This window comes from Gossypium hirsutum, chromosome D05 (genome assembly GCF_007990345.1).
Source record: "Gossypium hirsutum isolate 1008001.06 chromosome D05, Gossypium_hirsutum_v2.1, whole genome shotgun sequence".
Lineage (NCBI taxonomy): Eukaryota > Viridiplantae > Streptophyta > Magnoliopsida > Malvales > Malvaceae > Gossypium > Gossypium hirsutum.
This window is the reverse complement of record NC_053441.1, coordinates 7,722,086-7,779,232: the sequence shown is the minus strand read 5'-3', so window position 1 is coordinate 7,779,232 and position 57,147 is coordinate 7,722,086. Positions and strand designations below refer to the sequence as shown.

At 34.2% G+C, this 57,147-nt stretch overlaps 8 protein-coding genes across 10 annotated transcripts; 5 read left to right on the top strand and 3 right to left on the bottom strand.

Annotated features, from left to right (window-relative positions):
- The first annotated feature begins 6,914 nt into the window (after positions 1 to 6,914).
- On the top strand, positions 6,915 to 7,487 carry LOC107903246 (cyclin-dependent protein kinase inhibitor SMR4). Its single transcript, XM_016829285.2, has one exon. The coding sequence runs from the start codon at positions 7,037 to 7,039 to the stop codon at positions 7,277 to 7,279; it is 243 nt and encodes an 80-aa protein (XP_016684774.1). The 5' UTR covers positions 6,915 to 7,036; the 3' UTR covers positions 7,280 to 7,487.
- A 15,620-nt stretch (positions 7,488 to 23,107) lies between these two features.
- LOC107959131 (uncharacterized) lies at positions 23,108 to 24,123 on the top strand. The gene has a single exon (XM_016895114.2). The coding sequence runs from the start codon at positions 23,332 to 23,334 to the stop codon at positions 23,653 to 23,655; it is 324 nt and encodes a 107-aa protein (XP_016750603.1). The 5' UTR covers positions 23,108 to 23,331; the 3' UTR covers positions 23,656 to 24,123.
- Positions 24,124 to 26,782: 2,659 nt separating this feature from the next.
- On the bottom strand, positions 26,783 to 28,186 carry LOC107906571 (zinc transporter 2). The gene is made up of 2 exons (XM_016833607.2): positions 27,402 to 28,186; positions 26,783 to 27,317 (listed from the first exon to the last, which is right to left on the bottom strand). Exons 1-2 carry the CDS (start codon positions 28,024 to 28,026, stop codon positions 26,926 to 26,928), a joined length of 1,017 nt encoding a protein of 338 aa, XP_016689096.1. The 5' UTR covers positions 28,027 to 28,186; the 3' UTR covers positions 26,783 to 26,925.
- A 1,447-nt stretch (positions 28,187 to 29,633) lies between these two features.
- LOC107906572 (pumilio homolog 2) lies at positions 29,634 to 36,368 on the top strand. The gene is made up of 9 exons (XM_041093480.1): positions 29,634 to 30,937; positions 31,880 to 33,372; positions 33,446 to 33,587; positions 33,674 to 33,781; positions 34,187 to 34,399; positions 34,507 to 34,617; positions 34,866 to 35,060; positions 35,480 to 35,654; positions 35,908 to 36,368. Exons 1-9 carry the CDS (start codon positions 30,275 to 30,277, stop codon positions 35,943 to 35,945), a joined length of 3,138 nt encoding a protein of 1,045 aa, XP_040949414.1. The 5' UTR covers positions 29,634 to 30,274; the 3' UTR covers positions 35,946 to 36,368.
- Positions 36,369 to 36,495: 127 nt separating this feature from the next.
- LOC107906573 (transcription factor PCL1) lies at positions 36,496 to 39,068 on the top strand. Its single transcript, XM_041093483.1, has one exon. The coding sequence runs from the start codon at positions 37,063 to 37,065 to the stop codon at positions 38,104 to 38,106; it is 1,044 nt and encodes a 347-aa protein (XP_040949417.1). The 5' UTR covers positions 36,496 to 37,062; the 3' UTR covers positions 38,107 to 39,068.
- Positions 39,069 to 39,944: 876 nt separating this feature from the next.
- On the bottom strand, positions 39,945 to 42,821 carry LOC107906574 (pentatricopeptide repeat-containing protein At2g03880, mitochondrial). Its single transcript, XM_041093482.1, has 2 exons — positions 42,608 to 42,821; positions 39,945 to 42,527 (listed from the first exon to the last, which is right to left on the bottom strand). Exons 1-2 carry the CDS (start codon positions 42,668 to 42,670, stop codon positions 40,245 to 40,247), a joined length of 2,346 nt encoding a protein of 781 aa, XP_040949416.1. The 5' UTR covers positions 42,671 to 42,821; the 3' UTR covers positions 39,945 to 40,244.
- Positions 42,822 to 43,201: 380 nt separating this feature from the next.
- Positions 43,202 to 47,566, bottom strand: LOC107906575 (protein TOC75-3, chloroplastic). 2 transcript variants are annotated; one of them, XM_016833612.2, is made up of 7 exons: positions 46,290 to 47,566; positions 45,466 to 45,687; positions 45,234 to 45,341; positions 44,915 to 45,106; positions 44,578 to 44,826; positions 43,939 to 44,193; positions 43,202 to 43,755 (listed from the first exon to the last, which is right to left on the bottom strand). In XM_016833612.2, exons 1-7 carry the CDS (start codon positions 47,418 to 47,420, stop codon positions 43,516 to 43,518), a joined length of 2,397 nt encoding a protein of 798 aa, XP_016689101.1. In that variant the 5' UTR covers positions 47,421 to 47,566; the 3' UTR covers positions 43,202 to 43,515. The 2 variants fall into 2 exon arrangements, with proteins under 2 accessions (XP_016689101.1, XP_040949415.1); XM_041093481.1 differs by having other exon boundaries at positions 43,202 to 43,700; positions 46,290 to 47,555.
- A 112-nt stretch (positions 47,567 to 47,678) lies between these two features.
- On the top strand, positions 47,679 to 53,683 carry LOC107906576 (L10-interacting MYB domain-containing protein-like). Of its 2 annotated transcripts, XM_041093479.1 has the most exons (4): positions 47,679 to 47,756; positions 47,843 to 47,962; positions 52,476 to 52,822; positions 52,930 to 53,683. In XM_041093479.1, exons 3-4 carry the CDS (start codon positions 52,625 to 52,627, stop codon positions 53,266 to 53,268), a joined length of 537 nt encoding a protein of 178 aa, XP_040949413.1. In that variant the 5' UTR covers positions 47,679 to 47,756; positions 47,843 to 47,962; positions 52,476 to 52,624; the 3' UTR covers positions 53,269 to 53,683. The 2 variants fall into 2 exon arrangements, with proteins under 2 accessions (XP_040949413.1, XP_040949412.1); XM_041093478.1 differs by having other exon boundaries at positions 47,712 to 47,962.
- Positions 53,684 to 57,147: the final 3,464 nt, after the last annotated feature.

The following is a 57,147-nucleotide window of genomic DNA, read 5'->3' as shown; positions in this document are numbered from 1 at the left end:
GATGGTAAAAGGTATTTGTTTCCCGGTTGACTTGATGTTATTGCCTTTTGATGAGTTTGATGTGATATTGGGCATGGATTGGTTAACTCAGCATGATGCAGTAGTAAACTGTAGACAAAAATATGTTGTGTTGAAATGCCAGAATGGAGAATTACTTTGGGTTAAATCTAATCAGACAAAGGGATTATCCGATATGATTTCAGTTATGACAGCTCAGAGGTGTGTTAGAAAAGGGTATGATGTTTATTTGGCGTATGTGTTGGATACTAAGGTATCTGAGTCAAAGATACAGGCAGTGCCAGTTGTATGTGAATTTTCTGATGTATTTCCAGAGGAGTTACCAGGGTTGCCACCAGAAAGAGAAGTGGAATTTTCTATAGATCTGATTCCGGGAACTGCCCCAATTTCCATAGCTCCGTATCGTATGGCTCCTACAGAATTAAAAGAGTTAAAGGTACAGTTACAGGAACTTGTTGACAGAGGTTTTGTTCGTCCGAGTCATTCACCTTGGGGTGCTCCAGTTCTGTTTGTGAAAAGAAAGACGGGTCTTTGAGATTGTGTATTGACTATCGGCAGCTTAATAAGGTAACTATAAAGAATAAGTACCCATTGCCTCGAATTGATGACTTATTTGATCAATTGAAAGGTGCCACAGTATTTTCAAAGATTGATCTCCGATCGGGTTATTATCAGTTACGGGTAAAAGAGCCAGATGTGCCAAAGACAGCTTTCAGAACCAGGTATGGGCATTATGAGTTTCTGGTTATGCCGTTTGGGTTGACTAATGCACCTGCAGTATTCATGGATTTGATGAACCGGATATTCAGACCGTATCTAGATAGGTTTGTAGTAGTTTTTATTGATGACATTTTAGTTTATTCTCGGGATGAAACTGAGCATGCAGAACATTTGAAAATAGTGTTGCAAATTCTGCGTGAAAAGAAACTTTATGCTAAATTCAGTAAATGTGAATTTTGGCTTCGAGAGGTAGGTTTTCTCGGACATATTGTATCCGCAGAAGGCATCAGGGTAGATCCGAGTAAAATTTCAGCTATTGTCAATTGGAGTCCACCGAAGAATGTATCTGAAGTTAGAAGTTTCTTGGGTTTAGCTGGTTATTATCGGAGATTTGTACAAGGGTTTTCTATGATAGCTTCTCCAATGACCCGTTTATTACAGAAAGATGTTAAATTTGAATGGACAGAAAAATGCCAGCAAAGTTTCGACCGATTGAAGGAGTTGTTAACGAAAGCACCTGTGTTGGTACAGCCTGAATCGGGTAAGGAATTTATTATTTATAGTGATGCATCATTAAATGGTTTGGGTTGTGTCTTGATGCAAGAAGATAAAGTAATAGCCTATGCTTCAAGACAACTTAAGCCACATGAAAGAAACTACCCGGTACATGATCTCGAGTTAGCTGCTATTGTATTTGCATTGAAAATATGGCGACATTATTTGTATGGTGAAAAGTGTCATATTTATACTGATCACAAAAGCTTGAAATATTTGATGACACAGAAAGATTTGAATTTGAGACAACGCAGGTGGCTTGAATTGATAAAGGATTATGATTTGGTTATTGATTACCATCCGGGTAAGGCTAACGTGGTAGCTGATGCTTTGAGCCGAAAATCTCTATTTGCTTTACGAGCTATGAATACCCGGTTGTCACTGTCTAATGATGGTTCAATCATAGCTGAATTGAGAGCTAAATCGACATTTCGTCAACAAATATGTGAAGCTCAGAGGAATGATGAGAAATTACAGGCTAAACGGGTGCATTGTGAGTCAGGTAATGATTCAGAATTTCAGATTGGAACTGATGGTTGTTTATTATTCAGAGGCAGAGTATGTGTACCGAAGAATTCAGAACTTGTACAGAAGATTTTACATGAAGCACACAGTGGTATTATGTCCGTACATCTGGGAGGTAATAAAATGTATAATGACTTGAAAAAGATGTATTGGTGGCCGAGTATGAAACGTGATATCTCTGAGTTTGTATCAAGATGTTTAGTATGTCAGCAGGTTAAGGCTGAACATCAGGTACCTTCGGGGTTGCTTCAGCCAATCACTATACCGGAATGGAAATGGGAAAGAATCACTATGGATTTTGTATCTGGGTTACCGTTATCTCCGAGGAAGAAAGATGCCATTTGGGTAATTGTCGACCGATTGACAAAGTCCGCGCACTTTATCCCAATATGTATGGATTATTCTTTAGATAAATTGGCTGGATTGTATATATCTGAGATTGTTAGACTACATGGAGTGCCTGTCTCCATTATATCAGACAGAGATCCCCGGTTTACGTCTCGTTTCTGGAACAAATTGCAAGAAGCTTTGGGTACTCAGTTGTATTTCAGTACTGCATTTCATCCTCAGACAGATGGCCAATCTGAGCGTGTAATTCAGGTATTGGAAGATATGCTCCGATGTTATGCATTAGAGTTTCAAGGTAATTGGGAAAGGTATCTACCTTTGATTGAATTTGCTTATAATAACAGTTATCAGTCCAGTATTAAAATGGCTCCGTATGAAGCTTTGTATGGTAGAAAATGTAGAACACCATTATATTGGACAGAGCTCAGTGAAAAGAAGATACACAGGGTTGATTTGATTCGGGAAACAGAAGAAAAAGTAAGACTGATTCGGGATAGTTTAAAAGCAGCTTCCGATCGTCAAAAGTCATACGCCGATCTTAAACGAAGGGAGATTGAATTTCAGGTGGGTGATAAAGTATTCTTAAAAGTGTCTCCTTGGAAGAAAGTTCTCCGGTTCGGTCGAAAGGGTAAATTGAGTCCAAGATTTATCGGACCATATGAGATTATAGAAAGAATTGGACCAGTTGCTTACCGATTGGCTTTACCACCGGAACTCGACAAAATTCATAATGTATTTCATGTATCTATGCTACGACGGTATCGATCAGATCCTTCACATGTTATTACTCCAACAGAAGTAGAAATTCAGCCGGATATGACTTATAATGAAGAACCGGTTAAAGTATTAGCACGAGAAACAAAGGAGCTTAGAAACAAAAAGGTAAATCTGGTGAAAGTGCTATGGAAAAAGCACGGGATTGAGGAAGCAACATGGGAACCGGAAGAGACAATGAGGAAGCAATACCCGAATCTCTTTACTGGTAAGATTTTCGAGGACGAAAATCCTAAAAAGGGGGGGAGAGTTGTAATGGCCCAAATTTGAGGTTATCGGAACAGTGGTTTCGGAACCACAAATCCGATGAGAAAAATTTTATTTTTCTTATATTTTTATGGTCTACAATTTCACAAAATGATTTTTGAAAATTTCGTTCGAAAATTTCGACGTTTGGGCACTCAATTTAGTCAAAAGGACTAAATTGTAAAAAGTGCAAAAGTTGAGTTCTACATGTTAGAGGTGTCCAATTGTTATGAAACTTTAAATTGGAGGTCTTATATGGTAATTATACCATTGGTAACTTGGTAGACAAAAATGGACATAAGATAAGTGAAATAGAAAATTTTTAAGTTAGGGGCAATTTGGTAATCTAGTAATTAAAATGAATTAAAAGGGAAAAAGATGGCAAAAATCATCATCTTCTTCATATGAACGAAATCAGCAAGGGGGGAAGCCATAGTTAGGGTTTTCAAGCTTCCAAGCTCCATAGTAAGTGATCCCAAGCCCCGTTTTTAATGTTCTTTACGTTTTTGAGATCCCGGTAGCTTAATTTAGCTTATTCTAGCAATAATTTAACCTAGGGTTTATATTTGGAAAAATACCCATAGGTGAAAAGTGTTTATTTTGATGTTTTATGAAAGAATATGAAGCTAGAAATTATGTTAAACAACTTTTGCTAAGCGATTTTAAGTGAAAACGAGTAAAACGACATAATCGATAAAAATACCTAATGTTCATAAGTACATGTTAGAGTGGGAATTTGATGTTGCCATAGAAGGGAAAAATGTTCAGAATGTTATAAAACATAAGAATAAGAGATGAAGTTTAATTTCCGAGCCTTGGGGCAAAAATGTAATTATGTAAAAGTTTAGGGGCAAAATTGTAATTTTGAAAAAGTTAGAGTCGAGGGCTGTTTTGATGAATGTGATTATTAAATAAGTTAAATTTACTATTTTAGATCAAGAAGTACGAAACTCGAGGTTAGACAAAGGGAAGAATAAAGTTGAAGACTAAGTTAGTGAATTTGGCTATAATTGGTACCGAGGTAAGTTTACGGTAAATAAATGCAATATTTCAATATTTATTATTAATGCTGTTAATTTCCAGCAATTATGAATTTATTTTATGAATTTATTTGATGATGATCCAAGCATGAAATGATAGAGAATTAAAATTTAAAAGTCCCGTTGATACATAAGGATGATACTGGATACGAATGTCATGACATTTGGGTAAAGAGATCCCATGTAAGACCATGTCTGGGACATGGCATTGGCATCCTTAAGATCATGAGAGGTCCCCTGTAAGACCATGCTTGGGACATGGCATGGGCACCGAGACGAGAGGTCCCATGTAAGACCATGTCTGGGACATGGCGTTGGCACCGAGATGAGAGGTCCCCTATAAGACCATGTCTGGGACATGGCATGGGCACCATCACGAGAACATCCCATGTAAGACCATGTCTGGGACATGGCTTTGGCATGTTATTATCAGAAGAGACCCGAGTATCCTTATTATTCCAATGTAGCTCAACGGGCTTGTAAACGAATCATGTTCATGAAAGTTTAGTTTAAAGCATAAATGGCAAGCTCAGGTAAGTTGTAAGACTTAAGAACTTATTATACTATCAATTGATGTTCAACGATGCAGCAAGGATTGAGTAAGTTATGCACACAAGTATTCTAAGTAAACAAGTAAGAGAACTAGTATGAGATTAACTAAAGAGTAAACTAGAGATATAGACATTGAGTTTAATTATTTAAGTTAAATATTGTTATTTATTTGCTAGTAAACTTACTAAGCTTTATGCTTACTTCTTTTATTTCTCTTTCTCTTATAGTATTGCAAAGCTACTTCAAGGATCCTAAAGAAGTCGGAGATCGTCCACACTATCAACTACAACTGCTCGGTATTTTATATCGAAACACGTTTGAGTTATGGCATGTATAGGGATTTAGTTATTTTGTATGTTTGTAATGATGATTTTGCTAATGAGTGATGTGTAAGTATTTGATGATGTATGGTTATTAAAATGATTAAGGATGAAGGTGTTTGTTGTTATGAAAGATTAGGTGATAAATTATGCATGGAAATCATGAAAGGATAAAATTTTGCAAAGAAACAGAATTCAGGCAGCACAGTGACGTGAATTTAAAAAATCACCCAAGATATTATAAAATGAATTAGAGGGTGACTGATATATGGAATTAAAGCTTGTTGAGTCTATTTTCATGGAAAAATAACGGTGTAGAAAAAGGAAATTTATATTTTAAGATATGTAAATTTTAGTAAGATAGGGTCAGAACTGTTTTTGGAGTCCCCTGTTCTGAGTTTAGAAAATAATTACAAATTGTACAAAAATGGTTATGAGTTGAAATTTACATGCTTAGATTTCTTAATGAGTCTATTTTCTGTAGAAACAAGTAAGAACTTCATATGAAAATCCTACAGTGAGAAAACTTATTTTTAGTGACTAGAGGTCAGGGCAGTCAGGTGGTGAAACAGGGGAGACTTTAACTAATAAACTGTACTAATTTGCTGAACCAAAAATTCTAAAAATTTTATGGTGAGTAGATATATGAATCTAGTTTCAGGGAAAATTTACGGCATTAAATTTCGAGTTCTGTAGCTCAAGTTATAATTAATTTAGTAATTGCTGCGCGATTGGACAGATTTGCTGCGAATAATGAAATAAATTTTCAAACCTAGTTTTTATGCTCCGAATTGGTAAGATAAGCTAAGTAATGCCTCGTGCTCGACTCCGGAAACGGTCTCGGGTAAGGGGTGTTACACCAATGATCATAATGACCATCAAAGCGAGGAATAGCAGGTTGAACAAATCTATCTGAATCACTCGGATGTTGTGACATCATATCTGGAACACAACATAAAACACTTTAAACCTGGCTCAGATACCACTGATGACAAACTTTAAAGAAATACTTAACACAAGAGAGAAAGATAACCAAAATCAATACACTGTTATTAACTTCAACAATTATGCCTTTATATAGGCTTACAGAGAAATTAAATCGTGGAAGTAAAATTCTCCACTAACAGACTAATGAAAACAGAATAATTCCATAAAGATTAAACAAACTTATTTGACTAACAGACTTGCTAAAAAATAAGAGTCAACAAATTGACTATAACACTTAATAAAAAAAATAGAAACGTGGTGTGATTAATTTTCCATAATGGTCAATCAATTTATTTTAACGATTAAAATGACTAATAATGAAAATCGTTAAGAGAGATAGTTAAATGACTATTTTAATTAACAACTAAATTAAATTTAGTGTGAATTTAATACAAGAGTTTAATAATGGTAATTTTTAAAGGAATTTTTTTACGTAAGTCTAAAATTTAAATGCAAAATGCGCTCACCATTTCTGTTGTTAAACTCTTCTCTGGTCATTTCTGCCGACTTCAACAGAAATTTATATAAATACACACTTGAGGAAAGGACTTGTGGCCAAAATTCGAACTTAAAACTAAAAGTTAAATAAAAAGAATAAAAAAATAGTAGTCGGTTGTGAGATGTGAGGTATATTCAAACTAGTGGTACATGGGAATTCCCGCGCCAGAACCGACCAAGTTTGGCGCCATAGTTTAAAACTGCACTGAGAAGACACTTCTCGAAAGCTCGCCACGTGTGTATCCACATAGACCAAAGCGGAACCATTACATGACACCTACTGATTTCAACTTGCTTATCTGTAACTGTCTTATCCACAAAATACCAGCAACTTCCCGAACCACCCACACTATTTTTTTCACGTACAAATATATATACGGAAAGAAAAGCTCTATATCTCTCAAACAAAGGAGGAAAAAATAACACAGAACAGCGTTTGAAGTTCGGAGAAAAATGGAGGATGAGATGGTGTCGTACGAGGATGTGGTGACGTCGATGATTCAAGAAGGTTGGTCGACGCCAACACGTGGGGAGTGTTGGATACCTGCTGTGCAAGCTTGTCCGCCGCCGCCGCCGAAGAAGAAGCCGTTTACTTTTGGGAAGAAAAGGCCGGAGCCGCCGAAGAATGGGTATTTTCAACCGCCTGATCTTGAGATGATTTTCTCAATGGGTACTAGAAGGCAAGCTTGGGCTTAATTAGCGTAGCAGCTAAGTAATAGCTCTTAGTTAACGGGAATTTGGAAGTAACTTCTGTTGTTTGTTTGTTTTTTTGTTGATTGGACTTGGTTATTTTTTGGTTTGTCGGGTCAACAAAAACAAAAATGTTTATATTGTAATGTCTGTAATTAAAATCTTCAATGTAATGTATCTGTATAAACTATGATGCTTTTCTTTTTGATGTTTAGTGATGTCTTTTATTATTATTATTATTATTATTATTATTATTATTATTATTATTATTATTATTTTTATAAACTAAACTTAAATCTTTTATCTTTATTCTTAATCTTTTATTTCAAGGAATTTCCTTTCAATCCAAGGAATTTACTTTGAAGGGATTTAGTTCGTTCATTAAAAACTAACAAACAGTAAATTTTTTAAATTTAGGTGTATTGTTATTTTTTACTTAAAAGCTGTCCTAAAAAATATTTCAAAAAATAATTAAAAATATAATAGGTAAAAAGAATTCTAATCAGACAAAACGTTTTTCATTAATTTTCTACTTTTTACTATAATAATAAATTTAATTATTTAATTTTATCTTAATTTAATAAATTAAATTAGTTCACATCTTAATTTAATAAAGTTTAGTGTGGGTTTAATTTAATAAATTTAATTCGCAATATTATATATTGCGTCAACATAAATATATAAATATAAATTACCTATAAATATAGTATATATGTATATGTATGGAAATTTGAAATGTATATATATCGAATCTATCAATTTAAAATATAAATATTTATATAATAAATAATGAAAATAATAAAATGTATTGTTTGAAATTAATTAATTATAATAACTTATTAAATATACATAATATTAAAATTAGAATTAGATCAAACAAATAATTGAGGTAATAACTCAATTATATTACAATGAAAATGTATAAAATACATTAAAATAAATTTTGATTGAGTGATAATCTAAGATTTTAGTAATTCAATTGGCAAGTTTAAATTTTACCATAAGTATATTTTAATTATTTTTCTTAAAATGAAATGACTTAAAATATTTGTATAAATTATTTTATAACTAAGTCAGTAACTTGGTTGAGAGTGACATTAATTTAATAAAATATTATACATGTAAAAATATAATTAGTTAAATCTATTACTATATTAGTAAAAAAACATGTATAATTGACAAGAATATTAATGTCATGATTAATTGATTTTAATTTCTCATTTTTAAAATTGACAGAAATTAAATTATTTTTAAATTTTTTAGATTAATTAATTGTGTTTTTAATAAATTAAAATTTTAAATATTAAAAAATTAAGTATTGAATTTTTACTATTAAATTTTATAAGTGTTAAATTTATATTATTTTTTAGTAAATTAATAAATATAAATACTAAATATAATTATGTTATTTGATAAATGTAACTATAGATTTTTTAAAAATTATTTATTTCTATTTTTATTTTTATATCATTTTGAATAGTTTTAGATGAAAAATATGATAATATGAATATTTCCTTTAGAAAAGATAATTTATTTTAATTTTAATAAAATAAAATCACTTTAATATTTTTACATTAAATGGTAAATAGTTATCTACTTATTTATCTTATTTAGTATTTTCTATCAAAAAATTTATGATAAATAAAAAATTAAAATAATAATGATATATATTTAAAATATAGAAAAATAAAAATTTCCAATTGTTTATCAAGCATTCTTAATATCGAAATTAAAACCAACAGAAGGAGAAGTGTCTTTACAAAGTAGTATATAATTTGGACCATAGATTCGGCCTTACAATCTAAAGGCCGAATTATATCTAAGCTGTGAATGCTACAGAAGAAATGGGAAACTGAAATGGGCCATTTGTTTTTGGATTAATATTAGGTCCGTCACTCCTAATGGACAAGCTAATATTGTTGCGGGGATTATGGATTTTGAAAAAGTTTAATTTTCGTGGAACTAAAATAGACATGAATTTTTTTTGATCATATCAAAAAATAATAAAAACATAATAATTATTTAAAAATATGTGTTATTTTAATTTTAAAAATACATTATGCTTTCATATATTGATATTTGATTATAAATATGATTTTTTTCATTTAGACACTTTAAAATTTTAAATTAGTAAAAGTAAAATTGTATTTTGATCCCTAAAAATTATAAAAATATAGACTATTAAAATGATGAAATTAAATTTTTATTATTATAATAATTATAATTTAATTTCGACCCTTAAAATTTTTTTTCTGGTTTTACACCTAGAACTTTTCCTTTATAACATAAAAGTTTAGTTATCAACCTTAAATGTAGAATTTGTTTTTTCTTTTTAATTTGCAATTTTCCTAATTGTTTTTATTATAGTTGGAATAAAAAAATTTACTTGATAATATATAAATATTCTTTTAAATCTTTTTTTTTTACCAGCTCTCGAATAGGTTTAAGTGAGAAGCAGCTAACCATTGAGAACAAGGGGAGAGATAGTAAATATTCTTTAAATTTAATTTATCAAAATTAAGAATTAAATATCCGATTTTCTATTTAAATAAATGAAGTTAAAATAATGCAATGAAATGCCCTACAATACAATACAATGACAAATAATTAAATAAAATAATTTAATTTAATAAATTAGATATTAATATTATGGAGATTTTGCGTTTGTGTGGTAGTGGTAATCTCACTTTCTATAAAAACAGATTTTCATTATATACAAAATAAACAATTAATTTATCAATAAAATATTAGATAAAACTTTTATAAAATATTTAATTATTACTTAGTTATTTTATTTTTGTTACTAATTTTAGATTTGGATTTAGATTTTTCAAGTTCAAATTTTAAGTTCATGTTGATCTCGCGTTATTTCTATACTATCAATTAAGAGCTTTATATACATAAAGGTAATTACATTTTTTATATTAAAAAATTATGCATACCTCGTAAACAAGCTTTCCACTCTCGAAAAAATATCACTCCCTTAAAAATTATGATTATCTTTAAAACATTGTTTTCTTAAAAAGAAATCAAATATATATAATAATTTTAAAGAATAATGATTAATTTGTGATATCAATTTGCTCAGCCAATTGATTAAAAAATTTGATATTTACCGATAAGTGTCAAAGTAGTAATAAGATGCATGGTACTTTTAGAGAAAAAAATTCATGTTTGAATTTTAAAAATGACATTATTAAAAAAGATAATCACGAATCTTAAAATAATTAATTTACATGAATCATAAAAAATACTTTAATTATACATGTACAAGCCCAATTTTTAAAAAGCCGGGCCCAATTACAATACAAAACCCGAATAGCCCAACGACCCAAATTTAGCCCCTAACAGACCTAACCCAGCAAAACCAAAACCCATTTACACCCAAACCCGAAGCCTAATAGCCAAGCTCAATTTCCCTAAAAAATATCTAACTAGGGTTTCATTGTTCTGAAACCCTAGATGTCGCCAGCTACCCACCCTGCCCCTGACCAGCGCCGCAAGCCACCAACTGCTGCGCCGCACCTACTGCCGCCTGCTTCAAACGCCTGCAAAGAGGAAAGAAAGGACAATCATAGCAATGGAAATGATGACAAAATCGGTTATAAAAACCCAACAATATGTAATTTTAAGGGTGGGTTTTTTTTTTGGACCGAGAACTTTTGTAACAAAACAAAAACAGATTCAATCGAATAAATAAAAAGTAAAAAAAAAAACAGATTCAAGGACTTTGTTTTCGGTATAAGATCTATTCCTCTTTTATTTATTTATTTTCTGTTCTTTCTTTATTTTCCTTCCTTTTGAAACTGTTTATATACATACATATATTTCTTTAGTTTTTTTTTTAAAACTATTATGCATATATTGAAAAGGAGTTAAAAGAAAAAAGAAAAAGCGCACCTTTTCAACTTTCCGGCCACCGTGGACGGCGGCGCCGTCGCCGGTGACCGGCGGCCGGCACGGCGGTGGTCGGCCCGTCCTCTGGCCGGATCCTGAACGGAGAAGAAGGAATTGAGAGCATTTTCAGAATTTTTTTTGGAGAAAAGAAAGGAATGAATGATTTTTTTGAAAGAAATTTGCCTTTTATAGGCCCTTAAAACGACGCCGTTTTGACTCGGCCCGGATCGACCCGACCCGAACCGCCTAGGATCCGCGTGTTTCTGGATAAAAGAGGTTATTTGTGCCCCTGGTCCTTACGCTTTTGAGGCTATTTTTAATTGGGTCCTATTTTGTTTTTATTTTTCAATTTTGCCACAAAATTCCATTTTTTCTCGATTTCGTCCTCAATAAAGCTGTGCGTTTTAGAGGAGAAGGGAAATTTTCTCGTCCAGCCCCTCTATGTTATTCGCGCATTCAAATCAATCCCTCATTTTTTATTTATTTCGAATCCGCCCCAAATTTCTGCCTTTTAATTTGATTTAGCCCTTTAAGCTTGCTATTTTATTTTTAATTAATTAATAATAATATTATATTATTATTGATATTACGATCAAATATTTGTACACTATATATTTATATTCTATATGTTGTATCCTATATACGTATTAATGTATTTTGTTATTACATACATATTTTAAAACATATACATATATATACATATCTATATTTTATGATCTATGTATATATGCATGCATTTTATTATCTGAATATACATACATATTTTAGGATATATATATAAGCATACATTTATCCCTTCATTATTATTTATGTACATATTTATGTATTTATATACTTCCCTAATATATATTATATATTATACTTTATATTATGTATGTCCTATATTTACGTTTTAATTTTCATATATACATACTTACGTAATTTTTCATGTATAATAATTTCAAAATTGTATACATGCATATATTTTCCATATTTTCATAATTTTATACATATATGTACGTATTTATATATCTTTTGTATTGTGTTAATTTTGTTCCCTTTTTTATATATGTCTATTATTGTTTATTTCCTTACTTTAGTTTAATATTATTTGTTATTTGGCCCGTATGATTATTTTTTATTGTTTATTGTTTATTTGTTTCATTTTATCTACATTGCATCATTATTGTTATTTTACATCCATTTTACTCGAATTTATTAAGAACAAAAATTTCAAAATAAAAGCAACACTCGGTATTTGGGATCTTCGAGAGAATCGAGCCCTAACGTATTGGGTTCTGATTTTCTTTACTGAATCTAAATAATCGAGGTTAATTTTTCTAAAAAAAATGAAAATAAAAATAAATAAAAGCTCATTATCGGAAATTCAATATGTCGTGTCCTAACGCATTGGACGTGACACGTTGATTTTTCGAGATGAGGATTTTCTTAAAAACAACCAAGGCAATGTTCAATGTTCGGAATGTTGAGGAATTGTGCCCTAACGTATTGGGTTGCAATTTCCTCATCTGACTCGGACAATTGAATATCCTTTTCTAATTTTATCGTAAGAATTTTTTTTGATATGAGCAACCTATTTTATACAAGTCATTTCAAAACAAAGGATCGTATTTTAAATTTCTTTAAATTTTCCAATTTTCGACATTAAAACATTGATTAATCAACTAGGTACCAATTCTGGGCGTATCGAGGGTGCTAATCCTTCCTCGTGCGTAACCGACTCCCGAACCCGTTTTTCTGAATTTCGTGGACCAAACTTGTTGTTTTAATAAAATCAAACTGTTTATTAAAAACAACCACTTTTCGAGGTGATCCAATCACACCTCATAAAAAAAGATTGGTGGCGACTCCCGTTTTATTTTTTAAAAACCCAAGTCGATCCCATTTTTCATCAAAAAAATGGTGTCAACAATACAAATATATATATCCTTACTGCATGCTAACATTTTCAAATCAGAAGTTACTAAAAAAAACTAAACGTCTTGATTGTGTTTATTGGGATTTGAGACTTTGAGTGCTTTAGTTATAATTTGACTCAACAATATTATATGTAACAAATTTAAATTTATTTTGATTAATTAGTTAATTTAGTTTATTTTAATACTTACAATAATTAAAACTTAGTTGCAACTTGGTATCGTTTTATTAAAAAACAGTGTCACATACCATGGATTCATTAAGTAGAATAGGTTAAAAAGTAATGTGGCACACCATGAATTCATTAAGAAGTGGACAAAGATCAAGTGTAAATAGGAAAAGTCGAAAAGGAAGAAAAGTGGGTAACGATCATTATCTCTTTTTTATCCATTAATTATGGTTCCACTAACGTGGGATATTGCAAGTGGTACTCGTAATCCATAATCTTTACCTTCGTAAATTGATGGTTTTAGAAATAGAATCCGTACTCTTTTTATTTTCGACATATATGATTGCAAGCATTATGATCCATTACAAAAATCTGTAAAATGTGTGGAGAGAAAGTGTCCAAGTTGCCTTAACGTCACAGGATCTTTGGGAGTTCAGGTGTGGAGCAGTCACTACCAATAATGTATGCTGACCTCTCACCCTTTTAACCAATTACAGCTTGATAATTAGAAGGTAAATAAACAAAATTCACTAATATATATATTATATATAAAAGCATATAGCACCAAAGGTTTCAATAGTTATTGTGTCTGCTAGTAGGGACCAACAGCCTCAAGAATACAACAACAATAAGAATATTTGAAAACTCTAAATGTGGTATATATATATATATAAAGAATATATTAATTCTAGGATATCTATTATTTAAAAAAATTTTAATTTCAAATTTTACGCATATTTCTAATTTTAAAGTAAAATTTTAATTATTTTCTTATGAAGTACATAAATAAATACCGGTCAAGAGCTTAGATCCAATTGTTAATGTGCATGAAACCAAAAGCATAGCTTGACAATCAAGCATAGATGAGTCTCCACACATCCTCCCAAACATGGAGATGGAGACGACAAAATGAGAAGGAATAGAAGTGGGAGAATTGTGATAAGAGTTATCTCTATTAAAACTATAGTTTATTTCCTTGTCTTGTCAGTCTGGTAACCTCCGTCAGTCCGATATCCTTTTTAAAGAGACAAAGAGATATAATTTAATTCGGTAGATTTATAGTAGTTAGAGTCTGAACTTTAATAAATAAGATTTATTTTTAATTGGATTAAGTTGTGCAACTTTGGAGTTTGAAGTTTAATATACTTGTTTTTATTTATTTATTTATTTTTTGCATAAATAAAAGAAAAAGGAAAACAGCATAAACGGAGGATGGCTTGTACAGATTAATATCGCTAAGTATAAACTGTGGGTAGGGTAGGACAAAGAAAAACTTAGAATTTTAGAAATGTGAGTGGGTGCAAATATGGAAGGCTAGCTAGGTCTTGGTTGGTGTGGGCCCCTGGGATGGCAAGGGAAGGCAGCTTTTTGGTTCAATTTAATCTGGGATTTGGATCTCTCACAAAAGTAATCCACATGAAAAGCTTAATTTAGTTCAGGGTAAGCTTTTGCAATGTTTATCAACTATTAATTTATAAGATATTAAACTATTTGAAAAGTTTCATTTATCATTATTGTATGATATTCTCCGTTTATATTATTTGCATCAATAAAAATTCTTTTTTTCTTTTTTTATTTTCTTTTATAATTTAGTTTTTCTTTTTCATTAAATAAACTAAAATTTAAAGAATATTTTTTTTTCGACATTGATTATTAGATCAACTTAGATTTAAGATGTGCTATTCTACTCATTGATAGAAACTAATTTGCTGTACCGATCGTTGAATCGTCACTTGAAGCTAATTTAATTACTCACACAGGATTCAAATTATATTTTAATTCACTAAATTTTAAATAGTTACGATATGATCATTAACCTTACCCATTTTTTATATTTTGATCCCACAGCAATAAATCTGTTGTTTAATACCCACGTGTAATCCACAAAAACGCTTAGATAATTTGACTTTTGAACTAATTGACTTTTATTCTTTGATTACTTTCTTCATCTCAAATTCTAACCCAGAAATTAACCCCCACCCCCAAATTACTCTATTTTTTCATCTTATTCTTCATTTCAAATCTTTTTTTTTGTTTTCATCTCAGATATGAAAATTTAACCCAATTAAAAAAAAATTAATTTTTTTCACCTTATTCTTCATCTCAAATCTCAACTTTAAAAGCTATAACAATTTGCAATACCCAAACCAAATCCAGAATCTTATATTCTTTATAAACCCTGAAACGGCTTGGGTATGAGCCAATATTAGGATGTCGGTTCAAGTACTTCTTTGAGTAGCACAACCATTGAACCATCGAACACCCATGAACCAGGTAAGAAGCATAATCACAACTGCAATTGCGGGAAGACTCTACATTGGCGCAAGGGTAATAGATTTGTTTCCATCTCCGACACGTGTTACATATTGGGTTGAATGTTTTTTAGTTGCTTTAGTATTTGGTGAGGTTGCACCGCTGTTTTGCGTAGTTTATATTGCTAGACTTCTAGTTGGAAAAAAAAGGAAGAAATACTTGTGTGTTAGTTTATATTAAGTGTACAAATTAATGTGAGTGTGTTATTTTCACAGTTCTGGTTGTGTAATTTTACCATTTCCCTTGATCTGTTATTTTATAGCTTCGATTGGGTGACCTTGCAATTTCAAGGGCATGTAACTATGTTTCTTTCAAGGGCATGTTACTATGCTTCTTAGCTTTTTCTCAACTTTGAAGAAGTTGGTTTCCACGTAATTATTCATTTATACATAAAATTTCAATGAGAAAAGCCAAGTTGCTTTGGCGACAATGAATAATGCTCTGGGTAAACAGGGAAGGAATTTGTGATTGGAGCTGATAAAGGTTGAGGATTATTGATGAAATAACTGTAAGTTGCTTTAGTTTGTGTGTGAATGAACTATGGGGAGAATGATGATGGTTGGTGGTGGTGGCAGTGAATAAAGGAAGGAACTGGTGATGAAATCACCAAATGGGTTTATGTGGATTGTACGTTGGTATTAAATGACAATTTTATTGCCACGAAGGGTTTCAGTCATAATATACGAGTGTATCAACTCAATAATCAAAATATAACAAATTGAAAGTTTTTGTGCTTATATCATAACTTTTTAAAGTTTAATGACCAAAACATAATTTAAATAATATATAAGTGATTAAATATGAAATTTATCCTTAAATAAAAATTAAATTAATTTTAAAATTTTTAAAGTCAAATGACAAAAATATAAATTTATTAATAATTTAGTAATATTAGAATTAATTTACCCTTTAATTAAATTTGAGGGGCATAAAAACCAACCCAGGGTGTTGGTCTCTTGCAGAATAGAATCATGATTATTTTATTATCTCCTTTAACCAAAAGCCAGCAGTTGTTTATTAGACACCTGTACTTGCAAGTGGGCTAGGTATGGATGACTCATGATTCCCTCCTCAAGGATCGGTATTCTGGTACACCAGATCACATACTATAAGCCAACCTGACAGTATAGGGACTCTCTCTATATATACTTGTTCCTTTTCTTCTTCTACCAATTAATTTCTCCCTTTAGGGTTTTCGAATGAAAGGGTTTAGGGTTTTATCCTTTTCCTCAGCACTTTTGCATGAGGGGAGATGGGATCTCATCACATCAAGACCACTTTGATCAGTCCGCGTTTGCAGGTGCGGCATCATCAAGATTCGCAAGCTTTGGTAAGGGCTTCTCTCTTCTTCGAAGTGTCCTTTCAAATGGAATCTTGAATCTTGATGATGCTGCATCAGCGAACGTATGGGCTACTCTCTTTCAATTGCAAATAAAGGGAGATTATTTCCACTTTGATCAAGGTGAAACTCCTTTACACATACCATTCCGATGTAACATTAATATGTATGCGCATATATATACAACAAAGGTAATAAATATCTTTACCATCCAAGTCTATCATGCATTCTGATTGATTGCAGCTTTAGTCGATTGAAACAATCAAGGTTTGTTTAGTTTAGTTTTCCCTTTCTATTATTTATTAATAAGTTTACTTAAGGGTACGAAGGCTGTTCTTTTTTTCTTTTTTCTTTTTATACATTATGAAGAGCAAAAGAAAATGACCAACTGGAAGATCTGGATATACCCTTTTTGCTTTTAGTTATCTGAAATCTGTAGCAGCTTTTTTCTTCAGGAATTGGTGAATATTGCGGTGCATTTGGAAAAAAGATTTTATTTTCTGTTTATTTGCTTCTTTCTAGCTGAACATCCTTCCTCAGGTTGGTATATATTTCAGTGTCATATATATGTGTGTGTATATAAGTTCATGCAATATAAACATCATTAAGAATAGACATTATGTTCTCTGTAAAGATATAACAAGAAGCTGAAATGAATTTACAGTTGAAAATGTTGATTATTTATCTAGTCAATGGTTATTGCATTCTAAAGCTTGTAACGGGAGAATGAACAATGTTGTTTGGTAATAACAAAGAGTACCCAGATAATATGAAATTGAAACCCATCCCCTTCCCCCAATTTGAATATACCACAAAGAAAAATTAATATGAAATCATAACATGCATCGTTATATATATGTAGATAAATGTTATGGAAAGCCCTATATATGTTTTCTGCTAGATAGATTTTCCAGTTAATAAGATCGGTGTAAACATTATTAATTTCTAACTTGGTGGCAGCATGGAACTGGCGGTTATCCAGTACTCATTTAGGGCATGTAATTAGTGTGTGTACACACACACACACACACCCAGATATAAGCTAGCATGGGTTTGAAGTTTCTAAAGGCCTGCAAAATTCGTAATGAAATATGCCTTTTTGATGAAGAAAACTGACCAAATCATCTGATTCTGCAGGTAGGAACAACAAACAACATCTTGGTGTTTCTGACAGTCGCATAATATATTGCTTAACTAGATATATATATGTGTGTGTATCTATAGATAGATTTTGACACCACATCAAGCATCTATATTTATCTTCTTTTCCATAGGCCAAAAGCTATACAAACAATCAATATTAGTTTCTCAAATTGCCCCCAAAATCATTGTATTAATAAATCCCCAGTCCTGTTACGAGACATACGTATAAACAGTTACACATACACATGCATATATCTAAATCCTAATACATTTGTGAACTTTAGGCCTGTATGCTAACCTTAGAGTTCAGTCAATGGGAACAAGTTGAAATGAGGTTTCAGCATTTCTAGTCAATTAATCAAGGTTTAAAAACAGTATTAGACTGGCCTGGTAGAGCTAGCGAGAAGGCTTTCACATTCCTACTTTCATTCTTTAGCTTGTGGCAAATAATAAGAAAGTTCTCATCATCTTATCAGGATTCGTGGAGTATATATTTGAATACAAGTATGAAGTACAATCCCTTTTAGATAGCTGAGTATATATACTTGTACTGTATGTATTTAAATACGATACTCATCTTAAATCCAAATAATAACCCTGGGAGCCGACCTCTATTTGGTACAGTGGACCATGTTGGTCTCCAACCTTATAAACAGGTAACGTCTGGATGGATGGTACATATGGGAGAGAGAATTCTCTTTTTCATCTAACAGTTGAACTAACATCGGAGAGCCATTCATCGTGATCGATTGGATACTTTTCCGCAAATGATTTAAAATTACGAATCTAATCGAATACAATACAAGCACACAGATTTCTTATTGCATCCGCAGAAAAAAAACATTTTTATTTAAATTTTTATATTGGTTTAGATAAAAAGAGGGGACCAAGTAGTACAAGTAAGATTCAGCATCCAAGTAAGACAAGAGGCATGCATCCATGAGATTATAGGAAAAAGCAAAACCCTGTTGGCAACCAGCAGGACATTGGTAATTAAGGTACGAAAGAAACTTTATACTATCAATTTCTTTTGTCTGTGAATTTGGTACTACATGAAATAATATAAAGTAGCACTTCTTTTTAGTATATATAATAGCGGACAATTAGTTTACATTTATTTATTGATCAGTTTTGCTTTATGTGGCTGCATTTTGATCATTGCATGCATATATATGATCTACTTCTTCTGGTGATCATATATATATGCATTGAAAAAGCAACCCTATTTTAATCCTTTCGACTCTCCAATTAAGGTTATTTTGTTATTGCAATAAAGGAAAGAGAAACTTAAAACATAAATTCATTTTGAGTTTAAAATTGGAAATGAAGAAAAAAACCCTAAGTTGAACATGATGATTTCATGAAAAAAAGAGAGTAGAATATGACGATGATAAATACTGGCCTAGAACAGGAAGGCGAGGCTAATAATCTTAAAAAAAAAATCATGAATTAGTATAAAGTATACCTGTTTTTTGGGTCGAATAATATGAATTACACATAGCTAATACAAATCTTTTTGAATGAAACCCGAAGTTGCTTGGTTTATGATTTTTCTAAAAAAATGATATGTAAAATTGAATACAAATTCTAATATCCGCAAATTAATTATTTTATTCATTTTTTAAAGAAATGCCATTTCATAAAGGATAAAAAAAAATGGGCCAAAATCCATTAGTGTACCTTTTGAATCATTGTGGACCTAAACTACCAAACAATTATTTGTGGCGTCCTACTGGTGCTAAGTATGTCACATTTTACATTTCCAAGCTTTTGTTACTTTTAACAAATTCAAAACAAATAAAATAATAATTAATTCTCAGACCTGGAATTCCCTGTAATTAAATAAAAAACAATGGGGAAATCTGAACATCACGAAGATCTGGGTGTTTCAATAATCTCTGGTATTGAAAATAGACAGTGAACAAACAATGTGAAAATGTGCAAGTCTTTTTGACTGAGGTTTTTGATGGATTTATATTAATGGAGGCTGTATGACATAAATTTATGATTTTTTTGACCTGTTTTTTCTTTTTAATTCACTTGTGGTACAAAAAGGGTCCCATGATGTTTTTTTTTTCAAATAAATAAATTGAAGGGTATTAACAGGCTTTCTTCTGCCCATTCTTATGCAGCTCACATGTTCTCATGTGGGGCTCCAAATGGTGATATTCTCAAGCCCACATGATCATTTAGGAAAAATAAAAAATAAAGTGGAAAAAAACTTAGTTAAACCCTAAATAGACTAAAAAAAAGTTTAAAAAGATGCATTATATTGCATCCACAACATACCATGTGATTTGATTTTGACCCATCCTTACAATCTGTTGACCAATCAAATCTACAGTTTATATGTATACATAAATGGTTTTCTTTTTTATAATATAACCCCTGATTTTATAGTTTTATAAATCAATAAAAATTCATATATCATGAAATTTAGATTAAAAATATTATAAAATTTAAAATTTTTATGTGCTTTATCATTTCAACTAAAATATCATTTTATTTTTTTAATATTTTTTAAATAATATGGTTGTTACATCCATAAGGTTGTAAAAGAAAAAAGAAATGTAAAGTAAAAGAAAAAGGAAATTAGGTTAGTAGTTTCTAGATATAATACAAAAATAGGATACGAATATAATTCATTTAATAAATACAAAATATATATGATTACTATGATAGGATTAAAAAAGAAGAATGATCTTTTAATATCTAATTTTCAATAACATGTTAAGTTTTGTAAATACCAATATAGACAGCAATTAAAGGCAGCATTGATTTGAAAACATATGAAAGCAAAAGACTAAAACTTGCATTATAAAAACATTGAGCAGTCTAATTGTCTCATTAACAAAATATGTTGTTTCTCTGCTTTCACCAGATTCCCCCTTTATTTTCTTTTGTTTCAGATTATAGTCTTCTGGACAGTCAATACCACTTTTTAAGGAAAACAATCAAAGTTTAATGCAAATTGCAAACACTGCATACTCTGTAATTAGACCAAAACCAAAAACTTAAACCTTAAAAAGCAAAACTTCAATTCTTTCTATCCCAAACTGCATAACATTAGTCTTTAAGATGGTAATTCCTTTGTAAACTAAAAACTAGGTAGTATGTATAATTAAGATAATAAATAGCAAAGTGAATGACGATTGTGATGGAAAGTGTTTAGGATTAGCAATCTCCTTTTTTTTTTGTTGAAAAATCTTTGCAGGTTGTCCCCTTACCAGAAGAAGCATTATTGCAGAAATCAATTTCATCACATGCTGAAGTTCTGCAGGGCACAGTAGTTAAATATGAGGATGTGTATTTATTTTTATATTGAAGAATAATCTTTTTATTTATATATATTTGAAATTTTCAAGCTTGTGTTTGCTGATCCAGAAGGTTGCATGTGCATGTGAATCCCTAATTCCCATAGATAATTTTATGCTTTTAATTCAGCTGTTATGATCCTTAATATATACTAGTCATTTAGAATATAAACTATAAATAATCTAAGTGTTTCTGACCAAAATTTCAAGTTGAAAAGCCCCAAGGTTTTAATGATTGAATGGGTTTGGTCAGCAGGACATCTTTATCAGACTTTTCAACTGTTGTTTTCTGATGTATGAAAAGGTAAAAAAGTGTGGGACTACGTATGTATATATATATTTATAATTTGGATTATGGGATTCAAATCCGAATTTCATTCATGCATCAATCAAGTGTCTAAGGGCCAAATATTTCTCATTAAAAGGAGAAGAAATACCACAACATGGATTGACATCCTCTTTGTAATCATGCCTGCACATTGCGGAAAACTTTATAGAGAAAAGGGGTAAAGTCTCTTTGCTTTACCTAACATTGTGGAAGGAGAAATGACAATATCTACTAAGTTATACAATGAAATCAGACCAGAAAAAAATTGGATTGCAAGAGATTCTCTGCTTCACTACACTGATTGCTCTTCTTTAATTAAATTGAGAATCAATGAAGTTAAGAATTCTTATGTATGGGCATGAACATTAATCGAGTATATGGGGCCTCTTAGGATCATTTATGCAATGTGTTGTGAGGCTAAAAGTTAATTTATCCTTGAGATAAAACTATTGGGTAATGGAAGACTTACTGAATAAACTCCTGAACTTGTCATATGCTGGGAGAAATGCCTCTAAAGCGTGCTTCGATACTTAAATCAGTAGAACATCAAAGTGTTTTAAGGACAAAGAATAACCAAATGAATGATAGTGGGTTCCGGTATCTACTCGGATTGGTTTTTATTTCATGTATTATGTGAACTTAATATCTTGGATATTTGAAGCTTCTCAACTGTTGGGTCTGCTAAGTGTATGAGTCCAGCTTAGTAAAGTGAAGTTGTGGTACAATACAAAGAAGTGTTACAACTACGAGTAGGGAAGGTATATGTAGAATTTGAGCCTCAAACATGGAACTGTGGCGAGAAGACCAAAAGAGGCCCCCCCACCCCCCCAACCCCCATTTATAGTTTGTGGAACTCAATCAAGAATCAAAATGGCACTGTATAAAGTGTATGTTCCATTCACTAAACTGCAAAAAAGAAAAGGAAAACAAAAAGAGGGGGGGGGGTATTTGAAAATTTAAACCTCAAAAACCCTGTCAACAATGGGACACACTCCTTATCACAAGAAGCAGCTAACAATAGAGTGACCCCACCCCACCACCCCCTCCTTCCCCTTTTGTTCTTCTCTCTCACTCTCATGTGTGTGTTTTTTTGTGATGTAAACTTAAAATACTGACATTATTATGGAGCCCCGTACGACAATAGTGTCTAGAAAAAAGAAATGATGGATCTCCCAGAGTGAGGAGAATCATAAATCAGGCAAAATCTTAATATATCAGCAAGAATGAGGAGGACTTCCCAAATCCTCATCAACCGACCAATTTTATAGTGCCAGGCCAGCAACAACGGTACCTATAGGCTATAATATGACATGCAAAACTCAGTTCTAAACCCCCAGGGAGAGTTGAGAATTGACACTTTAAATGCTAAATAAACATTGATCAGATCAAACTAAGAAAGCTCAAATTCTAAGGAAAGAGGCCCTACTTTACTATATATATTACAACATATAGCCCCACTACTGTCTGCAGCCCTGAGAATCCTTCTCAGTCAAATCTCATTCTAAACTTCTCTTTTTCTTTCTTCATCTCTCCCCACGCGCAGACAAAGAGGTTATCAAGTTTAAGTTAAAGAGATCACACTCTGAGGTGAGGTGAGAGCTCCATTATCTCTAGTGTTGAAGCTTCCAAGCTTATTACATGGATGAGAAGTGGAAGCTATCTAAGAAGGAAGCTTCGGGTACCCATTGTTCAAGTTCTTCAAAGTTCTCACTTCCAAGGAGTTTTTCAACAAAGAGTATTTCTTCCAAGTCTCCTCTTCTTAGGAGTTCTTCACAGAAGAACTCATGTTCCTCTTCTTCATCTTCATCATCATCTAAATGTGCACTACCAAGAAGTTATTCACAAAAGACTTCCATTTCCCGTAAATGCAGTAGCTTAGCCAAGGAGCAGAAGGCAAGGTTCTACATTATGAGGCGGTGTGTTGCCATGCTTGTTTGCTGGCATAAACATGGAGATTCTTGAAGGAAAACAAAAGAGATCAATGGAGATACGATCATATATAGATCAGTAGGGAATTAAGGTTCCTTCCCCTTTTCTCCACTCGTTTATGCAGGATGGGTTCTTTGGATTTGTTTGTCTTGAACTCATGGATTTTTACATCCATTGCATCAAGAACAAATAAATGTCACCCGAGTTTTTCTTGCTTACCTTCATTTTCTAATTAGTTCAGTTCAGTTTGTAATTATAAAATGAGAAGAGCTACTACGAAGTTTTATAGTTGTAAGAAAAGACTATATCAACAAATAGATTTCTGTCAAATCTTAAACTAGCAAAGTCTTTCTTGTATTTTCATAATAATTTCCTCCTCCATTTCCAACTCTGTGATTCTTTTTGTTTTCCCCTTTAGATCTTAATCAAAGCAGATCTCAAAAACCAGGAGGCCTACTTAAAATTGATCCTTTTGCAGTGGCTTTTGGTTGGTATTTTTTTCATTTTTTGTTCCTATTTTCTTTCTTTTCTTGTGTGTTGATTGATGGTACAGAGATTCCTTTCATCTGTTGCAGCTACCATTATAATAATAGCAAATCATTGGCTATTGGATATGCATTGGGAATGAAAAACCATCTTTTTGCCCTTTCAGAAAAAAAAAGAGTTAGGAAATGAGTGTTCTGCTAAAAGTGTTGAGGCAAAAACCATGGATTGATCCTTAAATTAGGGTCTAGGTCGTTTCCTTTTAGTTCAACCCTGAAACTGGTTTTTGATGAGGAGCTAAAACTTACCTTGTAGGATCTTTCTTTTCAATCCAGGCTTAGTGCTAAGAACTTCCACTTGGGGTAGCAATGACTATAAGATACTCGGACTCAGTGTGTTATTTAATTTTTTTTCTCTAAAATTTTCAGGCATTGGAGGGTTGGATTTGATTTCTTCAAACGTAGACAAAATGATGAATGATAAGCATAAGAATCAGTGAAAAACATTTCTTTTAAAACTTAATTGGAAGGAGCAGCAAATCCTGACTGCTAAGCCTTCTTAACGTGAGAAACAAATTACAAGAAAAAGTATTTTTAAACTAAAAAAAAACACACTTGGATCAAGAATTGTGTCTGAGATGCATGTACTATAGTCGTTAATCATATGTTGTTCCATCATGCTTGCATCAGTTCAGTTCCAGCCTTCACCAAATAGTAGCATCTTTCTTAAGCTAAAATTTCTGACACTATCAATATATTATTAGCCCTCTGATTCTTCAAAACAAGGGGATACCACAACTATGTCTACGACAGAAAATTTGTAAGTTGTGTTCTGGTTCTAATAGCATTAAGGAAATAGCAAGTTGAATGGAATGAAGCTCCCCAAAGCTTAGTTTCACATAAAATTTTCTCAAATTTAGGTGCTAATGTTGGATAGGGTATGTTAGTTTTCTTTTTCTTTCTTTTTGAAGGGTTCTTAGAGAATCATATTCCAGTACTCATATCCAATATACATCCGACATGAATGTCAAACACAGAGATATATCTGTCTAATAACAGTAGACTAATATGTTTTTCATTATGTTTCTAACTTCTTAGCACCATTGCTGCAAGCCTGCAACTTCATCTTCAGCAATACTGATGTTTTCTTTTTTACACTAAGGTTCTACATGAAAAGTCAACCATTAGATTATTGATATCCTTGCTATCCAAAAATAAACAGGGCTCAACATAAAAGTGATTACTATAAGTAAATCACCATTGACAGAGCTGGAAGCAACTGACATTTAATATAAGGATCTAACCTAAAAGAGCATTTGACTCCTGAGCTTTTATATCTATAAGTCTACGAGGGAGAAAAGACTAGTATAAGTAACTGTGAGGGTCAAACAATTTTAAAAAGCTATAAAAGCTCTCAAATCATTTCAACTAAACTAAGATCTTATTCTGTGGTGTATACACTTTGAGAATCTAGAATTAACAAATTTAAAATCCTATGCATTTTGTCAGAGATATAAGCAAAAAGACCAAACAAAACAACTTTTTTCCAAAAAGCAAACTTGGTATACAAAAAGAAATTAGTAAGAATCATACCTTATGAACAAGGCCCCTCTAAACTGTTTGATTTTATGTGCCAGACAGATAGATTGACTACTGCAGGACCAACAACAATCTCGACGACGGAATATATAAGAAAATGAAAGGAATTTGGTAAGTCCATTTGTAGGAACTCAAAATCTTGTGGAAGCATTCAGAAAATATACCCAAATCAAGGATTTTAGCCAAAACAGGATCAAAGCAGGGAGATTGAGAACAAATGACAGAAAAGACTTTTGGGGAATATAAGAAAATACTAAGTTTAACAATCTTATCTTTGGATAACCAGTAGGTAACACGGCAACTTTTTCCATAAAGTCTGGATTTTGAAACATTGTATGATCAATTGATCATTATCATCATTAAACTCAACAATAGAGTAGATGTCTTATCAGATACAGAATCGTAAGTTACTGTTAAATAAACTGTTAAAGATGTTATAAAAATTTCCGTGTTTTATCATTCTTAGATATGCATGATCACTTTCCTGTTTCATCACTGGTCACTCAAGAAACAGCAAATCAACAAGTTACATACTAGGCCACCTGCTGCTCCATCAATCTATGATGTGTCTCATTCTTATTGCCAATGCAAACTTTTTTTCCTTTTTTTGTTGCTAATTTTATGGTACATTTGCTTTAAACATGAATGATATAATATGTCAATATTGTTTAACTTATTAGATGTAATTTACAATTAAATATATATTTGATTTTGTTGTAAATTTATATTAGGTGGTTCTTTTTTGGTGTAAAGTTGTATTGAAGTTTCTTTTTGGTTAAGTATTGAATTTTCTATTTATCCAAATACAGATGAACTGCTACACAAACAAAGCTGGATCAATGTTTTTTAAAATTAATGTTTCAAAGTTATTACCAATTAAAATTATCTCAAAGGTTACCAAACTATATAAAAAGTTACCAAAATTTGCAATAGATGATCACTTTCCTCAAAATCTCAGTGGGATAAGTACATGTGGTTTTGATGAAAAATGAAGAGTAATTTTACCAATCCTTGTAATTGATTGCCTGGTATTTTTCATATTTGATGTTGCAGACTTGCAGTCATCGTATACCATTTTGTTGATGAACAACCTTGTATGTATATATTTCAATTATTGATATGATAAAGTACATAATAGACTCCAATATAGATAATTCTTGGAATTACATAGGTAGCAATTGATTAAAAAGCAACAAATTTTAGACCAACAGGGCTAAAATTATCAGTCCCAGATCATAACAACTGCTATAACAGCAACTCCAAGAAGCACAGCAAGAAACTTGAAGGAAGGAGTGTCAAAGTAACATTTAGCTTGTGGTTTAAAGCCCTTGGCGATGAGATGATTGATGGCAACATAAATGAAAACCCCACAAGCAAGTCCCATTGAGATTGCGTAAATCCAGTCGGCAACATGACCTTGCGTTGTGGCATCAATGGCGATGCCAATCCCTACACCTATGGGACTAGAAACTGCAAAGGCGAAAGAGTAACCACAGGTTAACAAAAACGGCCGCTTTGGTATCATCCTCAGCAGTGCAATCCCCATAGCAATGGCTGCAAAAATCTTGTGCAGTGAAATTGTCCAAAGATTCTTCCATGCATCTCCCTTAGTACCTTAAAAAAAAAAAAACTTATTGAAATAGGTACAGGTAACATCGTTGATTCTTTGTTGATTGGAAGGTACAGAAATTAACTTACCTGCAACACCAATGGCAATGCCCTCGAAAATTGAGTGAAAACACAAGGCAAGAATAAGGAGTAACGTATCCCCAAAAGACGTTGTCTTAAAGAAAACTGGATTATTCGAATCCATTCCCACATCTTTGGAATGCTCGTCATCAGCTGTCCTACCTTCTTCCACTTGCACTTGCACTCTAACTTCTCTTTTACTACTCGATGTAACACTAACGATTATGCAATCACCAAGCATGGTCAGAAGATACCCCACCGATGCCAACATGAAGGCGAAAGGGTAGGTTTTGGTTGTGAGATCACCGAAAGTTTCATTAGAATCGCTCAAGAAATGGATCAAAGAGGTGGCCAGAAAAACCCCACCGGCAAACTGTGTGCCTAAGAGGAGAAAACTTTCGTCCCATCGAAAGAAATAAGGGGAGACTCCACCTGCAAAAGTGGTTACTAAAAGAATGATCAAACACCATGTTTTCACCAAGATTAAGCCTTTGTCATGCAAGTTTGTATGGTCACCGTTGTTCTCGTCGTGATCGTCTCCACCATGACCTTTCGTTATGGAGAACTGCAAGAGAAGAAGAATAATAAACAAGGATGTTGACATAAATTTTGCAGTGGTGGAAATTATAGCCATGGATATAGAGTTAATGAATATATCTATCCCTTCTAAACGCGGAGAAGAGAAAATTATATATATAAACCATGGATTTGCTGGCCACTTCCGAACTTGCAGTACAGCATTGACTTTCCAAAGATTGTAGTATTGTACTACACAAATTAACGATCAATTTGTTTATCTGGTTTGGCGTCATTTTCAAACCAATATGTCAATGGCAGCAGTTACTGGATTGGATTTGGGCTAGGCTTCACCACCCCCGACCCTTTTTTCCATGGGCTCGTCTATCAATCATATCTTCAAACAAATTTTTTACTAGTTCGTGCTAAGAGACAAGATCACCTGGTATTATTTTATTGCAAGGTATTATCTATTCTAGTCCAAAAGTCTTGTAGTATTATTCTCCAGAGCATCTTATAAATATCATAGCTGATTCCAGAGTTTTTTCTTTTACCTAAGCCTGAATTTGTTGGATGTCAAACACATCTGATTAAACATAGAAAAGAAAGTGTATGCTGTTAGAATATGGAATATGTGACGTGATGAATTAATGTTGGAAGTAAGGACAGATCTTCCATAATCACCACCATATTTCTTTAATTCATGCACTAAGATGGGATAAGGAAATTGATATAAAAGTAGAATAAAGAGTTCTGTCGGATGGAATAAGAAAAAGGAAAACAAAGCTACAAATCTATCCAAAAGGAACAAATGACTTAATACACGCATATGTGGTATATGAGATCATATGGAATTTTTTAGAAGGCTAAGCACGACCAACCTATACCCTCATTTTCATTTCTTAAAGCCCAGGATATAAATAGTGAATTTATTGAAGTCCAAAAAAACATATCGATCCTATGGGATATTTATAGACAAACCACATAAAATGAACATCACATTAATGCATATGCATATTACTTATTTGACTACCAGAAGAATACAAAGTGGCAGTTTATTGAAGACTTTCTTGTCAAATTGGTCATATCGTCATTTCATTGAGCCAAATCAATCTTTTTCTACATTCAAGAATAAATCGATACCTTGTTTTTCAACTCTCAATTTGGCATTTGAAAAGGTTGCTTCTGCTTAAGCCTAACCCAACCTTATTTGGGATTATGGACAATTTTTTAAGAAAGGAATATGTTTTATTCTTTTGCATTTTAGTGCAAATTTGGCTCAAAACTAGCAATTTCCAGATTAAAACAAGAAACGAAGAAAACGTATGATTTGATTGGTATGTTCTTTAAGAGTTTTTGAAGTGGAAAAGTTTCATTAGCTAAAGATTGGGGGGGGGGAATCTTAAGGAGTTAGTTAATGTAATCAGAGGGGGAAAAAAAGTAAAAAGCTCCATTGTAAAAATAAAAGTAAACAAAAGGGTAAATTCTGATATTTAACCAAGACTTTTTTACCTGTACTGAAAATAAAACAATTAAAGATAATTACAGACATAAATGCCAATTTTTATTTTGTTCATCAAATGTCAAAATTTTAAGACAACTTAAAGTGGTATCGAATCTAAAGTGTTGAGGTGTCAGTTACAGATTGCTGTTTCTGGAACTCAAAGTACACAAAAATAAAAATTTTCACCTACATCAGTCAGTTATCATTTGGTCAATTATCCCTTATTTTTAGGAATTATAAACCAGTTATATAATCAATTTCCAGAAATAAAAGAAGGAAAAACATTTTTCCCTTGTTACTATCCCACTGTATTTAATCTCAGCTTCCTTTAATTGTAAAAAACCCTAGAAGGGTTCTTGTAAGAACCAATAGCCGCCGCCGGATTTGATCTCAACCGTTAACTTTTTCTCTCTATATTTCACGTTTCTTTTCACTCTTTTCTTTGATCTGAGCTTCAAAAACAAAACTTCCTCCTTTCCGAACTATCCTACTTTATTTTTAATTATGGTTGTTTCTGGTTTTACTTGGAAAACATGGTGTTCTTATCTGTTTTTTGTTGATTAATTTTACGTTAGCAAAGCTTGAAGAAATTTTAATTTTGGGTGCTTTTGATTTCTTAGTTCCGATACATTGTGGAATGAATTTTTTTTTGCTATTTATGAGTTCAGGGTGATTAAAAATTTGACCTTTGACCCTTTTGATAGCTTAAAGTTAGCATCTTTGAAGTTTGTAAATATGGGTTTTAGGTGAATTAGTGTAGAAAAGTTTTGGTTTTCCGGGTTCAATATCTAATTGTTGATTTTGGGTAGTGCTCATTTTTGGGAGTTCTGATAAAGGTTAATGATCAATTAGGAATTTGAGAATGCTATCTGAATTGGGTCGGAGACCAATGTTAGGAAGTGGCGAAGGATCATTTGGGGATGATTTGGAGGCGGGGATGGAGCTATTGCTCCGTGAACAGCGTAGTAAGCAAGACGCTGATGATCTCGAACGAGAGCTGAATTTGTATAGAAGTGGCTCTGCACCTCCTACCGTGGAGGGTTCACTGAGTGCAGTCGGCGGGTTGTTTGGGGGTGGAGCCACTATCGCTGCTGGTACTGCTGCTGGTACTGGGGCTACTGCTTTTTCAGCTTTTGCTGGAGCTAAAAATGGAAATGGTTTTGCATCTGAGGAAGAGCTTAGGTCTGATCCAGCTTACCATTCATACTATTACTCAAATGTGAATCTCAACCCGAGGCTCCCGCCTCCTTTGCTTTCCAAGGAGGATTGGAAGTTTGCACAAAGGTTGAAAGGAGGGAGTTCAGTGATAGGTGGGATTGGAGATAGGAGGAAAGTGAATAGGGCTGATAATGGTAGCGGTAGGTCGCTGTTTTCGATGCCACCAGGGTTTGATTCCAGGAAACTAGAGAATGAAATAGAAGCAGAGAAAGTGCATAACTCAGCAAACTGGGGTGGTGATGGACTGATTGGTTTGTCTGGTATAGGACTTGGAAGCAAACAGAAAAGCCTCGCTGAAAATTTTCAGGTTAATCTTACTCATAATGCCACTTTTTCTAATGTTTATTCATTTATTTATTTCTTTTTGTCTCTGCCTTTTGCTGCTGATAAGTGATAACAGTTTGCTTATCCAATGGTTCTTGCTTTATGGATTATTTGTAGTGACCTTTTCCCCCTTCATGCTGTAATTTGGCATGTCCTTAGACTACATGCTGCCTTTGGATTGAAAATCTATATAATGACATTTGTGGAGTTTGGAGAGTACTAAGTGCACTATCCGGCTTGTCTTTTTCATGTAAATAGCAAAAGGCATGAGGAAATTCTACTATTGGTAAAAATTGTAGCCAGTAGCCTTGCTGTTTTTTTTTAGTTACTAATTTTAATTGTTGTTGAAAATTAACTTGTTTGTCATTTGATCATAACTGGTTTGCCCATTAATGCTGTTGTATGGACTTCATTAATTTCGTTGGAAATGTGAGTGGAGTTAGAGGTAGTTGACTTCTCGGCTTGTTGAATTGGTGATGGTTTGTCTTCTACTTGAACAAGAATATTTAAGAAGGAAAGTAAATTGGTGCCCAGAAGCCAATAACAGCATCCTTTTTAATTTTGTCTACTCTCTTAAGCCCTGAACAATGGAAGTTATTTCATTAGCATGCTTTCTTTAACCGTGTCTAAGTTTCAGCAGTCAATGTGGTTGTTTTTATAGTTCCATGGGTCAATTCTTTTGAGTCCACAGTTAGCATTTATGTTTCGGTTGTCTCAATGTTTGTATTTGCATGTAGTTGTAAAATGATCATATGCATGACATACAATTATTTGTCATTCTCCTATTCCTAAGGTAGCTATATCACCATGTGTTAAACTCAGTAGGCATATTTTTTTATCAAATTTGCTGCTGGTTCATGAGTAGGTACTCATGAACCATAAATCACAGGCTGCTGCGATGATCTAACATTTAGTATCTTTGCAGGCCGATTTGGGACACTCTTCTCCTGTCACAAGGATACCGTCTCGCCCTGCTAGTCGTAATGCTTTTGATGAGAACTTCGAGAATTTTGTTTCTGCTGAATCTGATCTGGCTCATTTGCGCCATGAACTAGCCTCTGTGGATGCTTTAAGGTCAAGTGTGAGTGTTCAAGGTTCATCTGCAGTCCATATCACCAGGCCACCTTCTTCTTACACTTATGCTGCTGCAGTAGGCACTTCCTTGTCTAGGAGTACAACTCCTGATCCCCAACTTGTTGCAAGGGCTCCTAGTCCTTGTTTGACACCAATTGGAGGAGGCAGAGTTGGTAACTCAGACAAAAGAAACATAAATAGTCCAAGCACGTTTGGTGGTGTCTCATCTGGTGTCAGTGAGTCTGCAGATCTGGTTGTTGCTTTGTCAGGCATGACCCTGTCATCAAATGGTGCACCAGATGAAGATAATAGGTTACCATCCCAGACTGAACAAGATGCTGAAAATAGCCAAAATTATTTGTTCAGTTTGCAAGATGGTCAGAATTATATCAAACAGCAGGCATACTTGAAGAAGTCTGAATCTGGCCATTTAGATATGCCTTCGGCTAAGAAAAATAGGCGAGCTGAGTTCCAGAAACCTGCTGCCTCCTCAAACAATTCTTACTTGAAAGGATCTCCTACTTCCACTCTCAATGGTGGAGGCAGCTTACCTGCTCAGTATCAGCATGGTGATGGTGCAAAGTCATCAATTCCAAACTATGGAATAAGTGGTTTCTCTTTAAATCCTGGTTTAGCCTCTATGATGGCTAGCCAACTTGGGACTGGTAATCTGCCAGCTGCATCAGCTATACCAGTCCCTGGGATGGACTCAAGAGTGTTTGGGGGAGGTTTGGGTTCTGGACAGAACATTTCAAGTGCTGTATCTGAGTCGCCTAATCTGGGGAGAGTTGGAAGCCAAATAGCTGGGAATGCTCTGCAGGCACCTTTTGTTGATCCTATGTATCTTCAGTATTTGAGGACATCTGATTATCCTGCAGCACAGCTTCCAGCTTTTAATGATCCCTGTATGAATAGGAACTTCCTAGGTGATTCCTACATGAACTTGCTTGAGCTGCAGAAGGCATACTTCGGGTCTCTGCTATCACCACAGAAATCTCAGTATGGTGTTCCATTGGGAACAAAATCTGGTGGTTCTAATATTCATGGTTTTTATGGAAATTCCACCTTTGGAGCTGGCATGTCGTATCCTGGAAGTCCCTTAGCAAATACGTTTATTCCAAACTCTCCAGTTGGACTCGGTAGTCCTATCAGACACACTGACCTGAATATGCGATTTCCTTCTGGGACGAGGAATCTTACTGGGGGTGTCACGGGACCCTGGCATTTGGATGCAGGATATAACCTGGATGAGAGCTTTGCCTCCTCCCTACTTGAAGAGTTTAAGAGCAATAAAACAAAGTGTTTTGAGCTTTCAGAAATTTCTGGTCATGTTGTTGAGTTCAGGTATTTTCTTACCTTAAATCATGTTTTACGTTGCATATTGTTGCCCTGACAATTTTATTCTTCTTATGAATAGTGCGGATCAGTATGGAAGCCGTTTTATTCAGCAAAAACTTGAAACAGCTACACCTGAAGAGAAAAATATGGTTTATGAGGAAATCATGCCTCAAGCTCTTGCTTTGATGACTGATGTGTTTGGTAATTATGTCATTCAAAAGGTATCTGCTTCTTAGTCGATTGCACATCTGCTTAGTTGTATAATTTAATTTTTTTTATTTACCAAGTAAATATGTATCTGCTACAGTTTTTTGAACATGGACTTCCAGCTCAGAGAAGAGAACTTGCTTGCAAGCTTTTAGGTCATGTTTTATCACTTAGTCTTCAAATGTATGGTTGCCGAGTGATTCAGAAGGTATATGGTTGCCATGCTTCTAAACTTTATTTCATAATCATTAAGTTGCATTGTTGAACTTCTCCTGTTGAGTTTTTTCATTCATCAAACTCTTCTCATAATTATTTTGCAGTTTCTTTCTAAATAACATGAGCCCAATTTGTAATTGACTAAGTGAAAAAGTTCACATTGGTCGAGCTATGGTTTCCATTTTGTATAAAACTTCTACAAGTCATATATAAATATGTTTATATCGTGAATATGTGTCAACTATGCTTCAATCATGGTAATTGTGCTTAACTTTGTTATCGCCTTATCTTGGTTGTATATAGATTTCCTAAAAGCACTCATGTTATTTGAATGGTTACAAGAAGAATACCGCCCAGCATTCTGACAATTATGTATATGCTTTGTTTAACATTCAAGGCCATAGAGGTTGTTGATCTGGATCAGAAGATTAACATGGTTCATGAGCTTGATGGTAGTGTTATGCGTTGTGTACGAGACCAGAACGGCAACCATGTCATCCAGAAATGTATCGAATGTGTTCCTGAGGAAAACATTCAATTTATAGTCTCAACATTTTTTGATCAAGTTGTGACGCTTTCCACTCATCCTTATGGGTGCCGAGTTATACAGGTTCAGGAATATTTTTTCCTTTTGGCTTATATTTTGACCTCTGGAACTGTTCCATGTAAATGAGCAATGTGTTACTGTTCTGTATTATTATTATTATAACTCTGCAGAGAATATTGGAGCACTGCAAGGACCCAAAGACACAGAGTAAGGTTATGGATGAGATTTTAGGATCTGTTAGCCTGTTGGCCCAAGACCAGTATGGCAATTACGTTGTCCAGGTTTGTCATTCCTTTTTGGAATTTATAGTTTGTATATTCTAGGATCTGATGGGGCTAAAGTCAGTTACTGAACCTGATCGAGGGTCTTCACTCTTTTGAATTCAGGTCTATTAAAATACTGTCTGCAATATTTGTAGTATATGTTTATGTTTTTACAGCATATCCTTGAAATGTGTTAGTTTTTATTATTAAGCATGCCTGCCTATGGTATTCGCTGTACTGATTGGCACTTTAACTGACCCCTACAGCATGTGCTGGGGCATGGAAAACCTCATGAACGCTCAATCATCATTAAGGAGCTAGCTGGGAAGATTGTCCAGATGAGTCAGCAGAAGTTTGCATCTAATGTTGTCGAGAAGTGCTTAACTTTTGGTGGCCCTGCTGAACGTCAGTTATTGGTGAATGAAATGCTTGGTTCTACTGATGAGAATGAGCCTCTTCAGGTTTGTCTTTTCTGCCCATATATCTTTTGAATAGGAATACCATATGGTTTTAAATCTTTGGAGAAAAGTCATGAACCAAGATGCCTTCATTTGTGCTTTGGTTTGGCTGATTATGGTGATCTTTTTGTTGGTGAGAACATTCATATCGTGATCTGGGTGTGTATTTTGCTTGAGGGATCGATCACCTTTCGCACGGTTGGGACTTCTGCTAAAGTTTCTGGAAACTTTAAACTTGTGCTTATCTCATGGATGTTGTCATGTCATATTGTGTGACCAGGATATATATTATAAATGTGTATGTATTAAATTGATTGCATTGTGTTCAGGATTTAGCTTTAGCTAATTGTTTCTAGAAATAGTTCCTGTAGTATTCATGTAATCCAATGTCATATTTACTGACAGCTGTTGTTCCATCACAGGCAATGATGAAGGATCAGTTTGCAAACTACGTTGTACAGAAAGTACTAGAGACTTGTGATGACCAGCAACGCGAGCTGATTCTTTCTCGAATTAAGGTCCATTTAAACGCATTGAAGAAGTACACTTACGGGAAGCATATTGTTGCGCGTGTAGAGAAACTTGTTGCTGCTGGAGGTACTAATTCTTTCTTGTCTTTCATGGTCTGTTCACTTATTGCTGTAAATTTCTTACTATAGCAGCTCCAATACGAAAATTTTCAACACTCTTCCAAAGTTGCCTTCTAGACTCCTTGGTCACTGCAAAACTTAAACATTCCCCATTCCTGTTGATCAACAAGAATTTATTCCTTGCTGTCGTAACTTTTTCTTTCATCTTCTTTTCTCTGTACCTCGAAGTCTTCTAATACAGGATTTTTTATTATTTTCAGAGAGGAGAATTGCTGCTCAGTCTGTGCACCCTTCTTAAATCGGTGTAGGAAAGAGACATGTTTGTACAGCTAACAGAATCTATGTGAAGCTTTCCCTTCTTCCCCCCATATGTAGGGTCATGGTTCTTCTACCTATCTTCTTAGACAGGTAAGTAAGAACTGTATGAAAATATAAGTTGTTGCTTGCCTTGTACCAGGAAAAAAAACTGTACATTGTGTAGCTTAAGGGTTTATACATAGAAATGGAGCCAAAGCTGAGAGTTTCAGCTGTTGCAATAGAACTGATGATGCCCCCCCCCCCTTCTTGCCAGAGTAGATTAAAGATTTTATACGAGTTTCTTAAAAGGTGTAAAAATTTTCTAAAATGGTAATGTAGTTTATATGAATATAACGTGACTGTACAAAATCTTGGCATGTTGTGAAGAGCTCTTTATGTTCAATGACATTTACCCTTTCTTTTATTTTATACTGCCATTCTTTCTTTTATCCCAAGTTATGATCGACATTTGTTTGTCTTCAAGTCGTAGACCCTGTTACTCTCGTATATATCCTATGCTATCACCATTGGATTGTTCGTCGTGTTCCATCCTACAACCCACGATGTTCCTTCCATATGCATATCCATGTCTCTCTCCAAATACGTTCCACCAGGATTTTCTTCTCCCCTTGGTTAGTCGGATTAAAAATAAAGAACGAATGGCAAAACCGTATTCCCCAAAACATCCTTAAAACTGCACCTACTTTGCTTACTTGGCCACTTCTCTTCCAATCCAACCATGTCCATTTCGGTAATAAAAGACATACGATCCAGCGCGACCGACTTAATTGGTACCACCCACAAATCACTTGCGTGTCAGAATGTAATTGGACGATCCTGATTTTGATACTTATTAGGATGTAGATCCTTCATATTTAGCAGATCAAATATATCTGGCTAAGTCGTCCACGTTGGCACTACCGCTAGACTAATCTGGAAAGATATTGCACTTTTTTCTCTTTCTCCTTTTCCCTTTTTTTTTCCCCTGACAAACAGCCCTCATTTTAGCACAAAATATCTTCTGCTTTCACCCTCCTTTCTGTTCTAAATAACACCCGAAAAATTGTTCCAAAAGTTTTAAAAATCTCTAATTTGAAGGTCAAAAGCTGAAAATAAGTATGGGAGGAGAAGTGAAGATTGGTGTATTTGAAGCTAACGGCCGAGACGATGAAGCCATCGCAATCGCCACAGACGCCGTCGTTGACGAAGAGGATGATGTTAACGAAAGAGTTCTTGAATGGGAGATGGGATTGCCTAACTGCGATGATTTAACTCCGTTATCTCAATTGTTAGTACCACCGGAGCTCGCCTCCGCTTTCAGCATCTCTCCGGAGCCTCGTCGGACCGCTCTTGACGTCAACCGTGCTTCTCAGGATACCCTCTCCTCCCTCCGCTCCACCGGAGCCCACTCTTCCACTACTAATAACAATAACAACAACAATAATAACAATTTCCGTTCTTTTGATGATCCGATGGTAGTTGAACCGGAAGGGGACGGCTCGGGTTCGGGTTCCGGGTCGGACCCGAAGAAAATGAGGATGATGGAGATTGCAGAGGAGGCGGATTCAGCGGTTAGGACGGCGGAGAATTCGGACGATCCATCAGGGAAGACAGTGAAACGACAGCGTTTGGTGTGGACACCGCAACTGCATAAGAGATTCGTGGATGTGGTGGCCCATTTAGGGATAAAAAACTCGGTTCCCAAAACAATCATGCAGTTAATGAACGTCGAAGGCTTGACCCGCGAGAACGTGGCCAGTCATTTGCAAAAATATCGTCTTTACTTGAAAAGAATGCAAGGATTAAGCAACGAAGGCCCATCAGCTTCCGATCAGCTGTTTGCATCAACGCCGGTGCCGCAGAGTATGCATGCGAATGGAGCCGGCGTCGGAGGAGGAGGAGGAATTGGTGTCGGTGGTGGTAGCGTGAATAGTAATGGGCATGTTGGAATGACTCTACCGATGCTTTATGGGGCATCAATGATTCCAATGCCGATGCCGATGTATGGACCTGTTCATCAAGGAGGAAATCATCATCCTCAGAATGGATACGAAGCCAATTCGTATGGGATGATGCAGCAGAGAGATTGGTCCGGCGGGAATAAATATGGGTCAGTAGTGTCGTATCCCCATCATATAGCTCCCCGTGAAAAGTTAAATTAGTTCTATTTTTGTTCCAAGTTCAGTCCTTTACTTTTATATCATTTTTATAATATGAATTTTCATCCTCTTCGAAGTCAAGTAATCTTGCGATATACCCTGATATATGATACTGTTCGTTCCGAAACTTGACTGGTTTATTTTCCTGAAACGAAATGGAAAGAGATATATGATTTAAAGCAGAACAGAATTAAGAAGCAATAATTTCTCATTTGCACTCGAATAGAAGAAAGGAATCACTTTTGTTTTTAGGTTACAGTAAGTAGGGTTTAGTGTTTAGTTGGTATAGTCTAGACTCTCGACTTGCGTGATAGTTTGACCCTCTCCTTCTGTTTGTATCGAAGCTTGTCTCTGCCTCAGCACTGTCCTTGAGCCTCTTTTTTCTCCCCTGTTAGCGTAGCCGGATTGGTTCAATAACTTTAGTTGGTTTGCTTCAGGTTCCTCTTTGACTATACTGGTGGTAAAACCATAAACGTCCCCTGTATCTTAGTAAATGTGCGGAGGTCTTTTTTATTGCTTTTTTTCTTTCTTTCTTATGTTTTCAGAATTTTGATTAAACCGTTGCATTTATAAAATCAATCATGGATTTTATTCTTTTGTAGATTCAGAAAACTTTTGATCTGCTTGGTGTTCATTCACTATTCATAGATTTATGAAAACATACAAAAGTTATGAGTTGTGTGGACTTATTGGGCATGGATCGAATAGATTTGCTTTGGGCAAGTTCCCGTTTCTTTGTCAATATTCCTATTTTGGGGAATTTGTGGCAGGAGGTTGTGTTTATCCAGTTATACAGCTTGGTGCCAACCAAGGATAGCGGAAGGACACATGTTGATCCTCCGCTTTTGCTGGAGTAGAAATGCCACATGAGGAATTTCTGCCAGTGGTCACTCCAACCTCCAACTTGTGTTTCTACCCAAACTTTTAGCAATGAAGAATTTAACAAATCGAGCTTGGGTACTTTATCCCATTGTTTTATGTAGTTTTGTTGGTTTGAGATTTCAGCTACTTTATTCCCGAAGTTCAAAGTTTCTTGGTTCATTGGAGTGTCTGCACATCCTCAGGCATTTTATATGGTCCCCTCCACACATATGGATGATGGATACTCGATATCCTGAATTACTTTATTCTACCTTTTTATGGGTATGATTGAGAATCCCCAAGTTTCATATGGAACTTAGTTTGTGGCAATATCAAGCTCTTTCAAGTAAATGTAGCAACTGGATGCAAGTTGTACAAAGCAGACTACAAACAGAGCAACTCAACTGAAATAAAATGCACTTAAAGAAACCAGTAGAAGGTATGCACGAAGCCAAACAGGTGATAAGGGAGGCAAGCAAGTGAGCTTGAGAAAACCATAATATAGAGCACTAGGAAGACCAACCACCGTCAGTACAATATGTGACGTTCACGTGCTTGACTAGAGCACGAGGGACACCGACGGTGGACGTTTGTTTTCAGAATTTTATCCAACAGTTTATGAGCATCTGATGTTCTGCCACACCGTTAAAAAGTTAAGAACTTTGGAGGCAAACTAAATCGCAGGGGCCAACCCATCGATGATCAGGTGCAGCTGTGTTAGTCTTCCTGATCGAATCTAGGGGGCTACCAAGAGTCCCGACCCCCCTAAAATGAAAAAAAATTTATTTTGACCTTTTAAAATTTTTAAAATTTTAACTTAATAAAGGTAAAATTGTACTTTGATTCCCCTAAAATAATAAAATTTTAATTTAACCCTTTAAAAATTAAATTTTTATGATAGTAAAAATTATAATTTAATTTTGACTTCCCTAAATAAATTTTTTGACTTCGTCCTGATCTTGAGCCTATGTTTCTATAAGTAGGTCCCAAACAAATGCTTTGCCGTCAATATCCTGTAAAGACGGTAAAAGGGCAGATGCGTTCTAAGGGCTTAACCATGTAGCCCCTAATCCAATTGGGTAATACAATCTCAAAAGTTAAAATTAAACAAAAAATGATCGGACAATCATAGACATTACTTAAACTTACTTTGACATGAAGTGGGAACTATTATGTAGTATGCAGAATTTAATTGATATGTGCCGCTTGATCTTTAATAATAGCACTGACTTGGATGAACTGGAGTAGAAGCATACAACGAAGCACTTAGAACGTTTCCATTACCAGTAGTCTCCACATGAACAACCACCTTTGTTAAAGTGATGAAACCTATAATTGTCGCTTAATATTATAACTCTGTCTGTAATCATAGATGCAAACTTCATAAACATATGACAATCAGTGCAAACTCTAAGGTTCTTGAAAATTCGAACTGGCTTCCCTGCTGCCAAGCTTATAAGGCCAAAGCAAACTGCAAGTTTTTCACTGTGGTATAAACAAAAATCTTCCTTCACCTGCAGTGAATCTGCGTTAGTAGAATATGCAGTTCCTTTTATTAGCATCATTATTTGCTTCAACTTATCGTATATTTTTTCAGATTCGGGGTGTGTTCTATCACGTGAAAAGAATTTGTGTATCTTGTTGTTCACTTCTATCCAGCTGCATCCTGGTTCTTTTGTAATCTCCTTCAGTTTCATCAGCTTTCTCTGGTTTTCTGCGTTTTCCAGTAGACCTGCTTCAATATACATATTTGAGAGGGTAACATACACGGTTGCATCATTTGGGTCCATAGCTAGTATGTGCTTTGCAGCAAATTCTGCAATTCGTAGATTGTTGTGGCACCGGCAAGCAGCAAGTAGAGGTCTCCATATTGAAGCTGTAGGCTTGATGGGAGTGTTGTTTATGAAATCTAGTGCCTTCTCTATTTGTCCAGATCTACCCAGTAAGTCCACCATGCAACTATAATGTGCTTCTTCTGGTGAGACACCAAATTCATTTATCATTGATTGGAAAATTTCTTGGCCATCTTGGATTTTGCCAGAGTGGCTACATGCTGAAAGAACAGCAAGGAAAGTAGAACCTGTTGGTCTAAATCCTTTGATAATCATCCTCCTAAATAGTGATATAGCCCTTCTTGGATTGCCATTCTGCGAGTAAGCTTTGATCACTGAGTTCCATGATACAACATCTGGTGCTGAAATACGACTGAATACTTTCTCCGCATCTTCTACACTCCCACATCTGGTATAAGCTTCTATTAATGAGCTTCCGACGTGTGTGTTCTTGTCAAAGTTAGCTTTGACTACCTGAGCATGTATCTGCTGGCAACTCATGAATGATGGCAAGGAAGCACAAGCTTTCAGAATGGGGGAAAAGGTAAACTCATCACATGCTGCATCTTTTCTTACCATTTCACTAAAAGCATCCAAAGCTTCATTGGCTTTCTCATTCTGAACTAACCCTTTGATTAGTGCATTTCTTGATACTTTAGAGGTCAAATTTCCCATCTCTTTGAACTGTTTTTCAGCATCATCTGTTTCTCTGAGCTCAGAGTACATATCTATGAGTGCGGTCCCTACAAATTCACCTAAAGCCATCCCCTTTTTAATAACTAAACCATGAAGTAAACGGCAGTTATCAATATTCTTCATATTTCCACAAGATGCAAGGGCAATTGTAAATGTGTAATCATTTGGTTCAATCCCACTCTCCCTCATCAAGCAGAACAATCTCATAGCTTTCTCAAAACCCTCATGTTGGTACAATCCATGAATGATTGCAGTCCACGAAACAATATTCCTTTGCGGAAGCCGTTCAAACAGTGATTCAGCATCGGCCATCGCCTTACACTTGCAATACATTGTCAAAAGTGCATTACTCACAGCTGTTTCTGATAAATACTGCATCTTCACAACTTGGGCATGAAGCTGTTTCCCTTCTTCGATAGCCGAAAGGGTTCCACAAATCGCTAGCATACTTGAGTATGTATAAGAATTAGGCTTGTTACCCCAGCTTTCATAATTCATGAACAACCTAAAAGCTTCTTCAAATAATCCACAATTAGCATAACCAGAAATCAAACAATTACATGAAGCAACATCTAGACGAGGCATCTGATTAAATACCATAACTGCACTATCTATGTCTCCACATTTAGCATACATATCAATAAGGCTGGTATTTACAAACTCATCCCCATCAAGTCCAGTCTTTGCAATCAAACCATGGTAAGTCCTTCCAAATTCTAAACATCCTTCACCACCACAAAACTTTAGAACGCTAATCAAATGACTAATGTCCAAATCATTTCTAGCATAATCACCATTTTCCCCAGTTCCAGTTTCGCGAAGATATGTTGACACACCAGTACCAGTTCTTTCAGGCATTCGAGCAAATACCCTGCATTCATTCTTCAACGGAACTTGTTCTCTTAATATGCATGTTGCTGGAAAGTTACATCTTTGAAGCAAGGTTTGATCTTTAACAGAACCAGCAAAGGACAAAGAGAAGGGTTTATACAGACAAATCTTAGAAATCGACGCCATGACCGGCGTTCTTGGTCCCTAGTACAAAAGAACTATCATTTTAGGACTTAAAAATATGGATGATGGAGTGCTTTGGTATTTTGGGTTTTATTCCTTACCGTCAAAGGAGACATTAGATTAGACAACCTTTGTGAACCGTTGATATAGCTATTACAAGCCATGGACCACCTTCCACCACCACTTCAGTTTTTCTTTTTTGGTTCAAGCCATTTCACTTCTCTTACAAACCAAAGCAAGAGCATTTTGCATCCAAAAATCACGGTTTATATGTTTTGCCATAATTTGCTACGAGTTGAGCTTATTTCTGTTATTCTTAAAAAAGTCAATTCGTTTATATTAAAAAAAAATGGATTGCCAATTTTTTTTACTGGACTTGAATCGATTTATGTAGTGTCTTGACGAGAAAAGCCAAAAAGCTTGGGAGAGGAAATTATCATATGATGTTATCGTGTTTTGCAGTACCAATATATGATTAAAAATTTTGGTTCACTGTAAATCATGTGGATTACAAATTCATACGTTTTTGATCCTCTGAACAAATATCAAGAATGAACAGTCCTGCTTAACTAGTTGAATTCAGCCTTGGCAAGCTATTGGAGAGGAATTTCTGAAGAAACAGCTCAGCATAGATGAAGAAGTAGAAGCAAACAACAGAAAGGTAAAGCAATTCGATAAAACAGGGAGCGGTTTTCTGGACCAACTTGTGACTTGCTTATTACTTGAGAAGATATTCAAGATCACAAATTCAAATCAAATGCGCCAGGGGATCGAGACAAAACTTAGTCCATGACAGCATACCATGAACAAGTTCTATTGAGTTTGCTTTAGGAAGATATATACATATAATAGGCAAAGGGGGCTTCGGGAATTATGGAAAGTGTTACTCACAAACCAACAATTTCCTTGTGATCTAAAACTAGAAATTATTATTTCAAACAAGAAAGCCGATTAAATGGTATACCTAGTTCCCTGCATCTCACTGCAAAATTTGACCCTAGATCTCATATTAATATCTTTCTCCGAATCTGAAGAAGACTGCACCAGTTCCGGTGTTATGGTCAACAGCATACTCAGCTCGCACTTGACCTAGCTTGACACCAACACCATATGATGAACCATGGCCCATTCGCCTGTATACCTCTGTTGGGTTCCCCTTTACATCCTTTGAACTTCCTAGATCATTCCCATGCTCTGCAAATGCATAAACATGTGTATTTCTCACTGGTATTCTAATCTCAGCTGCAAGCTGCAGGTAACATCAGGAAAAGGATTTCAAATAAATACAGTCATTTCATGTGATGTAAATAGTTAACTAGCTCCCCCAGGGTTCTTTTGTTATCAGAATCCTCCCCGTCAGCTCACATTTTCCCATGAAATACACTGGATGAAGACATCAAAAGATAAAGAAGAGATTAGGAAAGCATTATACCTCAAGAATGTTTCTGGCTGCACCTAATTCACCCATGTTATAACCTCTCACAGAATAGGGGCCCCCAAGAGTAAAAGCATCATAACTTGGAAGGTCGCCCACACAGCCTCCATAATGGCCATGAAGGACTAGAACAGGTGGTGGCGGTTTATCAGCACCTTCTTCCACTTGCTTTAGTTGGAGAAATCTGGTAAGTGTTAATTGGTGGCGGTTAAAGAATGGAAACTTGCTGCCAATACCAAGTCCTTGATCCACCTGCATTGAATAAATAAATGCCAGCAATAAGCTAGGAAGCAAAATTTTAAGCAAAGATGAAAGTAGATTTATGAATAAACAACTTTTGTAGGTAATAGGTCACTTCTGAGATAAATTTGAGCAATTTCAAAATGCCAATATCCAACAACCAGAAAACTGGGCAATTATGCTTATTCCATAAGGAATCGCCATAATGCTAAAATGAGAATGATGTTGTTACCCGTCTAAGAATAAATCTGATATATTAAGGTACATTTACCAACATGTTTCAAGAAAATGTGTAATACTATCAAAGCTGTCACCTCATTCCCAACATTGAAAAATATCAGCCAAGAGAGACTACCTAGTTCACTCAAAAGATTTACAATATAAATATGGGCTAACCTGGAACACATTCCTCTCACCAACTATAGCTCCATTTATGAACTTAGTATTATCACGTGTGATATTTGCCTGTAGAAATGCCATTCTATCAACACCAGTACCACTGAGAGTAGTAGGAGGTCCATCTGCACTGATGCCACCACTTGGCAACACCCTTTGACCATTTGAGGCAATATGACTGCTTTCATCTCGCATTGTTATCTCTTCCATCACAAGTCCATAAGTGAATTTACTTTGACGGGTGAAATTCTGTGAGAATCAGATTGATTACAACTGATTCAATGGTACATATAATCCAAAAATCACTTCTGGAACTGTTATTGATATAGCAGATTACCTCGGTAATGTTAGCTTTAACACCAGCTCTGTCAACCCATATTGGTGGGACTTCATCAACTCCAGGGCCACCAGTGAAAACTGGGCTCAGTTTCCTGCTGTTGAAGCAGCTTGCACGAAGGGTCCGGTTGCGTGGATTATAAACACCATCTAAATAAGGATGCACATATTCTAGCTTGAAAGCAAGATCATCCTGAAAAAAAAAAGAATAAGCAGAACACTCTAGGATGAAAATTTTCCACTAATCACAGGTGAACTACTCAATGAAAAAAACCTCAACTGAGAGAGAGAGGACAACATGCATATTTAGGAGAAATCACCTGAGGGTTAAAAAAGTTGCTGGTGGTTAATGAACCAAGAATGGATCTGTTAAGACCTTTGAGATTTCGGTGCTCAAAAGAGACAGTTCCACCAGGTTGAAGTGAAGCCTGAACAGAAAACGAAAGCATAGTATGCAAACAACTTAAGTCAGAGCTTTTTAGTTTAAGCCGCAATAGCTTATCATCTACGTGTGGAATCACAGAGTAAAAAAATAAAACTAGATTCGCATACCAATGTGGGATGCCCCCCACGTCCAGGTACAATACTCCACTCTGTACTGACTTCAGCTGATTTTTGATCCAGCTCTTTGAGCTTTATCTCAACAATGATGCCTCCCTCATTCTTCTCATCAGGTCGTGGGTTCACTTCAATATTTGAAAACAAAGCAAGTGAGTTAACGTTCCTCAGGGCTTGTTTCCCAGCTTCAATATTAAAGACGTTGCCTTGTCGAAGCTGTAAATCAAAAGCACAGACGTAAATCAACAATTAATCACCTTCAACAGTGAAACTTTAAATGAGGAACCAAGAATACAATATTTCAGGCACTGAATAAACAGGCATATTTAGCAACTCTATAACTGAAGGTATAAACTGACAATTCATCCACAGGAGTGCGAAACCGAACACTCCAATCAACAAAAGATCGCTCATTACTAGTTGAAATGAAGACACATATCTTATCAGCAAATCTATAGTTTCAGAGAGCCTATTCATGAGCAGCAAAGTCAGTGCTTTACTTGTTATTCACATAATTGTTACCCCCCCCCCCCCGTCTACATTTGATCTGCTATTTTCTGTTCAGCTATATCAAGTTTTCTTCTCTGATTTTTTGCAGCTTCTGAATATAGAAAAAAAATTAAATATATGCTTCTAGAGTTATATACTTGAAGGGCAAAGATCAAACCTATTACAACTAGCATTGAAGGTAAAAAACCATAACAACTATCAGAATGCAAAATGTGACCCTTCAATAGTTTCTTAGTGGCTCAGAAACTACCCTTAAAACATTCAAAACAGGAAGAAAATAAAAACCAAGCCACAGCCATCAACTCTACCTGTCTAGGCAACTCTCTCCTGACAACAGGAAGCTGGGTGTTCCCTTCAACAACATTCCCAAGCTTATCCTGGAATTGAATCACAAGCTGTGTAATATCCCCTTCCACAACCTCACAAACCACTTCCTTAGTATTCAGGTTCCCAAAGTTGACAACCTGAGCACAAGCATACCCTTCATCATGGTACCATTTCTGAACCCTATCCCTTATCTTCTGCAACAACCTAGCGCTCACTTTCCCCTGGTCCCTCAACATCTGCAACACTTCTCTATGCACTTGCATCGGCAACAGACAAGGCCTAGCTCTCTCAATCCTTCTCTTATAGTCCTTCTCTTGGCTCTTATAATACTCCAATTTCTCCTTATCTGTCATATCAGGGTCCATTTCAATAGGCTTGGATTGAGCCATTAGCCCCACATTTATACACCTAAACCTATCAGCTGATTGCCAAGTGCTTTCTGTAAAAGAAATGGTTAATCCCAAGGTTCCATCTGGGTTAGTTTTGCCTTCCATATCAACTTTCTCGAACATTCCACAAGTTGCTAAAGTTTCAAGCTCTTTTTGTAATTGGGTTTTTGTGTAGATCCCTCCTGGTCTCAACGAAACCATTTCAAAGAACGAATCTTCAGTTCCAACCGTGGTCCATCGCCGTCGGTCGAAGAATGAAATATCTGAAAGCTTGTACTTTTTGAACCCGCTGAGCTTGTTAAGTTGAACTACTATGTTGGCTGGTAATCCATGAGAATCCCATTCTTGGGATTGGTTATTATCGTCCGCAATTGCCGGCGAAGGCGCAAAGAACTTTTCCCAAAAGTTGCCGCTGCTTCCATCACCGCCACCAGAACCACCACCTCCTCCTCCTCCACCGCCGGTTCCGCCAAAATTGTATTCCCCGCCGCCTACACTGAGAAGGGTGGAAATGGGAGTGATGCGGATAAAGAGAGTGGCAGCGGAAGCGGAGGCAAGCGCGAGAGGTCTGAAGAGGGAAGTGGGCTTCTGGGGTTCAGGGTTTCGAGAAGGGAGGAGACATTTAACTTTGGTGGGGCGTGGGGAAGCGCGGGAGGAAGAAGCAGGCCATTGCCGGCGGATGGAAGAGGGAAGGAGATGGGATTGGGCAGCGAAAGAATGCATTTCGTTTTCAAGGTTTTTTTTATGGGTTTGAGGAGTAAATAAAGGAGACACTGTAAGCTTGAACCAATTTCTTTGCTTTTGGAAACAGGTTTTAGGAGAGTGGGTGAGAGTGGCTAAAGGCTTTAAGCCCCTTTGGTTTCAATTTTACCGCCAGTGAGGTGCGTTTATAATAAAAATTTGCTACTAAATTTATTGCAGCTTTGTTTGTTTGGACTATTGCAGCTTTGTTTGTTTGGACGATCAGTGCAGTGAGATTTCTTTCCTACCACACTGGTCAGCTGATTTTCAACTGGAGGAATCAGCAACAGTGGATGAATTTCTTAAGCTGTTGGCACTGTAGCAGACAAAAACACCCTTACTTTTATTTATTATTTTACCATTTTATCCTTGAAAATTAGATTAATATCTTCCCGAATCTGCAGAAAACCCTGCTCTTCAACTCCTGCTCTTCAATTGACACTCACAGCAGACTCAAAGACACTCACAGCAGACTCAAAGAAGCTCTATTTTTCGACTCATATCTTGTTCTCAACTTTGCTCTGGTAAGTCAAAACTTTTCTTTTTCTACTCTATATATGTGTTTGAATTGTATCAAAGTAGTTTCTGTTTTTCCTTCTCATCTTGTTCTCGTCTTCTTCTTAGCTAAGAAAATAACAACAAATAAATATGTCCTCACATGGAGGACAAAATCTTAAAGCAGTTAAGTAATTAGTAGAAATGAAAAAGAATTTTTGTGTTCATACACAAATCCATATGTTCTTTCTCCATTATTTTTTTACCTCTACTTGCCGTTAAAGAGATTGAACATAATTGATGATTTCATCAAGCATACCAGCTTTGCCTGTGATTTTGTTACATCCTGGTATAAATCTTGCAGATACTTCATTCTTTCACTGATTTTCTCCTTTCCAACCTATATAAATCAACATAATTAAAACATTATTATCTAATGAAAGAGACCTGATAAAATAAGAAAACAAATCAGTAATAATACCATCCATATTACCGAGTAACATGCCAACAACAAAAAAAAACATGCAAATTCATACTCACTTTCTCAGCTAAACTGTGGTTGGTTTGGCTCGAAAACACCCCACAACTTAACTCACTGAAATAGCTTTGCTGTTGTTGTTGTTGCTGAAACTGTTCCTCTTGCCATTTCAAGCAAGCCCTTTGCCTCTCGAGCACTACTTGCAGCAAGAAGAATGGATGCTGATTCAGTTGCTGACATGTTGAATGCAAAATAAAATGGCTTCAGACCAAACTTCTTTCAGCTAGTCAAAAATATTCAATAAGAACTTAGTTTTAGATTACTTTTTGGCTTTCTTTCATAATCTGAGATCACCGAAGACCATTGCTCATATTTCAAAATTTAGGGCTATTCTAGGAAGCTGTTAAAAGTTCAAACTGATTCAATCAAGTAAACAACCAACCAAGAAATAACAAAATAATACTTCAGAAGCATGCATGTATAGCAGAAGTTTACAAGTTAAAAACAAAAGTACTTAACTTAGAAACAAAACATACCGATCTAATATATGGTTGCTGGAACAACCAACCAACAATAGGTATCCTCTGCAAAAACACTGCCAGTGTTGGCCAAAAACCATTGCCAAGTCAATAGACTAAAAGATAATCTCATTAATTCCATCTTCAACGTCCATACCTCCTCATTTGCTGCTAAATAAAATTAAAGCAAAAGCCATGTAATTTAAAAGTCAAACATGCCAACACTAAAACTTTGACCATACAAAATTGTTATTCTATATGTTGTTCGAAAATGAAATGGAACAAGAGAAGCAATCAAAGTTCTAATAATCTCCCTCTTTGACACTTTGACAAGATCAACAACAAATAATTAACACACAATCTGAACAAATCAACGAAAACTAGAATATATCTCCCCCTAAGAAATAGAACCATGCTCGACCATACACTTCCCTTGTCAATATGATTGGTCATTACATTGTCCACCAAGCATACACACACTTTCCAAAGTAATTTCAAGAAATATAGAGCATGACAAATAATCCACACAAGTCCCATCTAGTATCAACAAAAACCACAAAAAGTAGCATAAAGAGAACACGAGATAAGCAACAAATCAACATCTATCGTATCTACCGTTTGCTACACCAGATCGACTCTGGCAAAGCATAAAGCAACAATCATTAACAATCACCATCCTCATTTTGAACATTTGCTGCTACTTCTCCCCCTTTTAGGCAAAGATGTCAGAGGAGCTCCCCTTACAGAAATTTTCAATTTTCAGGACAAATCTTTCAATCAAAGTCTGCTACTCTGTTACATCCTTCTCTATTCCATTTTTTTTGTTGTAACAGGATTAGAGACATAAGTATTTTCTTCATTAGCTGACTCATATTCCTCATGTACTTCCATTCACTACCAAATTCTACTAGAAACCAAATAAAAGAACTTGCCAAAACAAATCCAACCACCATATCGAAAATCATTCCACAAGCATAATTAAAACAACTATAATTAGCATAATCTGGACCGTGCAGCTTACATGTCCATACAAAAATGGCGATGCAATGTGTATTGTGGTTGACGGAGGGTTGGGAGTGTGTATAGCCGAGAGTACAATAAACCCATATGTCTAAAGAGCAAAATTAATAGAAGCCAAGCATTTTTATTAAATCAAGGGAATGAACAATAAACCCATATGCCTCCAATACCATGACAATGATAGGCCATCCGATGACAACGAAAAAGAAGCCAACACCAAACAAAATTGTTCCCTGCATTCAATAGCAATAAATTATAATGAGAACAAGAGATGAACACACAATTGCGTCTGTTGATGTGCATATGTGTGAGACAAAGAGAGAGGGAGAGGATAAATCAAACCAAATGAAAAAAAGCGAAGAAAGCACAAATTAAATCAAATGAAAAGATTCAGAGATTCGTTAACCAAATGAAAAGAAGCAAAGAAAGCACAAATTAAATCAACAACAAGAAGGAAAAAAAGAGCTCACTCTTTCGGTCGTTCATTTCAAAAGAAAAAACTGTTGCATTCAACACCTGGATTGGGAAGTTTCCCATTCACTTCCCAGGATTATCTTCACTGCTTTTTCCTCAATTTTGACCCAAATTTCCCCAATCATCTTATTTCTAAGAAACTTACAAATGCAATAAATTATAATGAAAACAAGAGATGAACACACAATTGCGTCTGTTGATGTGCATATGTGTGAGACAAAGAGAGAGGGAGAGGATAAATCAAACCAAATGAAAAAAAGCAAAGAAAGCACAAATTAAATCAAATGAAAAGATTCAGAGATTCGTTAACCAAATGAAAAGAAGCAAAGAAAGCACAAATTAAATCAACAACAAGAAGGAAAAAAAAGAGCTCACTCTTTCGGTCGTTCATTTTAAAGGAAAAAACTGTTGCATTCAACACCTGGATTGGGAAGTTTCCCATTCACTTCCCAGGATTATCTTCACTGCTTTTTCCTCAATTTTGACCCAAATTTCCCTAATCATCTTATTTCTAATCATTTTATTTCTAAGAAACTTACAAATGCAATAAATTATAATGAAAACAAGAGATGAACACACAATTGCGTCTGTTGATGTGCATATGTGTGAGACAAAGAGAGAGGGAGAGGATAAATCAAACCAAATGAAAAAAAGCAAAGAAAGCACAAATTAAATCAAATGAAAAGATTCAGAGATTCGTTAACCAAATGAAAAGAAGCAAAGAAAGCACAAATTAAATCAACAACAAGAAGGAAAAAAAGAGCTCACTCTTTCGGTCGTTCATTTTAAAGGAAAAAACTGTTGCATTCAACACCTGGATTGGGAAGTTTCCCATTCACTTCCCAGGATTATCTTCACTGCTTTTTCCTCAATTTTGACCCAAATTTCCCTAATCATCTTATTTCTAATCATTTTATTTCTAAGAAACTTACAAATGCAATAAATAATTATAACTACAACCAAATTAATACAAAATATAATTACAACTACAAATTTAAATTCAAATAAACTTGGATAGGTTCATTTATACAAAGCTAGAGTAAAAAATCCATTTAGGCGAAGTCAAGGATTAATGTTGAAAATTCTACATTATGAAAGTTAAATTTAAATTATTAATTTTTAGAAGGGTAAAAGTATAATTGTCTCATCTAACAAAAAGTTCTAAAAACAAAAAACTTAAATTCATGCTCCGTCTAATAAGAGTATTATTATTATTTACTCATGTGTTAGTAAATGAGTCAAAATAAATTAATTTGATTGATAATATTTAGCCATTCTTATAACTTATCTTTGATAAAGAGATAAATTTTCTGCTTATGTAATTTTTTTGTTTATTTTGAAAAGATCTTATTTTTTACAAAAGTTTTTACTATCTTTCTTTTTCAAGTGTAAAACCGTATTAGCTATTCTTTATTTTATACCTAACTATTGTAATGTATGTCTGCATTTTTCTCGTATTATAAAATGGTCTAAATTCTCCCGTTTAGCCAAGAGAGATTAAGGCCACTATCTGTCCCAAATAATTCTAGTAGTGAGCCACATATATAGTATTTAAATTAGAGGATTCGAACTTAAGATTTTAAAATTCTCAAATTTCTAACCTTATTAATTCAATCAAAATTAAAGGATTCGAACTTAAGATTTTAAAATTCTCAAATTTCTAACCTTATTAATTCAATCAAAATTAGAGGATTCAAACTAATATAACATTATTTGTCTTATGTAACAGGCCAATTTTATTTGGCCCAGAGAAAAACAAACAAAACAGATAAATTAAAAAATAAATAAGTCCATCTTACAAGCCCAAAAATACAGGGAAAATAAAAATGAATATTATGTAATATATTCTGCTATAAAGCCATAACAACACATGTATCTATTTATAGACAATCAAAAAAGAGAAATCCAGAAAGAAACTACAACAGTTTTTTTGGGTGTGGCTAGATAAAGATTAGCATTGGGAGACGTCTAATATAACTTATAGACTATATATTTGCTCTATGCTTCTTGGTGAATGCTAGCACATTGACTGAATTATATCAATGACAATAGATGGTAAAGACACGAAATTTTGTGGAAGGAGATAGTAGCTTAGCAACAAAAGCTGTTTGGGATGATGAGCTGACATTGATATTTTGTGAACTTTGCGTGAATGAAGTCAATGCTGGTAATAGACCGACAACTCATCTAAACTCAAAAGGATGGGAAAATGTCATTGCTCTTTTTCAAGCAAAACACAAAAAAATTATGGAAAACCTCAATTGAAAAATAAGTGGGATACATTAAAAAAGGAATGGAGGTTATGGAGGGAGTTGCTTAAGGAATCTGCAGGTATTGGATGGTGTCCAACTAAAAAGACGGTCGATGCTACTGAAGAATGGTGGGCTGCAAAAATACAGGTTAGTGTTCACTTTATCATTATTTTAATGCATAAAGTTTATTGAAATTAATAATTTACAATTATAAAAATCTTAGTATAACATTTAATATTTAGCATTTTATGTAGGAAAATCCTGATTTTAAAGGATTTAAGAAGAAAGGAATTGAGCCACGATTGAATGAGTTAATGTGGCAAATGTTTGGTGGCATTGTAGCCACCGGAGAGAACGCATGGGCACCTTCGTCTGGTGTTCTTCCAAGTGGGGTTCCTATGGGAGATGATGCACCTAATGAGGGATTTGGTGATTCAGATGAACATAGTAACGAGAATGAAGGTATTCCCCCTGATGAGGTACCATCAAACCCTTCTCATGAAATCCCTAATCGAAGAAAGCAAACACTTGGGGCTGTACACGGTAAGGGAAAAAATCAAGTTCAAGTAGAAAATCATCAAGAAATACATTAACTACTCAGATTGAGAAATTGTGTGAGAGTATGGCTAGTCCAAGGAAGTCAGTGAATGAAATTATTTTTCCTCACTCTCAATATACTATTTCAAATGCAATGGATGCTTTGCGTGCTTTGGGAGATGAAATTCCAAAAAGAGATGAATTGTACTATTTTGCCACCAAAATGTTCCAAATACCGGTGAAACGAGAAATGTTTTTGAACTTAGATCCAGATGATAGGGTTTGGTGGCTTCGACGTAAGTATGCTGAACAAAATCCAATTGCATCATTTTCATCCTTGGTAGCAACATCCTCATTTCCCTTCCAACCATACCATCAACCACCTCCACCATCAGCTCCTTAGAAATATTATTGTAATATAACTATACTACTTTTTTATATGTAAAACTAATGTATGCTACTTTTTATGTTTGGTATTTTTATGTTATGCTTTTAATCAAGTTTTGTGTTGTATAGAATGTCACGAGATTTTAAATGATTTATTTTCATTTGATTACTTTTTCAGGTTATGGATGAATTTAACAATATGTATAATAGTTTTGATATGAATTATGATACCTCTGAATTAAGTGAAGAAGCTCAACGAAGAATAGCCACAATTGTTACCCAAGTTGAGCACAACAATTATCATAATGAGGAAGAATATGTGTTAAGCAGTGTATTGGTACACCATGAAACTTATTTCACTATGCAACCGCGTATGGATTCAAATTATACTGGTCAAATGTGGGTGGACGAAGTATTAAATGGGCACGATGATCGTTGCATGATTAGTTTTAGGATGCCAAAAAATATATTTCACAGATTGTTGCATGATTTGCAAACAAATTATGGCTTAAAGAATGGGAAAGTATCGGCGATGGAGAAGTTAGCATTATCATTGTACATTCTTGGAAATAGAGAATCAAATTCAAATGCAACAGAGCGATTTCAACGATCTGGGAAAACTGTTAGTCGAATTTTTACTGATATGTTGCATATATTTGCTCGAATGGGAATAGACACGATTAAACCCATTGAAGGTCAATTAGAGGAAGTACCGAACCATATTCGACATGATACAAGATATTGGCCTCACTTTAAGGTAAAATTTACACAATCTTTATATTTTTAAAACATAAATTATTTCTAACTTTTATCTCATTACTTGTATTTATTTTAAAGGATTGTATTGGGGCCATAGATGGAACACACATAAAAGCATGCATTTCGCCTTCTTCTCAAATACCTTATATTGGACGGAAAGGTGAACCAACTCAAAATATTATGGCAGCTTGTGACTTCAACATGTGCTTTATTTTTGCATTTCCTGGTTGGGAAGGAACAGCACATGATAGTAGAATTTTTTGCAAGCACTTAGAAAGCAAGAGTTGAAGTTTCCACACCCTCCACCAGGTCGAACTTTAATTTTTTAATTACTTTTTACATAAAAATATTAAAATTTTTAATTTATTTTTAAACTTGATATTATGTTTTACTTTTTTGCAGGAAAATATTATCTTGTGGATTCCGGATATCCACAAATGGCAGGTTTTCTAGGTCCATATAGGGGGGAACGATATCATTTACCTGATTTTCGTCGAGGTAATCATCAAGTATCTGGAAAAAAAGAAATCTTTAATCATGCCCATTCTTCGTTACGCTCTGTGATTGAACGAACATTCGGAGTGTGGAAAAAAAATGGCCAATATTAAGAGATATTCCAAGTTATTCATTCGACAAGCAAGTTTTAATAGTTATTGCAACAATGGTTTTGCATAATTACATTTGAAGACATGCTTGGTCAAATGATGAGGATTTTCGAGAATTTGAGAATATACCGGACATGCCAGTCTCTTCAAGCCAGTTTGACAGAGGTGAATCGAGTTCTTCTAGCAGAGAAAGTGACCTTGAAATCACAATGTTAAGGGAAACCATTGCAACTAGTTTAATGAATCAATATTTGTAAACACATTTTGTATCATAACCTAATTTCTAGTAATAATGAAACTTGTTATGTCTTATGTTACTATATTTTTTTTTATTAAAAATCATCCGTTTAGATACTTCAAAATTAGATCCAAGTATAATATTATTATTTGTGAAAATAATATTTATCATTGTTATAAAAAATATTTAATTATATCTATAAAAAAATTAAAAATAATTATCATTTTATCTAATAAATAATTTAAATTAATTATATAATTCATTAAAATATTGGAAGATACATTTTAATATTTTATTAAATGAATTTGCATATTTTAATAATTTTAAAAAAGTAAAATAATTTAAATAACTTCTATTATATATCAATTCTAATTTGATGTCCTTAATAGTCATTTTTCATTTTCACCTCACCGTTACAGCTGCGTTTGAATCCAAACACACACTCCACCATTGTTTCTAATCTCACCGCTACAGTACCCAATCTCACCGCTACAGTAACTAATCTCACCGCCACCGCTGTTTTTAACCTCACCGGAGGTAAACACACCGCCCATCCAAACTAGCCCTAAAAGAGTGCAATATAAATAGGTTTGCATCCGTTTATAAGGACTACAACCACGTGGCGCAATTCAAGTGCTCCTTTAGTTTTTTTCTTTTATTTTTCTGTTAACATGCGCTTTTTCTAGAACTACGCTAAGCTCTCAATACCGGCGCTTATGATCTGACAAATAGTTTGAATAAGAAAAAAAAACTTAAATAATACAAAAATATTACGAAAATAGGTTAAAAAACATATTATTTACATGAATGGATTATTTTGAGCATTGGGCACCATTTATAAAAATAATAATATTTTAATAGAAATAAATAAATAATAAAATTTTAATTTTAAAAGTGGTGTCGCGAGCAAGGGGGCGGCACTTCTTTTTCCCCATACTTTTACCACCTTCTTTTTTTTATATATTTTTTTAGTTTTATAATATATTTTTATACTTTATTAGTTAGTTTTATATTTATATTTATATTTATATTTTATAGTTTTCATAATTTTATTTTATTTTATAAAAAATGGTTGAGTTGTTTTATTTTTATAATTACAATTTTTTAATTTTTTATAATTATAATTATAATTTTTTAATGTTTTGATAATATGTATATTTTGAGGGCAAAATGTATTGAACTTTTTAAAAATAGAATGCGTAAAATATTAAGGGTTAAATTTGTTATTATATCATTTTGTTTGGTGACCAAATACATTTTAATGATGAAATGACTAGAATTAAAAATTTACTTAACGAAATTAAATAATAAAAAGTTTTCAATGACCAAAACAAAAACTCGCTAAAAAACTTAAGTGACTATTTAGGTAGTTTACCCTAATTTTTTTATGTCACTTTTACCAAAAAATTATCAATTTAGTTATTATTCTAAATATTCAAAAATTTATAATCATAAAATATTAAAGAATAATAAAAATATGAAAATAAAACGACTTAAACATTTTTTATTAAATAAAATAAAATTATAAAACTATAAAATATAAATATAAAACTAACTAATAAAATATAAAATCATAAAACTATAAAATATATAAATAATAATAATAAACGTACGGGGGGAAAAGGAGTGCCACCCCTTTGTTGGCGACACCCCTTTTAAAATAAAATTATTATTATTCTTTTATTTATTTTCTTAAAATATTATTGTCTTTTAAATAATACATTCTTGTAAACAATTTATTTTTATTTTATTTTCGTAATTAATTTTTACGATACATTATTGGAAATAATTTGTTTTTATTTTATTTTAGTAATTACTTTTTTTCATGTAAAAACCGTTTTTAGTCGGAATTTTTTAAAGATCAATAGTGATTAAATTTATTTCTTTAAAGAAATAAATTTATTGAACTACTCAATTAAATGTCCCATTTATTTTTTAAAATAAAT

What these genes read in the sequence shown, in the direction of transcription:
- LOC107906574 (XM_041093482.1), bottom strand. Translation starts at nt 42,670, where the DNA reads ATGGCTTGTAATAGCTATATCAACGGTTCACAAAGGTTGTCTAATCTA. An exon ending in ATCTAATGTCTCCTTTGACG is followed by an intron (nt 42,528 to 42,607) that starts GTAAGGAATAAA and finishes CTTTTGTACTAG; the next exon opens with GGACCAAGAACGCCGGTCAT.
- LOC107906575 (XM_016833612.2), bottom strand. Translation starts at nt 47,420, where the DNA reads ATGCATTCTTTCGCTGCCCAATCCCATCTCCTTCCCTCTTCCATCCGC. An exon ending in GTGGGGGGCATCCCACATTG is followed by an intron (nt 45,342 to 45,465) that starts GTATGCGAATCT and finishes TTTTCTGTTCAG; the next exon opens with GCTTCACTTCAACCTGGTGG. An exon ending in TTAAAGCTAACATTACCGAG is followed by an intron (nt 44,827 to 44,914) that starts GTAATCTGCTAT and finishes TGATTCTCACAG; the next exon opens with AATTTCACCCGTCAAAGTAA.
- LOC107906572 (XM_041093480.1), top strand. Translation starts at nt 30,275, where the DNA reads ATGCTATCTGAATTGGGTCGGAGACCAATGTTAGGAAGTGGCGAAGGA. An exon ending in ATGGGTGCCGAGTTATACAG is followed by an intron (nt 34,400 to 34,506) that starts GTTCAGGAATAT and finishes ATAACTCTGCAG; the next exon opens with AGAATATTGGAGCACTGCAA. An exon ending in ATGGCAATTACGTTGTCCAG is followed by an intron (nt 34,618 to 34,865) that starts GTTTGTCATTCC and finishes TGACCCCTACAG; the next exon opens with CATGTGCTGGGGCATGGAAA.
- LOC107903246 (XM_016829285.2), top strand. Translation starts at nt 7,037, where the DNA reads ATGGAGGATGAGATGGTGTCGTACGAGGATGTGGTGACGTCGATGATT.
- LOC107959131 (XM_016895114.2), top strand. Translation starts at nt 23,332, where the DNA reads ATGGATGAGAAGTGGAAGCTATCTAAGAAGGAAGCTTCGGGTACCCAT.
- LOC107906571 (XM_016833607.2), bottom strand. Translation starts at nt 28,026, where the DNA reads ATGGCTATAATTTCCACCACTGCAAAATTTATGTCAACATCCTTGTTT. An exon ending in CATTGCCATTGGTGTTGCAG is followed by an intron (nt 27,318 to 27,401) that starts GTAAGTTAATTT and finishes TTTTTTTTTAAG; the next exon opens with GTACTAAGGGAGATGCATGG.
- LOC107906576 (XM_041093479.1), top strand. Translation starts at nt 52,625, where the DNA reads ATGGGAAAATGTCATTGCTCTTTTTCAAGCAAAACACAAAAAAATTAT. An exon ending in GGTGGGCTGCAAAAATACAG is followed by an intron (nt 52,823 to 52,929) that starts GTTAGTGTTCAC and finishes CATTTTATGTAG; the next exon opens with GAAAATCCTGATTTTAAAGG.
- LOC107906573 (XM_041093483.1), top strand. Translation starts at nt 37,063, where the DNA reads ATGGGAGGAGAAGTGAAGATTGGTGTATTTGAAGCTAACGGCCGAGAC.